Source organism: Amborella trichopoda, chromosome 3 (genome assembly GCF_054954075.1).
Source record: "Amborella trichopoda isolate Santa Cruz 75 chromosome 3, AtrichopodaSantaCruz75HAP2 v2.0, whole genome shotgun sequence".
NCBI lineage: Eukaryota > Viridiplantae > Streptophyta > Magnoliopsida > Amborellales > Amborellaceae > Amborella > Amborella trichopoda.
Window position 1 is genome coordinate 31,658,279 of NC_142338.1, and position 72,089 is coordinate 31,730,367.

A 72,089-nucleotide genomic window follows, 5' to 3' on the forward strand; every position below is an offset into this window, starting at 1 on the left:
CATTCTTGGAAGCTTGGCATGTGTGGGGGGAAACTTTTGGTGCATGTAAGTGGATTCAACTTCCATGCTATCATGTTTTGTTGATACATGTTTTATTAGTTCATCCAAGTATGAGGTTAAGCATGATTATAGATGTGATTTTGGAAATGAGAAAGGGTGTTCAAAGTATGAATTTCAAGCACAATTATGTGTGTGACTTTAAATATGAGTATGAATCAAATCATGAACTTTAAGCATGATTATAGATGCAATTTTGAATATGAATGTGGCTGCATACTATTGATTCTTGTTGGAATGTGCTTGTTTTTCAAGAATTGTGACCCCCAATTGTATAATTGTTTGGGTATCGAAAACACGTCCGTTGATTATGAAACTTAATGGAAACGTACCTCTTTGAATCTATTTTAAGATGGAAAATGCCTCTTGGAAATGCCTCTTTTGGTTTGAAAGTTATCAGCCATCTTGTAAAGCATGCCAAAATTGTGCCATAGATTTCCAAGAACTTTACACACTTTTGTGTACTAACTAAAATATCTCAAAATGAGGCCAAACCACTTCTAAATGAAATATGATTGAGTCTATTTTCATAATAGTATTGGAACCATACAAAATTCCCTAAGGATTGGAAGTTATGCCCATTTTTCTCTGAGACTATCACATTGGAATTTCTGTTGTTTTCCAAAACCGTTATGTGTTTCTATATGGAGCTGTTTACTGACTAAAATATCTCAAAATGAGGCCAAACAACTTCTAAATGAAAGATAAATCAGTCTATTTTCAAAATGGTTTTGGAGCCATGGAAAAATTCCTGTGGATTGAAAGTTATGCCCATTTTTCTATGAGACTATTACACTGAAATTTCTGCTCTGCTATAAAATTCCTGTGGATTGAATGTGCATGGTTGTAATAAGACATGCATATAAACTATTGAATGTGCATGATTGTAATAAGACATGCCTATGAAATATTGAATATACAAGGTTGTAATAAGACATGCCTACGAAATAGTAAATGTGCATGGTTGTAATACGACATGCCTATGAAATATTGAATGCGCATGATTATAAGAAGATATGTCTATGAAATATTGAATGTGCATGATTGTAATAAGATATGCTTATGAATTATTGAATACGCATGGTTGTAATAAGACATGCCTACGAAATAGTGAATGTGCATGGCCGTAATAAGACATACCTATGAGATGATGAATGTACATGGTTGTAATAAGACATGTCACATATGTGATATGAAGCACTATGCAATGGGTCATCTATTGATAGTGGGATATGGTATGATAAGAATGTGATATGAGGCACTACACAACGGGTCATCCGTTGGTAGTGTAATGTGATATGATATAATAAGAAATTTGTACCGGTAATTGAGATCTTTTCTTGACTCCTGATGATAGAAAAGGAGTTAGGATGTGAGTTATATGGGTGGGTCGTGCCCCTCAATATATGTATAAGTGACACTATGCGATGGGTCATCTATTTGTGGTGTAACGCCTTCTAGCTAGAGAGCAAATGAGGGTCCTATGTTGTAAGGCCACCACCTATCAAAGCCCCAAAGCACATTGGGGATTGTGTATGTGTGCGTGAAGACATTACAAAGTGGGTCATCCATTTGTCATCGTCTTCCCTCCTGAATAATGGTAGAAGTCCTAAGAAATGGGATTGACTTGGCCTGATTGATAGGGCTTCTACTTCGGTAATAGATGATATTAGGATGCAGTTATTATATGTTTGCCTAAATTATTGATCTATTAATTCAATTTAAAGATTTGATAAACTGTTAGCGCATGTAATATTTGATATCTAATTTACGCTTGCTCCATCAAGAAAGAAATTACTCACGACACATTGCTAATAAAAAGAACTGTTATACATGGCTCCATTTTGTAAAACCTGCATGAATCTTTGGGACGGTTATGAATAATGCTGTATAGGTAGGAATGCATGATGCTTTGATCTACTTATTGAGCTTCATAGCTCATTCCTTTGACTTTCTTTAATGTAGAGTGATAACTTGCGGTTTGAGGACGGACAGTTGGGTGATCGTGGCTGATGGTTGGAGCCCCAAACTTGACGAGGAAGCTTATTTTTTTATTGTAGGTTTTAGATGGCAGTTTGGTCATGTAGTTCTTTTGTTTTGGTGTTGTTGGGCCTTTAGTGCCTTGGACATATTTGTAATAATTTTGGAGCTCTTGTATATAATTTTGGTTTTGGTTTGCACAACTTTTGATGGTTGTGTTTGGAGTTTTATTTTCTTTTATGGTTTGCTTTGATTCTTTCTTTTAAAAAGCGTTGAGAGCACTCCCACTTGAGTGGCATTAGCTACCTTTGGTCGCGGTCCCGCACCCTGTTACCCTCCACCAAGTACGACAAGGGTGCAGGAAGCGGGGCTATGACAGTAAGACCCACATTTAAAAAACAAAAAACAAAAAACAAAAATTCTTGAAATTTGCATTTCAAAATTTTTCTTTTAAAAAATTCTCTTAGGTGGCATGAGCCTAAACTGGCAACCAATTTCAAATGAAAAACCTTTTCGTTCAAAAAAAAAAAAAAAGTTCAAAAAATCCTCTTCGGTGGCATGAGCCTAAACTGCCAACGAATTTCAAATGACACGTCACTCACAAACGTCTATCCCCGTATAACGTTAAAGGTCGGGTGTATTAAGAAAACGTCTAGCCCCGTATGACGTAAAAGGTCAGGTGTATCCGTCTAACCCCGTATGATGTAAAATGTTGAGTGTATGCAGAAAATGTCTAGCCTTGTATGTCATAACAGGTCGGGTGTATCTGTCTAACCCCGTACGATGTAAAAGGTCAGGTGTATCTATCTAACCTTATACGACGTAAAAGGTCGGGTGTATCTGCCCATCGTCATATGATGTTAAACTACTTAGAGGGCTCTATGGTTGCAAGAGCTAAAACTGTTAACTAAAAATTTGTTTTTCGAAATATCTTTCCCTTTTAAAAATTTTTCACTATATGTCTTGTATTTTTAAAAACCTTAATTTCTTTGTTAAAATCGTACTCCTTCCCAAGGTCTTGGTTTTATTTCAAACCTCTCCTTATTTTCAAAATTTCTAAAAATGTCTTCTAAAAAAGGCGTTGGGTACTCGTACATGATGCTATCACGTTGCCGCCTCATCTCTCTCTTCAGAAATGACTGAGAAAACCTTTTCCCAAATAAGTAAAGCCTTTGAAATATTAGGAAACCCTAAACAAAATCAAGGAAAATGTCAGGTTTAAAGATTTGAAATTATGAAAATAACTAAAGTTAAGTGGCGTAGCTAAAAAATCCAACTTGAGTTCCATGCATGCGTAAATCATCGAAATATCTCACACCAAAAACCCTATAATGAAAATGCCCTAAGTAGGTGAGCAAGGCGCAATGTCTTGGAGGGATAGTTGGTGTGCTTATAATCACGAAATGTTATGACAAAATTTAAAATGTTTATAGTGTATACTTCTTTGCCACGTACCTGTCCCTCAAATGATAAGAATGTCAAATAGGAGCAACAATAGACACCCCATTTTAAAACTGGCAAATTTCATGATTTTCCTACCTTAAACGAGTCTTAGGACCATACTATTTTAGTAGACCCCTAAACCATAGACTACCATAGTCCATGGTCCCCATCTTGAGATCCAATATCCTAACATATTTGGAGGTTTTTGGTACTTATCCGTTTACACGCTCATTTCAATCTTTAAAAAGATATTTGGGCAGTCATTTTAGGGGGGGAGAGAGATAAAAAAAGCTAGGAAAATCAGAGAACGAGTGAGATAAGAAACCAGAGAGAGTCTAAAGAGAAAAACTTTAGCCCATAAAGAAAAAACTTAAGCCATTAAACCCTAACATGCAACATTAATCCAGAGAGAACTTTAGATTAAACAACCATTCAACCAAGCTAAGGCTTGGTCAACATTGAAGAGAAACATGAAGGATACATGACAGAAATGACAGTCGCGATCCTGATACGGGTGAGATCTCGAAGCCTCATGTTTGTTGGGCCAACTGGCTCGTCCAGGTATTTTTCTCATTATCTTTTCTATTTATTTTTTTAGTTATTTTTGTTAGATTTAGGATTTTATTCACTTTTCATTCAATATTTCGTGTTTTTTTTAGCAATGCTGGCTCTGCTCCTGATATGAAAGCAGATCTGCTCATATCTGAGTAGATCTAACTTCATATTACAATTTAATTGTTCCCTCTCTCTATCACTTTTAATAAATGAGTTTGCGGTGTTCAGATCTGAGGGATCTTCCTCTGAAGATTTCTCTGATTTGCATCGTAAACACCAAGAGACCAAGAGTGGGGCGTACCTTTTTGTTTAGCAACGGGAGAGAGAAAGTTTTCAAGAGGGAGAGAGAGTTTCTAAGAGAGGGGCATGCCCCTATGTGGGCTTATGAGAGAGACAGCTTTTCATAAGAGAAAGAGAGAGAGAAGAGAGATGGTGTAGAGAATATTGGGTAGGGTCCATCCCTTTGTTATAGTGAGGTTTATTAAGGTTTTCCATGGGTTACCCCTTCTTATGAGATTGGTTATGCACCATTGATCTTGGGTGACTTGTAGGTGAGAGATATAAGCGCTCCATTACATAGGCCATCAAAATCATATAAAATGTGCTAGAATCATGTGCTTTATTATTTTATGTATAAGCCTTCTCACACATACCAAAATTTGATTAAAATCTTCCTTAAAGTACAAGTTTTCCAAAACACAAGATATCTTTTCTCTCGAGAGCTTGAGCTCACAAAATTATAAGGCTCCTCAAGGTGTGGCATGCCACCCTAGGTGGCACTCTATGGGCCCCACCTAATTGATATGGTGGGCCCATGTATCTTATTGGGTCTCCCATGCAATATAAAAAATATTAAAAATAATATTATGATTTTAGAAATTCAGAAAATTATATTTGAATAATTAAATCAATGTAAAATTAATATCTTTGTTTTTACCAACCAAATTTGATAAATAAAATATCTAGAGATTTAAAAAAATTCAACTAACAATTTTAAAAATCATATAACGTTAAAACAAACATAATTAAATACTTTGATGGGAAAATGATCCATATGGTCTAGGAATAAATATATACTAGGGCACTCTATCTTCTACTATGGACCAAGGTCCACACTTGCTTTCTCAAACCAACCCAGTATTGCCCATGACCTATAGTGCATACAAGGGCTCATTAATGTGTCACCAAAGTCTAGCCAATGGGCAAAGGGTCGTAGTCTCAGTTTATGGATTTTAGGTTCTCACTTAGAGACGAAACCAAAGTCACCTATACCTAATACAGTTCATTGCTCTTTGGTACATTGGGGTTATCTCTCGCACATACACATGCTTCACCTTGAAAAGTGGTTCGTTTTTCCAAAAACTGCTATCATTGTAGATGTCGTGTAATGGTATATGGATGAGGCTTTAGCCTCATCTCTGAAGGCATCCATCACACACAAGGGCCACACAGTTCCTCGGTTCATTCTTCCGGGCATAATTCGACATCATCAAGGGATGACCGATTATAACCCTCATCGGTTTATTCTCTATGCTAGGGTAATATGTGGTTTTTCCAACCAGACTAGCCTAGCTCATAAAGCTCAATCTGGTATCAGCAAACATCGTTTACTTAGTATGGTCCATATATGACCACACTCCTACTGAGGTCATGTTCTATTATATCAATAAGGTCGTGTACAAGCACTCGTAAGGCCTTTAATGGCCACACACACCCAACACAAACAACCCAAAAATTTTAGAACTCGGTCAATTTGATCAAATTCCTCTTCCAAATTTCTTAGAAGTTCATTTAGAATCTTCTAGAAAAACTGGGCTTGAGAGGCCGCCGGGATAGGGCACCACCATGGTATGAGTTAACATCAAAATGGTATGAGTTGATGTCAACATATATTGAGGTTGCTCCCAACTTCTTTGTCAGATGGAGTCCAGCTTTGGACCGTGACTCACTCAAGGTCCCAAGTGATGCTTTCACAGGTCAAATGCCATTCTCTATGGGTTATAGGGTTTTGACTAGAATAGATGCTTCATGCTTACTATCTGTTTTCTTGGTTTCTAGTTCATGTCACATGACCATGGGTAAAGTGGCTTAAAGAGTTACAGGTTCAAAGGTCATGGTTTAGTTACTTAGAAGTTCAATCGACCAAAATGTGGTGCCTACAATATGTATTACATAAAAAAATTTATAAAAGGGAAATATCATTAAGGGGTGGAAACTCTTTGTAAGATTATTAATGGGTCAAATGATCATAATTAATATTTGAGGGGGTTACTCATTCTTTTTTATTTTACTTAGCTACCTCCTCAATTTTATTTTACTTTTAAACTCCGAAATTGTCATTGTTCAATAGTGGAAAGGAGGAAAAATCAAGGACATTTCAATAATTTGACCACCCAAATGACCCGAACTTAAAGGCTAAAATATTCTTGCTTGTTCAAGTTTACAAATAAGGGACACGATTTGTAATGAGGAACAACTTGCGGGTCATTTGGGCTAATGAGGAACAACTAGGGGCTCGTTTGGGCACAAGGATTTTTAATAACTTAGTGTACATTTGATTCGTGCATAAATATTCCCCAAGAAATATTTACATATGTGAATTGTGTTTCATACATTTGGTTCTTGCAAATGCATATGCAAATAAAATAACATGGTAAAAGCAATTACCAGGAAATGGTCTAATTCATGGTAAAATAAAATTACACCTATTGAGGTGGAGAAACATTCTCTGTGCATTTAATTTCACACGTATGATAGTGGATACAAAGATTAAAGCAAATTTCAAAGCTGAAAAAAAGACAAAATGGACACCTTGAACAAGCCACTTATTAAAACCCAAGCTTAGTAAATAAATTACCTTTAAATAAAAATTACAACCATATCTAACCTTGTATAGCCACTGTAAATAAAGTCAAATATCAACCCCTTATGGGTCAATTATATATAAAGCAAGACTAGCTTATGAATTACACTTTCATAGCATAAATTACATAAACTATATCCTAAAGCTTAAATACATCATGAAACTAATCTAAAAAAAATTCTAAGGAAAAACAACTAAACCAAGAATTAGAATGCCAAATTAAAATAAGGAAGCCATGTTTCGAACCCCTTGTACCGGCACCACGCAATCAGAGCATATAAAGACTTAATTTTGTCCCTTCAGATTGTACAAAAGTGGTTCAATCTCTCAAAAGTGTCTAATCCAAATGGAAAGCAATTACACACCTTAAAATCACTTCTAAAGACCTCAACACACTGACATTATCATTTAAAACAGAATGCAAAAGGTTTGAATCGAATCGAATAAAGAATAAGAGAGTTATAGCCAAACTACACACAGGGGTCCCTCCGACCACAAAAACAGTATTGTATGGAAAGATTATGGACCCCTAAAGGTAAAAACGTGATGAAAAGGTTTTGAAAATTGAGTGACACTCTGAGACTAAATTATTTGATGAATTTGAAGCAAAGTAATCAATGGATACTATTTATGATCATGGATTCTCATGTATATAGGCTATAACTCATGAAAGACCACACTATGAATAAGCATGATGAAAAAGATAATCAAATAGGGATTCTAAAATCAATGAAACATTTGTAAATTCAAACTCCAACAACTATAGATGCCAAGAATATAATATTATAATAAAAGAAAATTCAATGGAGTTTACCTTGATAAATGCATACGATGAACTTAAGCATAAGAAACGAAGACCACCATCAAGATCACCATTAATGGAACTCTAAAAGCTCTCTCTCTTCAATTTTCTCTTACAAAACCTTAGAAGAAAGAGGGGAGCAACAATTTTTCAAAATAGTTCAAGAGTTGAGATAGTTAGGGTTTGAGATCTCATGATGTGCTTTTATAACATGAGTGTGACATTGGACTCAATCAACACCCTTGATGCACTAATCCAAAAGCACATGAGAGGTTAATATACCTAGCCACCCATCCCCATCCAACCACTAGAATGAAGGGATGGGATTTTTACACCATTATTACTCACCTTAACACTAAGTTATGCCACTTTACTATTTTGTTCTTGGCCCATGTTTTAGTTCCAATTGTATCTAATATGGCCTTACAAAAATACCCTTAATTTTTTTAATAATGTATTAGAATAGATAACCACAAAGGCTAGAAGACAAAGAATTAATTGGCAAAGCTCATACATGTGGAGATATTCTACTTTATCAAAGCCAATCACTTTGTAGATCTAAAATTTCAAACCAATCAACTTAAAAATAATGTCCCCTTCACACATGTGTGTGAAGATATTTTTCAACTCAAAATTGAAAATGCATTTTCTCTTTAATATCAAATAAATAAATAAATTAAACTTCACACATGCCATGCATGGCCCATATGTGAGTTAATTAAGACATGTGATAAAAATGGGGCCTTAATTTATAACATTATATAATAATATATAACAAGACACCATAACACAATCCCTTATAAAACAAGCAACCAAATACCAATCTAGTCCCCTGCTTAAGGATCAGCGCCCAGCTGGGCGATGATCCTAGAGTGAGGCGTGGAGTACCACGTGGCAGCCTTATGGCCACTCGGACGCCACATGGAACTACCAAGCCAGGACTAAAGTAGAATTTGAGTCAGACAATTGGAAAAACCCTCCTTTTTTTAGCAAATAAAATTCAAAAAAAATTCTCTAAAATTCACAAGAAATATTTAAAGTATTTTTGAGCAATTATTATATTTTTCTCATCATTATAAAATCGGACAAAAGGTATAGTGAGATATCAGGCTGATAACTATAGGTATTAAAGTACTCCATTGGCTAGTCCCGAATGATGTTTCGCTGAGTCTCAGATCGAACTAATAGACCTATGTTCCACAGTCTAAAGCAAGGACACATAATTGGCCATATTAAAGCCGTTGAGCCAGAACTTCTGATCATTTGGCTCTCGATGGATTACAAGTATATCCCTATGGGACATAATCTAACTCAATTACATGGGTCCTCTCAAAGCACATGTGCCCTAGCTCTTCCAAATTCAAATAATGCATTTGGAAGAGTAGCTTCTTGTACAAAATGAAAATGCACATGTCTTGCAATGGTCTCGTATCAGGATACAGACTTATGTCCCATAAATCTTGACCATTCTATTCAGGGCGAATACTCAATAAGTACTCGGGTTATATTTTTCTCGTTTGGATTCTCCAAGCTCTCGCCGATTGCAGCTAAATATGAGGTTAACCTATAAAAACCTGACTAGGAGGTGATCCTCACATCTCCTTGAGAAATTGTTTTCTCAGCATGCAAACTCTCGATGCCTCATGCGTACTCGGGGTAAAAGAATTTGGGCCCTATTTCACAAGACGTCAAGATTTCAATCTCTCAATCGCTCCCACTGAATGAGAGACTACTGGAATTTAGGCCTTGATAGGCCATATTTCAAACATTCTCCTACTTGGCCTTTTGAGGCCTGAATTCATATATATATATATATATATATCTCTCATTATCGTTCACAATAAATCAAAGCATGCATACTCATCCATGGATTTATCATTCACAAGTAATAGATAAAGTAATCACAATTATGTCATCCTCCTTAAACTCATTCCATGTACATGTCTCACAAAATCATTTGCCCCCAAGCCTTTGGTTAATGGATCTGCATGCATAGCCTCAGATGGAATGTAACCAACTTCTACTTCACCAGCTGCTATCTCTTCTCTTATTATGGTATTGAGCTTCAATATGCCTTGAGTTGTTGTGCAACCTTGGTTCAACTGCTACTGCTATTGCAGCTTGATTGTCACACATGATTATATAGTTTCATGTTTTAAAGGGTTGACGTTAAGATGATTCAAGAACTTCTTAATCCAAATGGCTTCTAAAGTTGCGAAGCTTAAAGCCATATACTCAGCTTCCATGGTAAATAAAACTACAGTGTCTTGCTTCTTGGTGCGCCAAGAAATGACACCACCTCCATAAAGAAATAGATAACCCGAAGTGGATCTCGAGTCATCCGAGTCTTCTTGATAGTCAGAGTCTGTGTATCTCAAAACTTTAAGCTCACTCATATTGCCATAGGTTAATCCATAATCAAATGTTCCTTTCGAATACCTCATAATTCTTTTCACGACTTTCCAATATTCTAATCCAGGATCACTTTGAAATCGACAAATCAAGCTTTGAGCAAAAGTTAGATCGGGTGTAATTCCCATGGTTAAATACATTAGTGATCCTACGGCACTCCGATACGTGATCATTTCCATCTCATTTCTCTCAAGATCATTGTTTGGTTTCATATTGACATTTAATTTTCCTCTCCTTTCTGCATGTATATTTTTAGGTTTGGATTCACTCATACCAAATCTCTCGAGAACTTTCTTGCAATATGTAGATTAAGATAATTAAATAGTGCGGCTGCTCTATCTCTTATAATATGAATCCCTAACACATATGAAACCTCTCCCATATCTTTCATATCAAAATTTCTTGATAGCATTGCCTTTGTGTCTTTTATATGGTCTAGGGTGCTACTAGCTATTAGAACATCATCCACATATAAAATCATGAAAGTAATGCCAGTCCCACTGGTCTTATGGTATACACAATGGTCATCCTCATTTGGTTTGAATCCATATCTAATCAAGGTTTGGTGGAACTTGAAGAACCATCTTCTTGAAGCTTGTTTGAGAGTATAAAGTGATTTGTTAAGTTTGTACATGAACGTTTCCTTTCCTTTCACAACAAAACCCTCGGGTTGGTTCATGTATATATCATCTTCTAGGTCACCATTTAAGAATGCAGTTTTCACATCCATTTGATACAATTCTAGGTCAAGGTAGGCTGCTATGGATATGATCATCCTAGTTGAAGGCATTTGGGCAACAGGTGAATAGGTGTCAAAATAATCTACCCCTTCCTTTTAAGTAAAAACATTTTGCTACAAGTCTTGCCTTGTATTTTTTAATACGCCCTTCAGAGTTAAGTTTCTTTTTTAGTATCCACTTACATCCAATGGATCTAAGGTTAGGTGGTAATCGAACTAACTTCCATACATGGTTCTTTATGATTCAATTTATCTCATCTTGTATGGCTTCCTTCCATAACTTATGATCCGGATGAGACATAACATGTAGGTTAGAATAAGGTTTATCATCGGGTTCTTCACTAATCCTCTCATAGTCCTCCCTAAGGTAAGTGAAAAAGGTAGGTGGTCTCCTTATTCTCTCACTCACCTAAGTGGGATGGTTTCAATTTTTTTGTTAGGCTTAAGCTCATGGAAGTCTACTCTCTTTTGGGTTGACTCTCTCTCAAGGAATTTATCTTTAAGAAAATAGGCATCAAGGCTTTCAATTACATTATGATTCAAGAGGTTATAAAACCTAAATCCCTTCCCATGACTTAGGTATCCTATGAAAACACATTTTATGGTTTTAGGATCAAGTTTTGACCTATTTTGGGATGGTATGAGAACATGGGTTGAACATCCTCAAACCTTGAGGTGCTTTATTAAGGGAGGTCGGCCCATGAAGAGTTGGTAAGGAGTTGATTGAATTGCTTTGGTGGGAGTCCTATTAAGGACATATGTGGCGATTAGAATCGCCTCCCCAAAACTCTATTCCAAGATTAGCGGTACTCATCATATTTCGCACCATCTCAACTAGGGTTTTATTCCTTCTCTCGGCAACCCCATTTTGTTCGGGTGAGTAAGGCATGGTGGTTTGATGGACAATCTCATATTGGATACAAAGATCTTGGAAGCTTGAGAGGTGTATTCCCCACCCCTATCTGATTTAAGGTTTTTGATAGTTCGACTTAATAGGTTTTCAACTTCTGCTTTATATATTGTTGGAATTTGGTTATGGCCTCACATTTGTTTCTCATGAGATAGGTGTGACCAAATGGTCATCAATGAATGTTATGAAGTACCTTATGTGCCCCGTGATAGGCACACTCATAGGTCCCACACACATCTGAGTGGATTAGTTCTAAAAGACTAGAGACCCTTTCAACCTTTTGGTGAGACTTCTTTACTATCTTTCCTTTAAGGCAAGCTCGCATCTATTATGAGAATCGATATTCATTTTATTAAGCAATCATTCTTTCATCATAATATGCATTCTAGATGGATTAATGTGACCTAACCTTAAATGTCATAAAGTAAAATTTCGTAAATCATCACCCAAGTAATCAAACTCCTTTATCATTTTAATTTCATAAAGCCCTTGAACTAAGTGGGCTACAAAAACAAGGTCTCCATTAATAGAGTCATCATGCACATAGACCTTTTCCTCCTTAAACAAGAGCACAAACTCGGCTTTACTCATCTTGGAAACTGAGATGAGATTCTTCCTCATCCCCGGTGCATAGAGAGCGTCCTTAAGCATAAGAGTCTCACCATTAGTGAACTCCAACACATAGTCCCCTTTTTCTAAGACCCTTTCCATTTGATTTCTACCTATATAAAGATTATGGGTACCAGGTTTGACATCATAAAACCTTCTAAAGCCCTTCATAGAATTTGTCACATGGATAGTAGCCCCCGAGTCAAGAACCCACATATCCGCCTCTTCATTGGCAATCAAAGTCTCATGGACCACACAAACTCTCCCTTTCCTTGGTCCTCCACCGGTATTAGCTTGAGGCTTACCAATATTAGGTTTAGTAGTAAAATGAGGGTTTTGTGGAGGATGAGGATACCTACAAAACTTTTGAGTATGCCCGTATATCTTGCATCTAAAGCATTGCACCTTCGAAAATTCTTGGCTTGAGGGCCAAACCGACCTCCAACCTACCATCATGGGCATGGGTGGCGGTTTAGGCCTAAAAGACATAAGGCTAGCACAGTTTGGTGGGTAGAAATGGGTTTTAGGAGGGTAAGGGCTAAATGGATAAGGGGAGTAAGATTTTCCCCTTTGCTTCCTCTTCTTTTTCCATTTGTCTTTTCCCTTTTTTTTTTTCTTGTTCTTAGCATTATCACTCCCACTCACTCCCACATTACATTCACCATAGAAGAGTTAAGAAGAGAAGAAGAGATAGAAGTAATAAGTAAGGGAGTAGAAGAAGATGAGGGTTGGTGAGATTTTACCATATGGACCATGGAAGATGGTCCATCCATTGCCATCATTCTTTGCTCTTCCCCTTCCATGAAAAATACAATCTCATCCACTGTTGTAGGCACATCTTTGGCCACAAAGGTCTCCCAAGAGGGTGAGACCTCTTGAGCAATTATTAGGTTTTTTCACAAGAAATATTTAAAATATTTTTGAGCAATTATTAGGTTTTTCTCATCATTATAAAATCTGACAAAAGGTATAATGAGATATCAAGCTAATAACTATAGGTATCAAAGTACTCCATTGCCTTGTCCCGAATGATGTTCCGCCAAGTCTCAAATCGACCCAATACACCTATGTTCCACAGTCTAAAGCAGAGACACATAATTGGCCATATCAAAGCCGTTAAGCTAGAACTTCTGATCATTCGGCTCTCAATAGATTACAGGTGTACCCCTGTGGGACATGATCTAACTTCATTACAGGGATCCTCTCAAAGCACATTTGCACTGGGTCTTCCAAACTCGGATAATGTATTTGGAAAGGTGGTTTCCCGTACGAAATAAAAGTACACATGCCATGCAATTGTTTCGTATTAGGATATAAACTTATGTCCCATAAGTCTTGACCATTCCATACAAGGCGAATACTCAATAAATACTCATATTATATTTTTCTCGTTTGGATTCTCCAAGCCTTAGCGGATTGTAACTAAACATGAGGTTAACCTATAAAAACCTGACTAGGAGGTGACTCTCACGCCTTTTTGAGAAATTGCTTTCTCAACACATGAACTTTTGATGCCTCATGGGTACTCGAGGTAAAAGAATTTGAGCTCCATTTTGCAAGACGCCAATATTTCAATTTCTCAATCGCTCCCACTGAATGAGAGACTATTGAAATTTAGGCTTTGATAGGCCATATTTCCAACAACATGGACCCACTATTCACTAATCGCTATTTACTATTTACAATATAATAAATTATTTTTACGTTTTATTTATATATAATTATATATTTTATATAAATAATATAGTATTTTATATAAATATTATAGTATTTTATATTATACTCTACTATATAATATTAGATAATATATATAATATTTTACTATATAAAATATAATATTTTACTATATAAAATATAATATAATATAAACATATTTAAATATTAATATAATAATATAATACTATATATATTATTATTTATAATAATAATATTATATATTTTTTATATTATATATTTTACATCGTGTGTATATATATATATATATGGGTGTCTTAAATAATCCAATTAAGGTGCAGCTCCAAATTTTATCATAACATGAAATTTTGGGGTAAAACATTATTGAGATTATCTGAAAATATATTTTCATATCTAATTATAAAATTTTACGCTCCAAATATGGTTAAAATCAAGTAGATCTATATACATATGAAAATATTGAAAATAGACGGTCTAGATAATGTGTTGCAAGATGCACTATTTTTGGGACTTAAAATCTCTTCTTTTTTTTTTCGTTATATATCTCAATGTCGAGATGATCAATTAGAGGGTTTTTCATCATTTTTCCAATTGATTTTTGAGGTGCATATATAATTCTACATTTTAAGGTTGCAACCTTTCATATATATATAATTATGTATTGTATATGTAATATATATTTTATTTATTTACTTATTATATTATATATGTAATATACATATCTATTCAAGGTTTTGTGTAAATATTTTCACCCCAACCAAGCGCTACCAAACATATAGAACTCTTTATACGATCCTTTGTAAATAGGGTGCGGTTTGTAAAGAGCCTAGGCTCTAAACAATCAAATTCAAGCCTACCTTCAACTAGTGTCAAGAAATGTGGTTTCAATATTGAAAATCTTTGTGATAGCGTTAAAATATATTTTTATATTTATTTATAAAGTTTAAAGCTTCAAAAATAGAGTAGATCGATAGATTTATGAAAACTTGAAAATTTACGGTCCAAAAATGAGTTACAAAACATACTATTTTTAAAACTTGAAATCCATTTTTTTCTCATGTCCATGCTTCTTGATGTCGAGATGATCAATTTGAAGATATTTGAACATCAAAACAACCTCTTCTAGTGAAATTTTTGAGGTAGGCTCAAATTTGATTGTTTAGAGCCTCGGCTCTATATAAACTTTTCCCTTTTGAATATGCTACCAAACATAGTAAGAAGAATGCATATGCAAATATTTACATAGTTAAAGTATTTACATATGAAAATATTTCACAGGAAATATTTACACGCAAACCAAATGTGCCTTTGGATATTAGTGAAATCTATCGTTTGATTTGCTCAATGTCTAGGATATAAAAATTTCATGGAAGTTAAATATTGGAAAATCAGTTAACTTTTTCACGATTTTATTTCTACACCAAAACTTGTTTTTTAAAATTTCCAAGGCCCATAGATTCCACTCGTTGGCCTCCTTAACCCTAAAAATAGGGCACATTTGCTAGATATGAAAATTTTAAAGAGAGAAAGTACCTAAAAATTATTAAAGATAGAAACTATCTCAAATTTTTAGACAGAGAAACTATCTCAAATTGTTACTTTTAGAGAGATAAACTATGTTCAAATTTTAAAGAGAGAAACTATAAAATTTTAGAGAAAGAAAGTACCTAAAAATTTTTAGAGCGATAAACTATCTCAAAATTTTTAGAGAGGAAAACTATCTCAAATTTTAAGTTTTAGAGAGAGAAACTATTTCAAATTTAGAGAGAAAAACTACATAAATTTTTTAGAGAAAGAAACTATCTCAAATTTTTAGAGAGACTTATCTCAAATTTAAAGTATTAAAAAGACAACATCTCAAAATTTTAGAGAGAGAAACTATAACAAATTTTAGAGATAGCACCTAAAAATTTTTAGTGATAGAAACTATCTCAAATTTTTTAGAGAGAGAAATTATCTCAAATATTATGTGTTAGAGTGAGAAAGTATATTAAAATTTTAAAGAGAGAAACTATAACAAATTTTAGATAGATAAACTATCTAAAAACTTTTAGAGAGATAAATATTTCAAAGTTTGGAGAGAGAAAACTCTATTAAATTTTAAATTTTAGATAGACAAAGTATATTAAAATTTTAAAGAGAAATTCTATCAAGTTTTAGAGATGGAAAGTGCATGGAATATTTATCAAGAGTGAAACTATCTCAAAATTTTTAGAGAGATAAACTATCTCAAATTTTAAGTTTAGATAGAGAAAGTACCTTAAAATTTTACAAAGAGAAACTACATCAAACGTTAGAGAGAGAAAGCACCTAAAATTTATAGATAGAAAAACTATATCAAAATTTAGAGAAAGTACCTAAAAAATTTTAAAAATAGAAACTATCTCAAAAATTTTAGATAGAGAAACTATATTAAATATCGAGTTTTAGAGAGAGAAACTATAATAAATTTTGGAAAGATAAATTGCCAAAAAAGTTTTAGAGAGAAATATTTCAAATTCTTTAAAGAGAAATTATCTCAAATTGTAAGTTTTGGAGAGAGAAAATATATGAAAAAATTTTAGATAAAAATTATATCAAATTTTAGAGAGAGAAATTATCAAAAAAAAATTAAAGAGAAATTATTTCAAATTTTTTTGAGAGAAACAATAGTAAATTTTATGTTTTAGAGAGAGAAAGTACCTTAAAATTTTAGAAAGAGAAACTATTTCAAATTTTAGATTAAAAAGTCCTTGAAATTTTTAGAGATTGAAACTATCTCAAAAAAATTTTAGAGATAAACTATCTCAAGTTTTAAGTTTTAGATAATGAAAGTATATTAAAATTTTAGAGAAAGAAACTATATCAAATTTTAAAGAGAGAGAAACTATCTCAAAATTTTAGAGAGAGAAATTATGTCAAATTTTAAGTTTTCAAGAGAGAAACTACCTCAAAATTTTAGAGAGAGAAACCATGTTTCAAATTTTAAAGTTTAAAGAGAGAAAGTATCCTAAAATTTAATAGAGTAATTATATCAAAATTTAATGACAGAAACTATCTAAAACTTTTTATAGAGAGAAACTACCTCAAAATTATTAGAAAGGGAAACTATCTCAAATTTTAAGTTTTAGAGAGAGAATCTTAAAATCTTAGAGATAGAACATATATTAAATTTTAGACAGATAAAACATCTGAAAATTTAGAGAGAGAACCTATCTCAAAAATTTGAGATAAACAATTTCAAATTTTAAGTTTTGAAAATGAAGCATATTAAAATTTTAAAGAGAAAAACCATATCAATTTTAGAGAGAGATTAAGACAAATTTTGAGTTTAGAGAAATAAAGTATATTAAAATTTTAGAGAGAGAAACTATATCAAATTTTGTTGCCAAGGAAGTGGAAATTATTGTAAGGAATCCATGAACTTTGTATAGTTTATCCAAACAAGAGATTTGAGGAATCCATGACAGGAATCCTTCACACTTAAACTCCATATATTTTCTTTGATTTCAAATTTCAAATATTCCTAATTTCCTCCAATCCAATTGTGCCCATTTGTTCCTCATTACTAATCCTAAATAGTAATGAGGAACAATTAGGGGTATTCATGTAGTGTGACATGCAATGAGTGCCAGATGAGAAAAATACCCATAGTTGTTCATCATTATTAATCCTAAATATTCTATTCCTTATTTGTACTCCAAAATAGTTAGAGGTTTTTTATCAATGTTATCAAATTCGCTTCGGAGTTTTTCGGTTTGGTGAGAAAAATGAAGCAATTCAGTGCTTTGACCGATTCGGGGAAGACTTCGGATGTTTTTTGTAATTTAGTATAAATAAATTAGATATTTATATATAAAATATATACAAATAATGAAAAATATAAAATATAAAATATAAAAAATGTATGAAAAAATACATTTATATATTATTTCTTTGTTGCCTAAGGCTGATCCGAAACAAGCATATCCGAATCAAACCCGAAGCGGTTCAAATTTGGCCGAAGCAGCCCGAAGCGGTCCGAATTTGATCGAAGCGGCAGCACCACGCTTTGCTTCTCTTTGATTTATGCCTAAAATCTGAAGGCTTTGGCTTCTTCGGCCGAAGCGAAGTAAATTTGATAAAATTGATTTTTATCATTCAACTAAGGCCTTTTGGGAGGTCAAATTATTATGTGTGACCGATAGTTCATTTTTCTTAATCCTAAACAAGGACAATTTGAGAATTTTTTAATTTTTTTTAATCAGTATCGAAGTGAAATGAAAAACAAAAGTAACCCCTCAAATATTAGTTGGGATTATATGACCCCTCTAATTATTTTTATAAATAGTTTGAATCCCTAAGGCTTGTTTGGGTACATGGATTTTTAAAGGATAGATTTCTAATATTTTGGAGATTGCCAAAATCTACTGTTTGGATTGCTTAGTGACTAGGATACTTAGAATCGGGAAAATCAAAATCATGAGAACAAGATCTACTTTTCTATGATTTCATTTCTACACCAAAACATGATTTTTTTTAATTTCCAACGCCCATGGATTTCAGTCATTGGTTCCCTCAACCCAAAACATATGGAACATTTGGTAGGTATGAAAATTTTAGAGAGAGAAAGTACCTAAATGTTTCTAAAGAGAAAAACTATCTCAAAATTTTTACAGAAAAAACTATATCAAATTTTTAACGCTTAGAGAGTGAAAGTATCTTAAAATTTTAGAGAGAGAAAGTATATTAAAATTTTAGAGAGAGTACCAAAAACTTTTAGAGAAATAAAATTATCTCAAAAGTTTAAAGAGAGAAACCATCTCAAATTTTAAGTTTTAGAGAAGAACTATCATATTGTAGAGAGAGAAAGTACATGTAAATTTTTGAAAAGATAAATTATCTCAAATTTTTAGAGAGAGGAACTATTTCAAAAAATTTAGAGAAAGAAACAATCTCAAATTTTAATTTTTAGAGAGAGAAATTATATCAAATTTTAGAGAGAGCACCTAAAAAGTTTTAGAGATAGAAACAATCTCAAAAATTTTAGAGAGAGAAACAACATCAAATCTTAAGTTTTAGAGATAGAATATATACTTAAAAATGTAGAGAGAGAAAATATTCTTAAACTTTTAAAGAGAAACTATTATTGATTTTAGAAAGAGAAACAGGCAAAAATATTTAGAGAGATAAATACCTTAAGTTTTTTAGAGAGATAAACTATCTTAAATTTTGAGTTTTGGAGAGAGAAAATATATTAAAAATTTAAACGTAGAAATTATATCAAATTTTAAAGAGAGAAACTACCTAAAATTTTTTAGAGATAGAAACTATCTCAAAAAATTTGGAGAGAAAAACTGTCGCAAAATTTTTATTTTAGAGAGAGAAAGTAGCTCAAATTCTAAACTTTAGAGAAAAAAAGTATATCAAATTTTAAAGAGATAAACTATCTCAAAATTTTAGAGAGAGAAACTATCTCAAACTTGAAGTTTTAGATAGAGAAAGCATCTTAAAATTTAAAAGAGTAACTATATCACATTTTAGAAAGAAAAAGTGCATAAAAATTTTCAGAAAGAGAAACTATCGCAATTTTTTAGAAAGATAAACCATCGTAAAATTTTTAACTTTTAGAGAGAAAAAGTATCTTAAAATTTGAGAGAAAAACTATATTATATTTTAGAGAGATAAACTAGTTAAAAATATTTAGAGAAAGAAACTATCTCAAAATTATTGAAGAGGGAAACTATCTCAAGTTTTAAGTTTTAGAGAGAAAGTATCTTAAAATTTTAGAAAGAAGAATTATATTAAATTTTCGAAAGAAAAAGCACCTAAAAATTTTAGAGAGAGAAACTATCTCAAAATTTGTAGAGAAACAATTTTAAATTTTAAGTTTTGGATAGAAAGTATAATCAAATTTTAGAAAGAGAAACCATATAAAATTTTAGAAAAAGAAACTATCAAATTTTAGAGAGAGAAACTAGCTCAAAAAATTTATAAATATACTATCCCAAATTTTGAGTTTTAGAGAGACAAATTATATTAAAATTTTAGAGAGAAAAATTGTATCAAGTTTTGTTACCAAACAAATGGACATGGAAGTGAATGCAAGGAATCCATAAATTTTGTATAGTTTATCCAAACAAGAGATTTAAGGAATTCATGACAAAAATCCTTGATATTGAAAATCCATTGATTTCTATGGATTTCAAATATCTAAGATTCCTAATTTCCTCCTATCCAAACGGACCCTAAATGATGTTTGCCCTTTAATAAAAAGTGCTTGTGCTGACCTGTTCTATTTATTTTTTTAGGTTGAAGAACTAAACACCTAAGACATATGCTAAGCACAATTCCCATGTCACTTTTTAGATATTTTTTTTTAAAAAAATATTCCTTTAAATTACCTCATTTTAAAAAATCCCCCTAAAAATTGAATATTACGTTCATACGCATTGTTTTACAATTTTTTGTTTTTTTCTGAATTGTCTTTACTTCGGAACTTGAAAGTCTTACTTCTTTCTTCTTTTTTTTAACTGCCTATGGGTTTGCTGGACGAAGAGAAATATTTGGATTTTCAAATTTAAAGTTTAGGGAACATATTCAAAGTCTCTGGCCTCCAATAACCCGTGGGCTTGTTGGATTCGAAAAAACTTCAGATTTTTACAATCCAAAATTTAAAGAATTTTGAATTTCCAAAATCCGAAGTATTGTTGAACCTTATTGCCACCTAAGAAGGGTCCAGGTGTTTTATTACATATCTTAAACTACAGGACATTCAGAATCTGGAATGGGGAACTATCAACATTTTGAAAAAAATACAAAAAAAAATAAAAATAAAAAATTGAGCGAGAATGTAATACCGTAAAACTTCTAAAATTTTACTATTTTTAATATAAAGTTGCATTCTAGGTAATATAATGCTGTTGCATTTGCTGAGGACCGCATTAATCAAATAGAAGGGTGGGGTTTGTATAAGGCCGAGGTCATAAACAATCAAAGTAAGGTGCACTATCAAATAGTACCGAAATGTAATGTTTCAGTATCAGCAATAATTATGATGGCTTGAAAATTTATTTTCATATCTAATTATAAAATTTAAAGATTAAAAAATAATGTAGATCGAGCAGATCTATCAACACTTGAAAATCTTAAAAATTAACAATCAAGATGATACAATATATGATGCATTGTTTTCAAGACTTAAAACCTATTTCTTCTCATGTCCATACATCTTGGAGTCGACATAATCGAATGGAAGGTTTTTCAGCATCAAAACAACTCCTTCTAGTGAAATTTCGAGGCGCACCTTAATTTGATTGGTTAGGGCCTCACCCTTGTATAAAATTTTTCCCAAACAGAAATGGATTGCACGTTTCCAAGTTTCTGTAAAATAAAGTGGAAACTTAAAAGCCAAAAGATTTTATACTCCTGCTGGAGTATTTGTCCATTTACCGTCTTGGATATAACTGAATACAAGAGTGATTTTAAGACCTTAAATTTTGGAGAAGTAATCTCTATAATCTATCGACTAACCTCAATAAATAAGTAAATAAACAATAGAGAAAGTTCTGAGCTAAATTCTCTAATGCATTAAAAATATGATGCCTCAAGATTGAACAAAGATGTCCAATTTTTGAAGGGTAAGATTTAAGATTTTTGAAGGGCGAGATCTAAGTATTAGGGAACTCAAAATTCAATAGTTTTAATAATCACCTAATGATACTTAGGTGGTTCACAAAATTTCATATAAAAAAATCCTTCTAGGTATATCTTTGGATTGAGGGAATGGACGCATGGCATGCTCCAGCAGAAGCATAATATATGTGCTCAACTTAAAAACAGCCACAAGAAAGTATGTAGAATCTAGGGGTGGCAATGGACCCGGACCCGACCCATACCCGCCACGTATACCCGACATGAGTCTGGGTATTGGTTCAAGTTTTGGACCCGTGGGTAGGATCTGGGTCCAATAAAGATACCCAAATAGTCTTGAGTTCGGGTACGGGTCCTGCTCTACCCGACCCGGTGGGTACCCGTACCCGAGTTTTTAGTTTATCCAAACACCAAAGCTCCAACTCTAAAATCGTTTCAATACTTTTGATCTTCCCCTGGTTCCCCAAATAGCCTAACCCCATTGCCATCCTCTCTCTCAGCAATTCTCCCTCTCCCAATTTCTTGGAGATATAGCTAACTGCATCTCAATGCCTCTCTCTCTAATTGCCCACCCCTCAAAAAATCAGTTATCTATTTTTAACCATTACAGGTTAAAAAAAATGAAGCTCATAATGAGGGTGGCAATGGACTCGATGGGATAGACCCAAGACCCGACAAGTACAGATATGGTTGCAACTTATGGACCCGACAAGTCGGGTAGGTCCAAAACCTAGGGTCTAGGTCCACCCGGATCCAACCCATTGCCAACCCTACTAGAATCTCATAAAATAATCTCCAACTAACTCGTCGGTGCCTTTTGAGATTCGAAAGCTAATAGCAACTTTCCTCTACCTCTAAATGAGCCAAAAAGTGGATGACATACCATAAATCATACAATAATCTTTGCTTTTTGCGTTCCATTAAAGCCGATGGTCTCACTGTCGGATTGATCTCGACCCTTCATCCATTCACAAACTAACAGAGAGAGACTCCACACTCCACTTCCAATGAAGAAGTAAAACTTGCCACTTTCACGCGTACTCAACCAAGATCAAACCTGATTGTGAAACTTCGTACTGTTGCCGAGGGAGCATGGTTGACATCAACTCCCTCGGTCCCAATATCTACTTAGGGACGATTTTTTTAATCTAAAATTTTGGTAACTACTTAAAAATTATTAAATAATTATTTTTAAAAAAAAAATTAAATAAAAAAATTTATATAAGTACGAGATTCTAGATAATCAAATTAAGACACACCTAAAAATTGATCCCACCTCAAGATGCATGGACATGAGACAAAAATGGATTTCAAGTTTTGGATATAGTGCATTTTGTAATGCATTTTTTTACCATTAATTTTCAAGATTTTCAAATTTTCATAGATATGCTCAATCTATATTATTTTTAAAGCTTTAGATTTTATAATTAGAGATGAAAATATATTTTAAGGCTATCACAAAGATTTTCAATATTAGAACCACATTTTTCGACACTATTTAAAGGTACCTTTTACTTTGATTGTTTAAATATGAGTTCCCGACATTGAGACTTTACCATCTAAAAATTAGACGGTCTCTATTCAATATTAAGTCATAATTTTTTTTCAAGTGTGTAAATGGTACAATTAATAAATATTTATTAATATATGGGTTATTACATATCCAAAATTTTGAGTCCTAAAATTAATTGAAGGTGAGGGTTTTAACCGAGGGAATAAATGAACTTTCTACCCCCCGGAATATCTTTTGGCTTGAACCTTCCCTGTCCGTCTGCGACCCGGATGATATGGCCCACTTCTCATCGCCCTCTCTCTAAAAAGTGATCCTGTAAGATTCGAATAAAGCATGAATGCTGCGAAGTTGCGAAGTAACAACTTCCCTACGTGTGGGACCTGGTCTTACGAAAACGACAAATGCGGCTTGTCCTCCTTTCACAAGAATAAAATAAGATGGAGAAAATACTCGGTCCCTCTCAGTGGGGCTCGTTTGTACAACTGATGCTCTAGGGGGACCTTCAAATAAGGCACACTTTCGAATAATATTCAAAGATGTATTTTTAGTATAAATTTTATGTTGGATTTACGTGGCTTTTAAGGACTTTGTGAGTGTTTGTAAAATGAAATAATATAATGCAATATGAACTTAGTGAGAGTGTGGTCCTTCGTAGACCATATCATATAAAAGATGTTTGTAGATAGGGGACTGTGCTTGACGATTTAGGCTAGTTGGTTGGGAAAAATCCATGTTATGTTCATAGTGCCTTTGATGAGATTGGATAACATGCCCGGATGAGTGAGCCAAGGGACTGTATGACTCTTGTGTGTGATGGTGGCCTACATAGTCGAGGGCCAAAACCTTATCTATGTGCCATCACACGATATGCATATCGATAGATCGTTCAGAAAAGCCATAAATCCACCTTTTAAGCTGAAGCGTATGTATGTGCAAGAGATCTCTCTATGCGTCATAGAACTGTGGTCGCATCAGGTCTTGGTGACCTGAGCTCGTCTCTAGGGGATGACATGTAATCAACAGATTGGGGGCCAGGCTTTGGTGACCCACTAGTGAGCTCCTGCTTGGACTGTGGGTCATGGGAAACACTAGGACGGTTTGATAAAACAAGTGTAGTCCATAGTCCACAGTTGAAGGTGGCCCCATGATTGTTGATTCAATTCCCAAAACTATATGGATCTATTTCCCATCAAATTAATTTAATAGTGTTTGTTTTATGATAATGATTATTTTAGAATTATTATTTGAATTTTTATAAACCTTTGGATATTTTATTTATAAAATTAAAGATATTGATTTTACAATATTTTAATATTCACTATATTTATTTTATTAATTTTAAATGCATAAAAAATAATAATCATGGCGGCCCATTGAATATATGGGCTCACCATGTTTCTAGAAAGTGGGGCCCACATGTGCCTCCCATGGGTGGCACACTCCACCTCTTACTACTTTCTATTTTATGAAAAGTTTTGTTTTGAGGTCCATGTAAACTTATGTTTTGGTAACTTTAAATTGTAACATGTGGTCAAATTATGGATTGAGTATGTATTGACCATATATTGACTTAATATGGACGTAGATATCGACTTGATATATCTTTGATAGATTTTATGGAAAATATGTGTAGAGATGTGCTATTTTATGAAATGCACAATATTTAATTAAAATTAATTTAACTTATTTTCTATTGATGGGAAAATAGTTTAGGAAAGGGGGATGAGGGGTTCATGCATCTTGTATAATGTTGATGACCCATATATGGAATGGATAGCTTAGATCTCTCACCCCACAAGTCACCCAAAATCAATGGTTTATATTCAATATCACAAGAAGAGACAAGCCAAGAAAAACCTTAAGAAACCCTAATCTTGTTCAAAGCCTATAAAAATGGATTGTCTCTACCAAAAAAAAATCTCTACACCTTATCTCTTGTACCTAATTCCATATTTCTCTTTCACATCCCACTTAGAATTTCCCATTCTCTCTCTTAAGAAAAGTTTGACTCTCTCCCACATTGTGAAAGAACCTAATTCCATTTTCTCTCTCATATCCCATTTAGAGAATCCATCTCTCTCAAACTAGGTTGCTACGAAAATTTACCTAGGGTTTGAGTTTGTGATCAAATGAGTTCATGTTTCATTAGTGTGGCTTGGTTTAAACTTGCTTTCCCGGTTTGAGATTGAAGGTTGATCATTTATTCCGCACCATCGAATGGTGGTTACTCGGTGTGGGGTGTAATAAGCTCGGTTGAGGTAATCTCCTGCACTCTTCTCTTTTATTTCTTGAAATCTTATTTTTTATTATTAAGCATAATGCATAGTTATTTCAATGGCATTAAGTTTTAAGATCTTGGTTTTATTGCCATGTTGATTTTATTTTTAAGTATATGTTGTTGTCATAAGACTTAGCCACCCATGAATTGGAATACGATTAATGGGCTTTTTCATTTTTATTTTAAAATGGACTATTTTGATTGTGATTGATTTTGAAAGTTATTCAATGATGACCCTCTATGGATTCGCCTATATAAGCCGCAGCTAAAGTTGCAAAAATCAAAGTGATCTTTTGCCAAAACAAAAGGGGTGACATAAAAAAAATATATTATTCCCCAGTAAAAGATTGTATAGGTCTTTTTTTCACTTTATGTAACCAAAGGTGTGGCCTGGAAATGTACTTGATCTTTAATTACAAAATTTAAAGCTTAAAAAATAGTACATATATCAAACATATCTGTGAATATTTAAAAATCTTAAAAGTAATGATCTAAATAATACATTCCAAGAAGCACTAAGCACTGATTTTCAAGTTTTGAAATCTATATAGTTTTATATCCATGTATTTTTTTAATCGATCCCAATTAATTAGAAAAAAAATATGATGATAATGATCTTCTCAAAGTCAAGATAATCAAATTTGTCTATTTTTAGCATCAAAACAACTTCTTTTGATGAATTTTTGAGGTGGTCTTGGTTTGATTGTTTAGAGCCTCAACCTTAAACCTTTTCCTCCAACCTAAGTGGAGGTCCTTTCCCTTTCTCTTGTATACGACTCAAAAGCAAAAGTCACCAGCATATACTCTCGCTCTCTCTCTCTCTCTCTCTCTCTCTTTTATGTCATGTCAATGCATGAATGTGCTTGAACCCGCCTCATACACTGAATAACAATTTGTCCAAAATACCCTCTCTCAGCTTTCATAAAAAAAAAATCAAACGCCATTTCCTTTCCGACTTTTTGCTTAGGAAGTTAACTATTAACGGATCATATATTAAGATTATTTATCTTTGATACAAATAGGTCACAATTATCTATAATTATATGATGTGAAGTTTGATATCTTAAATGTTCCAAAGTTTGAAAAAATTTAATTTGAACTTTGAGTTTGGCAACCAAATAAATGCAGCCTTCAATGGTCAATATTAATTATAACCACCTGATATCAAAAGTAAATGGTTTCATTATATACTTTCTCAACTATTAATTTCACTATAAAAGGAGCAAAACTCTATAAGTAGAACAGTAAAAAAAAGATGAAAAAGAAAGAAAATTATTTGGTTGGACCACATTTTTACATATGCCGTCTAGAAAGTGTAAAGAACCCATCTTAAAGATGGATGTAAGTAGGTGTTCCATCTAAAAACAATGGAAACTAATGGTCTAAATCTTACTAGAATTATTATTTTTAGTTTTGAATTTTGAATTTTTTTATTTCATATTCATGATCTCCATGTTAGAGATTGTATGTCCCTAAAATTTAAATCTTAAAATCCATCTAAAAAATAGATTTATTAAGAGGCCTGCATTTCTACATATGCGAACTTGACCGCATAAAAACGAGATCCTCATAGGAGAATACAAGCAGAATAGTAAAATGAGAGGTTAAAGAAGTATTCCCTAATATACTGGATCAACTATATTGTGATCCATATGAGCATGATAACATCACGGTCATAAGGCTTATCTCGACCAATTGTTAGTTTGGAGGATGGATGAGGAGTTGGACATGCATCTTATCATGTCGGTGGACAAGAAATTGCAATATTCTACATATCTAATGGAAAACCAAAATATAAGATGAGGCATATGCCAATGACCTTTCATGTTTAATGAATTCATTCATCTCCCCCACTCTCTCATGTATCTACCCATCTATTTCCACTTATACAGTAAGGCCTTTAATTCCAATGATGTTTTTATTACCAGACTGGTGGTTGTTGGACCAAAAAAGACACTTAGACTATTGGCAAGATGAGATGAACGGTGGATATTCCCAAAGGGCCTATGTGACCTTTTGGGAACGGGGTGGGGCACGGATGGTTAGGCCGGGTGGATCTTTCATCATCATCCCAACCATCAACACATCAAAAAAAGAAAAAGAAAAAGAAAAGAAGAAAGATACTTTATTATATCAATTTATCCTCATAAATTTGATTATAAAAAAGAAAGAATGTGATTTGATAAGGCCGCAGCCCTATTAAATCAAGTAAAGCCCAACCTCATCACTCATCAAAAAATTGTAATTCGAAGTGTTAAAAGCCTTTAAATTGGTTATCTCAGCTTGAACATTATGGCGGCTAATGGAGTAGAGTGGATAGATTATTTGGGATTTTCAACTTACATTGTCATTTTATATATATTTTTTTTCTTTTCATAATTTTATACAATCCATATATCGGACCTCAAGGTCTATGGACTGTCTAGAGAATGCGCCCCACCTTAATTTTACCACAATCTATCACTCAATGTAGATAATGTGCTACAAGAAGAACCATTTTCAACATTTACAATCAAATTTTTTCATACTCATGGATCTTGAAGTCAACATGAACAACTCGAGGGTATTGCTGCCGCAAAATAATTTGTTTTGGTGAGGTTTTGAGATACGCCTGACCTTTATAATACAAGGTACGCACCGTATATAAACTTTTTCCCGCCACAACGTGAGCAAGTGTGGTGCACGACTACGGACACGTGTCCGAATTGAAGGCTACTCTTGCAATAAATAAAAATCATATGAGGGTGCTTTGGTCATGCTCGCTAGAGTTGGGATTTACTTGTCAATTATTTAGTCTTTTGTCCTTTTTGGTAATTAGAGCTCCTGCCTTCTGGTGGAAGCTTTCTCGTTCATTGGTCACGGAAGCTTGGAAGTCTATTTGGCCGTTTGTTCCATGTTGTTGTTTTAAGTCTATTTGGTCGTTTCTTTGCTTTTAAACAAGTCTTCAGGAGTCAACTTGTGTGTGATCAGAGAGAGCTTTTGAGAGAGAGAGATCCATGGAGCTCTGATCAACCAAATGCTTTAAAGAAACCGAACCTTTTGAGCTTCCTCTGGACTAGGTTTTATGCTTTGAAGGTGACACACTCATATTGCTTGCGATGATGATCGTTGCTTCTGAAAGCCCTCTGAATCAGTGATCAGGTTGAATTAGGGTTTTGGATTTTATTTTTTCGTTGTTTCTGATGCAAATTAGTGTTTTCCTTCTTCTCTTCTCTAATAGCTGCACTAAGGGCTTCGAATTCCCCATAAGTAGAGAATTTTCATCCGTTTTGATTCAAAAAAGAGTTTGTTTTATTTGAGCTACATGTGCAGATGATTAGGCTTAGTGCTGGACTTCTGGAAATATTATTAGATAGATTTACATGAGTTTTGTTGTTTTACTTACTCTTTCAGTATTTTGCCATGAAGAATTCAGTATTTCGCCATGAAGAATTGAGAAAGATGATATCTGTTTACGTGGATTACGAGGATGATCACTGCCCTTGAGGTTCCCCTGAATCTCTAAATTAGGTAAATTCAATGGAATTTATCATTTATTTTGTTAATTATTTGGATTTTCTTTGTTAGAAGTTGGAGTCCATAAAGAATTGAATCCAATTAGAGATTCTAATCTTGATTATTCAACTATATTTTCATCAGAGTATTCTTGAGTATTTTGTGTGGATAGATTAGTTGGGATTGGAACCTTGGACATTGTACTACACCCCTCACACCCTAACTATCATGGATACAAGGCCCTTTGTTTGTGAATGTTGCTTGAGTGAATGTGCTTTCAGTGCTTTGATAATGAGAAGAGTTTGGCGAACTCTGTGATTGTTTGATAGATTGTGACACTCTTTACTCTTTCATTTTGAACTTATTCATTGATCTTTGGATAAACTATTCTTCCTTATTGAGGTTTTTGTTTGTTTTCTGATTTCAATTTGTCTTTCTTAAATTGTGTTAGAATTTTGTAGATCTTGCACTTATTGTAACATGATGTTTATGTAACTTGACTAATCAGTGTTACTTATTTACAAAGTATGATATGATTGTATTTTTATGGACTTCTTCATATCCTTTGTGATATGATGAGCTAATGTGTTTTGACTCTTGCCTTATCTTACCTGTAAGGAAATATATGAGAGTTTTTTTTTTTTTTTGGTCGAGCATCAAGGAAATTCTTGGAAATAGTTTTTATATTTTTTCAATCTATTGAGTGGGTTGCTTTCTAAATACATAGGAATTTGGATTATCTTCTCATTTAGACATGACATTCGAGTACATGGGAAACACCAATGGCAATATAGCTTCTTTGCCTCCTGGCTTTGGATTTCACCCAACCGATGTGGAGCTTGTGTCTTATTACTTGAAGGGAAAAATACTTGGCAAGAATAGGGACACTATTCCGGAAGTGGACCTGTATAAGCATGAGCCATGGGATTTGCCAGGTAATCATATTCTCCAATTTGATTTGTTCTCACTACTTAAGTATCAAATGATTCTCTGCCTATGCTGTAAACTTATTAATTACCGTAAATTGGTTACTGTATTTTTTGGATTTGAACATCATTACTTATTTACACTGTTTACTTTGTATGTGGTCATAAGGAACATTGAAATATTCTTTCAAATGGCATATCTCTCTCATGTCTAGCTTCTTTTTATCTTGTTGAGAAAAATTTACATTATTTTGTTTAAAATTTTGTATCCTTGATAATTTATTCCTTGGTATGTTAAAGGAGAGAGAGTGCCCTGTTCGGACATCCCCACAAGTCTATTAAATGCCCAAAGTTACTTTAATGAAGTAAAAACAATTTTTTCTTTTTCAGATTCATTTTTATTAAAAATTATATGGGTATTTCTGGGCTTTCAGCAGCATTTCTTTGACAACTGGGGTTCCAGAAGTTTGTCATTTGAGCCGATCAAAGTAAGCCTTTTTCACTCCAAAAATAAGTGGAGGGTGAGGAACTGCCCTATTACAGAAATTTGGTCCTCACAAATGGGGTACTTAATGGATATACCTGCGATGTGTACAATGTTTCAGATCACTTGATTGCTATTTTCATCTAGAATAACCTAGAATAAATGCAATTTTTTTTTTTTAAAAACCATCAACTAGTTGTGATGCTCTAGAAGATACTTGGTAGCTGCATCACTTATGGTGACCTATCCAATGACTAAAAAAAGAAGAAATTATCATTAATATTTTGCGGCATATAACTATGAGTTTGTGAATTGATGGTCGTTATGATGCTGTGGTTGAGGAAGTGAGGATCTGTATTTTTTTTGGGGAGCTGTCATTGAAATGGTCAACCACCTCAAAAATCAATGAGGTGGTTAATTCAACTAATTTACTAGCAAAGTTGTTACTTTTTAACTACCTTCTCGACTATTTTGTCAGAAAATGCCCAAACTGCGACTGTTCGAGGTGTGGAAAACCCTTAATATTACTGGTTTGAATGTCACAACTTATTTTTGTTTTTCTTATTGTAGCAGCCTGCCTCCTTTACTACCTAAGCCTAGAGCCATTCCATACTTCTTTTCCGGTTTTTTCTTTTTTGTACTTTATGTGATACAGATTCCATCAAACTTATCTGTTTAACATATACCATTCTCATCTTACCTTAAGATTTTATCAATTAAATGCTGGCTCTTATTGTCTATTTTCTCACATTTTTATCCTAATTGTACAAGAATTCTAACCAGCTTTATAAGAAACATCCCAAGTTTCGCCAATTATGTTTAATTGAACTCTACAAGTGTTGGATTTATTGAGATGATAGATACGTCCCAACTAATAGTCTTTGAATTTGAAGAACTCTTGGATGTGTTTAATTCATCTCGTATAGAAACGCCTCTCCTGGAAATTTTGCAAATAAATGGTGGATGCATGTATAAACGTTATGTATGTCTCAGAGTAATTTGATTAACTCTTTAGGACTGGGAACAAACTGTACTTTCCTGTTCCTTGTTGATAGGAGGAATAAGGATTCAACTATTGGAACCATGGAACATAATAGATTCTAGGTTGCCGCTTCAAATGGGCACTTTTTTTATCAATCGTTTACTAGTCTAATGCATGGTGAAATTTGTCTCTATTAAAAATTTGAATTGGTTTGCCATTTCTATGGTGCGTTCACATCAAACTATTGATTGCAGGAACATAATGGGAGCTAAAGGTTTTTTGCTTTTTATTGTTTAGCAGGGGTGAGAATTATCACATAGAATATTCGGAAGGCTATTGTAGTTAGATGTCTCAAAACAGATTTTGGCATTTAAGTCATGTTCTATCTAATTTTGTCATTTCATTCATGTTCCATAAACTTTATAACAAATCAAAGAATTCATATGGTGAAATATATAGTTTTTTAGATATTGCAATATCCGTCATATCTTAGTTATATATATCACGTGGGTTGAATCGTCATCTATGGAACTTATAGGACTTCGCGTGATCTAGCTAAGTAAACTATTTTAGTTGAGCACTTGACCATCGTCCCCTAATTGACCACTTGAAGAGATCTTGTTTTGTATCTATGCATTCCCATCAGCCCTCTATATGAAGTAAAGATAACAAATATATTTAAAAAAAAAAACAATAAAGAAAAAAGGGAAAGCAAAGAAAATTTCTGTTTACTTGCTGAAACAAACTGTTTTACCAAAAACCAATTTTCCTTACCAAGATAGTTTTGAAAATAATGAAACATCTTAAGCTAGAAGTTTTGCGTGCAGAAAAATCCGACATGCCTTTTAGATGTTCCTCGTGGCATTTCTTTTGTGCTCGAGGCAAAAAATATCCTAATGGTTCTCGCACAAACAGAGCTACAAAAGCTGGTTTTTGGAAGGCCACAGGGAAGGACCGGAATGTGAAATTCCGAAGACGCACCATTGGCACTAAGAAGACCCTTGTATTTCATGCGGGAAGGGCTCCATCAGGGGTGCGCACGGATTGGCTTATGCATGAGTATCATTTGGCGAAGGAAGAGTGTGAAGCTGCTGCACCAGGCATGAAGGTATTTCCTACTAGAGCTCTTCCAATCTTGCCTTGCTAGCAACAAACGTTCTTGGTCTTTAGGCATGTGTTGTTCATTTTAGTTGGAGACTGGGCGTTATGTGCAAAACCATTATGGTGTGTCATCATTCTTGGTGGACATGCATGCATGAAACATAAACACACACATACACCACCCTCCCAACCATTATGGTCTGTCATCATTCTTGGTGTACATGCATGCATTAAACATACACACACACACACACACACACCACCCACCCAACCACACACACACACACACACACATAAACACGACCATCCACTCACACACATGCACTTTCTTTTTCTATGTTCACTTTTGGCTTTGTTATATATATATATATATTCATTTTGTTGTTATTTTCCCGATCTTAGTTTTTTTCTTAATTTTTTTTCTTTCCTTTTATATTTGCTCTCTGCTCCCCCCCCCCCCCCCCCCTTCCCTCTATGAAGCTTTCTTTGGTTTCTTTTTTCTCGTGCTGTTTTATGTGCATTTTCTTCTTTCTATTGTCTATAGATTCTAGTTCTTAATCTGTTCTTGGTGTGGTAGTGACTACCATTTTATAAGGCTATTGACACAATTCCCTGGTGGTGAAGGATGCCTTTGTCCTCTGCCGTGTTTTTAAGAATGATGAATCGGGTACAAGTGATGATGATGGGTTGGAGCAAAATGAAAGGCACGTTGCAGCACAACCAACAGAGGGTAGATCAATGAATACCCCTTATGGAAACTCATATGATTTGGTTTCTGATGATTTATCCATTGCGATGTATCTGAATTCTGAAGCAGCTTTCATTCCAGCATCTGGGGAGTACACAAGCAATCAGAGGGTAAGTTATGAATACCCTTGATTAAGCTACTCTTTCTCTTTTTTTTCATTTTATGATTTATTTTCCTTTTGATGATTTACACTACATTTTAATCTCCTAGCATGGGCTTTAATCAGGAATAGGCTGCAGAAAGTGTCCTTGAAAATGAAATTTGAAATTTTAAACTATGGATCGAGTATTAAATAGTCAAATTATCACATTCTCTGGCATAACTGGCGACATACTGTTGTTTTCCCACATATTCTGTTGACAAATTAACGACTTCCTTCACCATTTCATGAACTTTTTTCTGTTCATTTCTTCAAATCCTAAATCTTTGATTACTTTCTTTTCAGAAAAAAAAAAAAAAACCCACAATGTTAATTTCCTATCGGTGCCGATCAGCTGAATTACCTAATGGTAATATGCTGTAATAATATGTTTCAAATCCTAAGTCTTTGATTAGTTTCTTTTTAGAAAAAAGAAAACCCCCACAAAAAAAAACTCCACAATGTTATTTTCCCATCGGTGGTGATCAGCTGGATTACCCAATGGTAATATGCTGTAATACTATGACCCAGTATTGGATTGGTGATGAGACCATCTACACGGTCCTATTTGCAAAAATATTGAAAATTCCACTTTTTGGAAAGTTTTAATTTGTCAAGATTCTGGTGTGCCTTCAATTGGTTATCCGTGTTTGTATCTTCTAATTTAGTCGTCAGCATGCTTGACCAATAAAGAAAAAATGATAGGCATTAATCCTTGTAATTGTAGGATACATTTAGTAGAAATTCTTGCTTGAGATAATACATCAATCATCCAAAAAAGGCACTGGCTTTTATTCAGATTCACAATCAATTCCAAAAGAACAAGCATATTTGTTGTGCCAAGTAATTAGGACTTTTCTCTTGCAATATTCCAAAACGTTCTTGGGATAAAACCAAAGAAAGATTTTCATTTAGGGCACTTTTGGTTGGTGCGTAAATATTTCCTTAATAAAAATATTTACATATGTAAATACTTTGCAGGAAAAACTTTTGCAGACTTTATTTTCTCCATGTTTGTTAACACATTTAAAAAGCATTGTATAATGAATTTCATATGTTTGGTAACTTGATTTAAGTATTATTAAAATAGTATATGTCAAATGTTATTTAAATATTAGATATAAAATATTATATAATATATATTATATTGTGAATATCTATTATATAAATAAAATATATTATATATTATACAATAAAATACACATTATACAATAAAATATATATTATATAAGGGAAATGACCTTGTGAGACCCTCCCACACCCATGTATGTAGGACTCCAAAGGATCACCATTAAATTTGGCATATATCTCTAGAAAAGTCAAGTCCTACATCCATGTGATAACTTTTCTAGAGATCTGTGTCAAATTTAATGGTGATCCTTTGGGGTCCTACACACATGGGTGTGGGAGGGTCTCATAGGATCATTACTCATTAGATAAATATATTATCATTACTCATTATATAAATATACGATGTTATATAAATATATAAATACATATATTGTACATTATAATACACTATAAATATTATATTATATTATACATACTGTTTATTTATATTTATATTATTAATATATAGGGTAATGATCTAATGCAACGTATGTATCATAGTATGATGCAATAACACTTCTAGAAAACCATGTTTATGTTATTTGTATGACCCAAAATTTTGCACACACACTCTCTTAATCTCAATAATCAATCCAAAAAAAAAAAGTTCAATTGAAACCCTAGATATTGTCAAAATGAGTCTCCTCCTACAACGAATCTAGACCATTCATTCGGTGATTTTCTAGATCTTAGCCTTTACAAGCTCAGAATCATTTTTTTTTCTTTTTTAACATTGTTCATTGAATGATAATAAAGTCATTTAAAAAAATTGGAAAAGAAAAAATCCTTCTAAGGCCTAGATCTAAGCATCTTATCAAAATGGACAGTGTATGTTGATTGGGCTAAAAAAATACTTTCTAGGTAGCGTTTTCAAATTTTTCTTTTTTGTTATGGTTCATTAGAATGAAAAGAGTGTATATTTTAAAATTTGGATCAAACAAATGGGTCTAACATGGTTTTCGCAGATTATTGTATTACAGTAGTATACAAATGTTGCATGAAATCGCTGCCCTAATATATATTTGTATTATATATATGCCTTATTTAAATATTATAACTAAAAACTATATAGTTATATTTATTTGAAGAATCATTGAAGGATGCCCCTAGCATAATTTCAAAAAAAATAAAAATAAAATATTGTATATTAAATATTAAAAATATTATTTATTTTAAAAATATATAATATATTATATTATTACATATTATATTATATTAATATATGTTATAGTATACTATAAACTAATGTATTGTTTAATATAAATTATTATATATATTATATATTAAAGTAATATATATATTATATATTAAAGTAATATATATTATATTACACGAATGTTATAACATCGGACATGCAAATAGATTTACATGTTTCATTAATGGAAATTGTTTGATATAGTGAGTAATAGGTTTTGGTTGTTCACCGTTCAAGAATTCTTGTTTAGGCAGTTCATACCATCCATACATAGTGTTTTGATCTAAGTTTTCAATTGTTCCATATTTCAACAATAGCATATTGTTCTGTGGAGCTAAGATCCATAATATGTAATATAATATATTATGTAATATTATATATATTATATTATAGTAATATTATATTATTATAATATGGGAAATGACCTTGTGAGACCCTTCCACACCCATGTGTGTAGGACCCCAAAGGATCACCATTACATAGATCTCTAGAAAAGTCAAGTCCCACACCCATGTGATAACTTTTCTAGATATCTGTGCCAAATTTCATAGTGATCATTTGGGGTCCTACACACATGGGTGTGGGAGGGTCTCATAGGATCATTACTCTTATAATATTATGTATTAGTATAATATTATATTATCATATACTATATAATATAATATAAACTAATATATTGTTTAATATAAAATAGTTGAATGTAAAATGGTAATATGATATATTGTGTAATATTATATTATGCTAATATTATATTATATTATAATATTATATTAGTATAATATTGTATATTAGTTTACTAATATACATTATATAATATAGTATAATATAAATTAATCCATATTTATACATTATATATTTAATATATAAATAAATATTATATAATATATATTATACTATACATAGTGAATAGTGAATCGTGATTAGTGGGTCCGCATGTGAAAATAAAACCCGGGGAATACTTCCTCATGGGTTGAGGTGTGGTTTTGTTTTCACGTAAAGTGGACCTTTTTATGGTAAAATGTTTTATCATGGGTTTTGTTCATTGTTTGCAAAATCGCTCGATCAACCGGTATTTTTAAAAAAAAATATTCAAAACAATGTATATAAATTCTCAAAAATAAGGAATTTGATTTGTAATGCATTTTTAAATATTCTTTACATTATGGTAAAGATTTAAAATTGTTTTGATCATTAATACTCACTTTTATATTTTTCCCATCTTTTTTAAAATTTTTTAAAAATATCCCTTAGAAAATATAAAATGGAATAAAATCCATTTTTTCATTAATTTTCAACTTCATTTGAAAGTGTTTTGTTTTAATCATTCTTTATATGTTTTTCATATTTTAGTAGATTTTTTTTTGTATTCTTTTTTTTTTTTTTACAACATTTTTTTGATCACGTGGGACTTGCCTGGTTAGAGCGGTTGAATCGGCCGGTTTACCGGTTAGGCCTGTTAAACAGCTTCTGGGCCCATGTCCGGTTAACTGTTCGGTTCAATTTTGCGAACACTGGTTTTGTTTTCATATGCTTTCTTCCCTTTCCAAACATGTGCAAGGCAGTTTTATCAAGAAAATATTTCCTGGGAAATATTTTCACACCAACCAAACGTGCCCTTAGGGATTGCAGCTTCCATTTCAAGGATTTTTTGGTGTAAGTAAATTGTGAATATTTCAGAGATTTGCTAGATAGGTTTTTTGTTTTGCCATTTTTGAGGAATTTTTTATTTTTGCCCATTGATTGAGCTTATTCAAGAAATGTCTCATTTAAGAAATGTAGGAGGCATTCTGAATTATGATCAATTGATCAGGTACCCACATTCTCAACTATAAATGAAATTAACATGTGGGTGTGGTCTGCACGCATGCATGTGTATTAGTGTTATCAACGTGGGATATAGAATAGATGCACTTGGGGGTCCAAAGCAGTTTGCAGCTTGTTGTAGTCCTGATGTGGGAAAATCACCTACGAGTTTTACAAGTTATGAAAAATATGATAACAGACAGAATAACATAAATGTGTGATTTATGTGATACTGGGCATTTTAACATATTATCATCATCATCATCATTAGAGTCTTTTTCCAACTAATTGGGATCGGCTGCACAAATCCTGGTCTGCCATTTTGCTTTGTTAAGTGCCATATCTTCAGTGAGGTCATAAGTCCCTATATTTTTTCTCACTACTTCCAACCAGGTCCTTGTGGATCTGTCCCTTGTCCGCTTTGAGCCTTCCACTTGAACTAACTCGCACCTTCTAACAAGTGTTGTATTGGGTCTATACTACACATGGCCAGCCCATCTAAGTCTACTTTCTCTCATCTTATCTCTTATTGGTACCACACCTACAATCTCGCAAATGTATTCGTTTTGAATTCTATCCCATCTTGTCTTGCCACTCATCCATATGAACATCCTCATCTCAACTGCACTCAGTCTATGGGTATGCTGTTTCTTGATTGTCCAATATTCCGTTTTATAAAGCAAAGTTGGTCTCACAGCTGTCTTGTAGAACTTGGTCTTTAGCTTCATTGATATACTGTGATCACATAAAACTCCGGTTGTACATCTCCACTTCGCCACCCAGCTCTATTTCTATGCGTGCCACCTTCCTCAATCTCTTCATTTTCCTGGATTATCGACTCAATATATTGAAAGTGCACTCCTTTTGGTAATTTTTGGTCATCGAGCTTAACTACTTCTTCGTCTCTACTTTTATTATTACGAAACTTGCATTCTATACTCTATCTTAGTCTGGCTAATTTTATAGGTGTTGTTTGGCTAAGGGCCTAAACAATCAAAATAACACACACCTTCAAATAGTGTTGAAAGATGCTTTTTTAGTAATGGAATTCTTTGTGATGGCCTGTAAATTTATTTTCATCTCTAATTATAAAATTTAAAGCTGTAAAAGTAGTGTAGATCGAACCGATCTATGAACACTTGAAAGTCTTGAAAATGGACGGTCCAAAAAATACTTTACAAGGTGCATTATTTTCTATATTTGAAATCCATTTTTTCTCATGTCCATAAATTTTGAAGTTGAGATGAACGATTTGAGGATTTTTGGGAGTCGAAACAACCTCTTCTAGTGATTTTTTAATGTGTGCCATAATTTGATTGGTTAGGGCCTCACCCTTAAATAAACTTTTCCCAATTTTAAAACCTTTATCTCATTTTGGCATTTTAACACAGTATTTATCTCAAATATATCCCATGGTTGCTTTGCTGATAACTTGATGCCTTGATGAAACGTAGTAGACTTTTTTGTTTCTATTCTCTAATAGTTTAATGAAATTAACATGCGAAACGGAGTAATCAATTCCATTCATTGATTAAATAAAACATGTACCATTGACCAAGTGACCAACCTAATCACAAGTATATGAAATTCAACTTCAAAGTCTGGAGACGAAAAGTTCATGTCATATAAGCTAAAAAAGATAATAAATGTAATCAACGTCTCAACTCTCAAGTAGACGAGTCATATGATCCATCATGTGCATCTTCCGCATTCGAAACCAGGACTATAGAGCGATCATCAACAATGTCCTAAGCTCCTTGTGCACATATCCTTCTTCCTACTCAGTTTCCTCAGAGTTAGCTTCTTCCTATTGATGTGGACCAAACTCTCTACGTTTACATTCTAATGCTAAATCTTAGGTCTTCTCCAGCCCCTGTAGCATTGCTCGACATCCAACCAAGTAAGGTTCTCATGCTAGAACTCCCAGTCTGATTGTGGACTTGGGGCCCATTCATTGTGTTGTGGCTTTCATCCAAGACATTCGGATTGACATCCATAAGCATCAATTACCTTTCCCTAAGGCGCTCATTGTATCGAACATACAAGATCACTCAACTTTCTTTACTTCAGCTTGTTCGTTTTTTCTATTGAGTTGTGATAGAAAGCAAGGAAACAAGCCAAGGAGCAAAGTGTCACTTAACCAATGTCTGACAGATCTGTATTTTTCTCAACAATCTAGATTTTAGAAACTTAAAAAAACAAATGCGAAATGGCTTATATGCCCAAATGGGCTCCAGTTGTGTTTGCAATTGAATGAATTGCATGTGGTGCTCAACACTCGAATAACAGGACATTGAAGATTTTGTGTCATTGCTCCCATGTGATGCTTACCACTCAGCTGCATATTTAGATATATATTTATTGTAAGTAAAACAATGTAAAGAAGAAACGGTGAAGTTAACAATTTTTTAGTGAAATTCAAACTTCATAGTTTGCATAGTGTTGGTTACCTTATTTAGTATACATATCGCAAATCGTGATATCTTGTCCAAAGTTCCCTAATTCACACTTGAATCTGATCAATTTGTGAGTTTGAATCTTAACATAGTTGGATAAAGGACTAAACTCTCAGTTATATCTAAGAACCCTCTATTCATTTTACGATCTGATTCAATAAGTGGGTGTCTATAATGAAAACATAAATTCAAAGCGTAGCCAGCTGCATGAAGGGCAGATCTCCTATCCAAAATCAGAAGCATAGGCTTGTATTTGCTTTCATTAGTTTTCGGAACTGATTTGATTTGTTCTTTCACCGTAATCATCACCCCATGGAGGGCTTGCATCACAATCGACCTTTCGTAGTACTTCCACCAAAGGTCGAGAAATATCCCATAGTTGACCCGTCAGGTCGAGAAGTTGGACTTGAACTCGGTTGGGTGGATGCGACCTACTTGACAGCCCTAGCCTTGCCCACTTACTCTTAATCCCATTTTTTGAGGTGAATTTGCTTGAAACAATGTAGGAAAATCGAGCGATTCAAATTCTAACCACCTGGTTAACCCGATTAGATCAGAACCAGCCACTGGTCGGATCCGGTTTTGGCTGATTTTGATGAATCGGCTGGGTTTTTTAATATAAAACTTTTAAAAAATTATATAAAATCCCAAAAAACAAGTGTGATGCTGTTTTTAATATTTTTCTGGCCATTAATACTTATTTTTATATTGTCCCATATTTTTTGGAAAATTTCAAAAATACCCATGGGCACAAAGCGATTCTTTAAATTCTAGTTTTTTTCCATTAATTTTCAACTTCATTTGGATGTGATTTGTTTAATCATGCTTTAAAATACTTTTCATATTTTATTAGATTTTTTTTGTATTTATTTATTTATTTTTACACTTTTTTGATTGTTTGAGAGTTGCCCGGTTAGGCAGGTTGAACCACGTCCAGCCCCATGTCCAGTTAACCATTCTGATTCGATTTTTCCTACACTGGCTTGAGTAGGCTTTAAAGAGAGATATCTCGTGGCAAATCTAGTGACTCCTCTCGGTCTCTCCTTTTCTCTCTCTTCTTTGTGAACTCCCTCATTGACTAGGTAGAACTCTAAATGAAATCAATGACAAAGTTGTCTATGATCATTGCCCCTTAAACCTTGGACATCTTCGCAATGTCGCACGAAGTTTAGACAAGGTGCTGCCTAAGGAGTCCAAATCGTATGCCTCTTCTTCAATGTCAAGAGATGCGCTACTGCAGAATAAGTAGCGCTATTGTTTGTTACAATTTGTACCACATGCTCTTCCCTGGAAAACTCTAAATGTCATCCATCAACTCAAACAAGTGGCATCATGTGCCTTGTTTGATGCATCAACAGATTTCATAGTAGAAGTCCCCAAGGACAATTGGCCAAAAAATTAAATATATGTGTGGGACCTTCTTTTAGACTATGCGTTGTACATGATGCTCACCCCATACTTCTCTCACCCTTCCCTTTGGGAAATGAAAATTTTCTTCACATTCTTCATTGCATCTTTCTAAAGGGGCTCCTTAAACTCGAGAATAAAGGGGATTTGAAATGGGCTTAACTGCCCAATTGCCTCAACCAAAACTTTAAAGCTATCAATGTGCATGGTATTGAATGGAATAAAAATTTGGTAAAACCACTTAGCAATAAACTCAAAAACCCTATTCCTCTCTTCTTTCTTGCATTTTCTCCACCTATCCTCTTCTACAACTTTGGGGTTTAGGGGGCAAAATGCATCAATTGGCCCCTTAAAGCTATCAAGGTGCATGGTATTGCAATAAACTTACAAGAGGTGGGTCGCATATGTAAGCACATCTGACATATGAAGGCTCATAATGCGTTCGGCCACATTCGATAACATTGATGTATATTTTTATAGGTGGATTGGGTAACTTCCACCATGGAGTACACTCTCAACATACTCACATAAATGTAGTCTATTAATAGTTGTGCCTCTAGCGGAAATCACGATAGGTAATGTTGTTGAAGTATTAATTTGTTTGATACTCCCCATTAGTGGTCTAAGGGGGGTGAGGACTTTAAACTTTCTCTTAGCTTGTCTCAAGCCTGGATAAAGGACGTAGGTTGTGTTATGTAGGCAGCTAACGTAAAACTTTGTCAAAACTTTCTATGATGATACTCTCCATTGGGCTGCATGCGCTATTGAACAACAACAATGTTAATTTTATAGGAAAAGTATACAAATAGACCATTTACTTTTAATACCAAGAAGTCACGGTCGCTCTTATACATCAGATGTCAAATTGGGTGGCTGTGTCTATGTAGGTGCCATTAAATAAACTCAAAGTTCACAAAAAAATTTCTCGAACTTTGTAGTACAATCCAAGCCATCCAATTTGACATCTAATGGCTAGTAGCAATTGTGACCTTCTGATAAAGATAATTGGTCTCATAGTATACAATCCCAATTTTTTTCTTTTTTATTATATTTATGGTACTTTGTTCTGTTTTAGTGCATTTCATGAACTTCAAGACTTTCTAGTAGTTTTTAATCTCTCTCTCTCTCTCTCTCACATGGGCAACGCATATTTAGCTCTTTATGCTGTTTGGCAATGTGGCTTCACAGGTGGATCCGAATCCTCACATTCTGGAACTAAATGATGGGGTTGCAAGCTCTCCACTTAGGATTGAAGATTTCCCTGAGATCCCATTCAATCTAGGAATTGGGGACCAGTCAACCTTTTTTGATCATTTCAGCACAAGTGATCCACTCTCTGAACATGACATTATTGAAGAAATATACGACGCAATCACAAGTGCCTCTCTCAGTGGCCCCTCTTCTACACTTCCAGGTGACCATGGATTCACCCCAAGTGCCTACTCAGAATTATATAATCCTCAGGTTCCAGACAATGTGGTGGACAGAGAAGAACCTGAAATTAATGTAAGATACTGGCCCTCTGGTCCAGAGTCCGAAATTCCAGGTCCAAGGTCCAGACTTCAGATGCATAAAATGCAAAATCGGTCTACTAATCGAGCAGAGACCTACTCTTACAACAAAGGAGCTGTTGGGGTCCTTAATGGAAGTGGCTACTCTGGTTCTGAATCTAGTTGTGATCTTCAGGAGCAACTGCTTTTATTAGAGGAGTTCAATAGTGGGCTAGGTAATGAATCCAAAGAGATTCCTATGTCCGAACCAAGTTTGGCACCCCTTGGTTGCTATCAGGTATCAGCAATTTTCTGTAAGGATGAGGAGCCCAATTCAGACCAGTTGATAAGAGAGGCACATTCTTATCAGACTGTTACTGAAATGAGAGATATATTCATATCAGATGGGTCTCCATTCCGAAAGGATTCCGGTTCGACTGTGGCTAAAGTTAAGTCTCGGCAAAAGGGGAGAAAGGCTCGCCGTCCGCCAAAGGAAAATGTCAGTTTAACAAAGAAACAAGTGAAGAAAATTATTGGAGATTCAGGGGGTCAAAGCAATGTGGAGGGCTTTCATAGTGTTTCACAAAGGTCAGTTTTGTCGAGTTTGGGAGCTTGTATTATTGGGGCAATGCTTCTGTTCGTGTATGCGTACTTCATGCTATGCAAGATACGGAAGTTTGTCACAGGTTTATGTATCCTTGGTTTATAGGAGGTTGACCACAAACCCTAATTGCCACACAAAAAAAAAAAAAAAAAAAGAGAAAAAGAAAAAGAAAAAATGGAGATTGACTACTAAGTACATACAGGATGTAGCTACATATAATGTTGAAAGTCAGTACCTAGGTTTGACACTTTATTTATATGAATAAGTTAAGATGCAGGCTCGGCCTTCTGGTTGATAATTTGGTATGTCTTACATGCTTCAGCTCTGGGCAACTGAGAGCTCTAGACGATGAATTGCTTAGTTTTTATTTTACTTGTTTGTAAGAGTTATAAGTCGTCGTTGAAGAAAAACGTGTAACTAAGATTCTTTCAGAGTCTCTTGAACTTTTTTTTGGAGGTCATGGAAGGCTGAGATTGTTTTTGGGGTTGTAAGTAACTGATGTATACATTCAGGCATGCATATGTATATAAATACATTTGAAATTGTTCCAATGGGCCTTAAAAGTTGGGAAATGGGCAGTCACGACTCGGGATTAGATGGATTTGTCGTCCATGGCCTTTTGAGGGGTCCTGACTTCTTATCCGGGTCTCCTTTCTATTTGCATTTCTTATCATGGATTTACATTTCTTCAGATGGATATAAGTTGACGTTGATTTACTTTTGGGTGGCGTAACCCCAAATAATCAACGTAAGCACACCTCCAAAACTGCTTGAAAAATACTGTTTTGATGCCAGAAATTCCTATGATGGCTTAAAAATCTTTTTTTTCAACCTAATTATAAAATTTAAAGCTTTAGGAATACTGTATACGAGTAAATCCACAACAATTGAAAATCATGAAAATGAACGGTTTAGATAGCGCTTTTACTAGATGCACTTTTTTTTTAAAGTGGAAGTCTTTTTTTTTTTTTTTCTTTTTTTATCATATCTATAAATCTCCCTTGGATGGTTTCTTTTGAGGCAAGTCTGATATAAGATTGGCAGCTTAGATGAACTTTTTCCTTTACTTTTTAACACATTCAATGAAAGTAAAAGGACGAGTAATCTCTAATAGAAATCCAAGTTCGAACGGAATATTAAACTCGAATAGATCAACATGAATAGTTTAGACTAGTGTTTTTGAAAAACCAAATCGTCCATGCGAATCGGTTGTCTTGGAAACCATTCCGGATCAGTAGATCGGTGATCTTTAGTGAAAGATCAGTTGGATCGGGCTGATCTGGTATTTAAAAAGTTTCATAAAATAGCTAATATTGAATTTTTTTTTTTTTTTTTTACTTTTTAGGTTTTCAAGAAAATGGCAGTACTGCACTTTGGTTTTTCATCACTTTACTCAGAATACGTATATGCATTAAGACCTATTTCATGTCCGAGCATTTGTTGATCATTACATTCATTTCGCAATCGACAATTCATCTCTCTTTTTGTTATTGTAGTCTGTAGGCTTTTGTCTGATCTCCCTAAATTATATGGATGGATAAAAAGCAACCTCCCTCTCTCAAATAGGTTTTGTTCTAATCTCTAGCTTGGACTGGAACGAAATTGAGCTGAATATATTTGACGACACAATACAACCTTCTTTGGAAATTTATGGGTTACCAAAATAATCACATTTATTGTTCGTTTTAGTAATTACTTTTTATTTTCTAGTTTGCGAATCTTATTGAATAACAGCTACCCAAAAAGCTCTATTCTTGGTCATTGTTTTTAGATCATCTAATTTAGTTGGTTTGATTTCATTTTCCTTCTACTAAAATGTTTATAATGCAATGGACCCGGACCCAAAGGGTATGCGTCCAATTTTTGGACCCGACAAGTGGGGTCTAAGTCCAAAAGGCCTACTCAAGCCAAATCCCCAAATAATGTAAGTATTGCCTCCGGAAATGAATGTCTCAAATAGTGCTTACTTCCAGGATGGTTTTGCATCTAGTGTGAGTATAGGTTAGTGCACAATTACTCTGGCAGCACTAGGGGGAGGGTCACTACTTGTAATACGCTGATTTTGGCATATCTAACTATGGCTAGTGATGCATAAAAATGTTTGTCTTGATAAATACCTGGGGTTGTTACATCAGTAGGTTCATTCTTGGAGGAGGTTCTAGACGTTTGGTTTTCATTACCACTTACCAACAAATTAATCCTTCCACACACTTCTTCATGTTTTTGCTGTGAACAAATCCCCCCTCCAATCCTAAAAAAGTTTTTCAAACATGGTTTCTAATCCAAGCACTGTTAGAATTGAGACTGGAGTCACTTTAACTCCGAACTTCATTGATTCTCAGGAGAATGCATACATTATTTCATAGATGGTTACAAGTGATACAAGCAAAGTGCAACAATGCTTAAATGATTAGTTTTTTTTTTTTTTAAAATGCTTAGATGGCCATATTAAGTTTCAAGGGATTGTGGAATCTCCCTGATTGATAAGCTCCTCTCTAAATGTCTCTTCCCTAGTCTAGGATTTGGAAGCCTTCTTGGTATTCCCTAGTCTAGGATTTCAAATACAAAGTTAATGCTCCAGCATTCAAGTTTCACTAAGAGTTCAGACAAAATAATGGTGGAATGCAATGGTTTAAAAAACGGATCGGTGACCCGGATCGGGCTTTCAAAAAACCGATCCGGATCGGCGAATCGACGATCCGGATCGGAAATCGGGTGAATCGGTCAGAATAAAGCTTAAAAAAAATCTAAGAAAATTATTAAAATTCATTATAAATATTGTTTTTTAGGAATTCAATAAGAAATGAGGGTACTCCGTTAAGAATTTTCATGCTTTTGAATGAATATGCGAATATTGATATGTTCTTTTTCTGCATGAACCGCCATTCAGCATTTAATTTACATCACACAAAAAGATGAACATATAATTATCATGGAATAAGTATATCAACATACATGGACTACAATAAAGCATAAAATTAGTAACATATGATCTAAAAATAAAATGATAGACGACGCTATTGTTCTTCTTGGTCACGCTGGTGCCATTGATTGAATTCGTTTAACAATTCATTGATTCGATCTAAAAACGAATCATCGATATTAGCAGGCGTCTGACTATTATCAAATCCCTGAGTGTTAGTGTTTTGTTGTGTTCCCAATCTAAAATCCCCGAAGATTGTCCATCCTTCATGCTCACCTGCACTGTCGTGCTCATCCCTACACTGTTGCTGTTGGGACTCGATATGTGAATAATATGGTTGGGATAGGGTGGCCTCAGAATCATCATCTCTGTCATTTTCTCTTTGAATAATATGGATTAAAAAAAAAAAAACAAATTTTCAAAAAAATCGATCATGGATTAATAAAAAAAAATCACAAATTTTCAAAAATTTTTATCATGGATTACAAAAAAAAATTCGATTATGAATTAAAAAAAAAAAAATCACAAATTTTCAAAAAATTCTATCATGGATTACAAAAAAAAATTCGATCATGAATTAAAAAAAAAAAATCACAAATTTTTCAAAAAATTCAATCATGGATTACAAAAAATTCGATCATGGATTACATAAAATTCGATCATAGATTACATAAAATTCGATCATGGATTACAAAAAAAAACAAAAAAAAAAAAACAAAAAATTCAATCGTGGATTACAAAAAAAGAAAAAAACAATTCGATCATGGATTACAAAAAATTCAATCATGGATTACAAAAAACTCTATCATGGGTTACAAAAAAAGCAAAAAACAAAAAATTCGATCATGGATTACAATAAAAAAAACAAACATTTCGATCATGGATTACAAAAAAAAAACAAACATTTCGATCATGTATTACAAAACATTCGATCTTGGATTACAAAAAATTCTATCATGGGTTACAAAAAAAAAAAAAAAAGCAAAAAATTTGATCATGGATTGCAAGAAAAAAACAAACATTTCGATCATGGATTACAAAAAATTCGATCATGGATTACAAAAAATTCTATCATGGGTTACAAAAAAAAAAAAAAAACAAAAAATCCAATCATGGATTACAAAAAAAAAAAAAATATCGATTATGGATTACAAAAAAATCGGTCAAGTATTACAAAAAAATCTATCATGGATTACAAACAAAAAAAAAAAAAAAAAAAAAAAAAAAAAAAAAAAAAAAAAAAAAAAAAAAAAAAAAAAAAAACCGTACGTGAATCGCCGGTTCACTGTACGGAATCGCCGATTCCGTACAGTGAATCGGCGAGTCACTGTACAGAATCGTCCGGTTCTCTCTAAAACAGGACGATTTCCGTTTCTTTCGCCGATTCGATCCGTCCATGACGATTTCTGGTTCGACTCGTCGTTTTTTTAAACACTTGTGGAATGTATTATACAATTGAGGGGATTAAACATATCAATTTCATCATAACTACAAAAGCTAAATACATCAATAATTTTATCATCTAAAAAAAGAAAAAAAAAAGCATTGTTGGTAATACAAACTCAAACCATTATTAAAGACTTAAGATATTTGTTTCATGTATGAATAAGAAATGCAATAAAGGTTGCGATGAAAGAAAAATGACGGTAAATGAAAAAAAATGAATAACATTTATTCAACAATTTCAGTTAAATTGAGAATAAATCAAGATTTTTAAAACTGAGAATAAACCAAGATTTTTAAAACTGAGAATAAACCAAGATTTTTAAAACTGAGAAAAACATTTATTCAATAAAAGCTGAGAATAAGCTGCAAAAATCTAGTCTCGAACAAAAGCTTTTGAAAGAAGAAAAATAACTAGATATCTCAGATAAATTTGGCAATAAAACACATTTTCAGGGGGTTTTGCGGCTATGAACAACAATTTCATTTTATATAGAGCATCATGGTTTTTTAAAATCGTTGATTTAAAAAAGCCCGAACATTCAGACCTCTAAAACCTAGTTTCAGAAAGCACCTTAAACCCTACAGAGCCACATATTCTTTTAAATCTCTCATGTTTTTTAAAAACAACAACATTCAAACCTGTAAAATAACCCTGAACCCTATTCCTACAGAGCTAATGGTTTGAGTTTAAAATCTGGAATTTAAATAAACCCCAACATTCAAATATGTAGAACCAACCTAAACACTAATATTATGGTAGGGAGAGAAGATTGTACTTTGGTCGTGGCTGGGGAGGTGGTCTCTCTTGAGATGGTTATCGTGTAGCTTATTCAAATGGGTTGAGAGAGAGATGCAAGAAAGTTGTGAAGGAAAGAGAAGAGGGAGGACGTGAGGGTGAGAGAGGCGCAGGGAAGCGGGAGCACAGAGGAAAAGAGAAGACGGAGGCCGTGAGGGTGAAAGACCAGTGAGGGAGGAGGAGAGGGCCATCCATATTGCTTGAGAGAGAGAAACTCGGAGGAAATACGGCTCTTGTTGTCATAATTTTAAGGAGCGAGAAAAAGAAGCAAAGCATAAGGACAATTGACTTTTTTTATTTTGAGATAGAAGTCTTGAGATCTGCATGATCTCTGGGGTCTCATACCATTATTTGTAGCAAAATCTTATAGGATCATTACTCTTATCATATACATGGTTGATATTTTTTATATATAAAACACGGGGAGGTTCGTAGCAATGTAGCAACCAAGAAACCCACTTCAGGCTCGAAGTTTGGCTCACATGGTTGGTTCGGCATATAATAGAATTGCTCTATATAAAATACAAAGGGCGGAGTTTGGTTCAGGTGGTTGGTTCGGCATATCATAGAATTGCTTTATATAAAACGCGAAGGAGGTAGTGCGCACCTGTCACATAAGAAACGCATATTACATTTTTTTGAGCGTGTCACGTGTCACGACTCCATGATAAAAATATCACTTTATTGTATGCTCCCTCACATACATGTTATGTAACCCCTCAGCTAAAAATAGAATTTTATTTTTTAAATTTTTTTTAACATTTTAATTTTCAAATAATAATATTGTTGTACATAATTAAAATTTACTTCAAAAAGATAAATGCTATTACATCTGCTTCATGAGGTTCATAGATACAATGTGCTCCTAAGGAATCACGATAAAACAATATTTTTAACTCAAAACGTGTGAACCAACCCATTATTAAATGCTAAAATCGTACACTACACAAAGTAATTTTTTACTTTTTTCAAAATAATCAATATATTTTTACCAAAATACAATATACTCTACCATTTTAATAAATTATATTTTATAAATTTTATAAAGTATTAAAAGGAGCACAATCAAATTTGATTTTTATATAAAACAACTATTTTTTTGAAAATTTAAATCATATAACGAATAATTTATTTTTATGAGAATAAATTCAAGAACAAGGTCAAAGTTAAAAAAAACAGTAATTAAACTCAATAAAATTATAATTATGCAATAAATTTAAATCTGAATAATATAATTAACTAATAGACAATTAAAATTCAATTTATAAGTATTTTTAATAATAAAATAAGTACATAATATTTTGTTTAAAATAGGCATTTTAATGTTATTTCAAATTAATTTGTTATTTTTTTTATATAATAACTTAAATAGTCAAAATGGCATCAAAGTGTAATTTAACTCTCTTTTAAAACCCAAAATTTTACTAAAAATTGAGAGAAATCAAATTTTATAATGTGGTATAATAAAATTGAAGTACATAATATTTTTTTTTAAAATACACATTTTAATGTTATTTCAAATTAATTTGTTATTGTTTTTATACATTAACTTAAAAGTTAAAATGGCAGCGAAGTGTAAGTTAAGTCTCTTTTAAAAGTCAAAATTGTACTAAAAATTGAGAGAAATTAAATTTTATAATTTGGTATAATAAAATTCTAATATGGCTTTGAGAAAAAATATTTCTCAAATTACAATATTAAAATCATGCCTTTTTGATATATATATATATATAGAAACCTGTGAGCCAGTGGGCTCACAAGTAAAAATGAGCCCAACGGTTCAGATTGAATCTAGGCCGATCTGACGATCACGGATGCCCAAAAGTTTTTAATTTTTTTTTCTACGAATCCAAATCACTTTACATTTTAGGCGTACGTTCATAAAAAATAGATGAATCTTTGAAAAATATCAAAACAATATTTTACATGAAAACATTATCCAAAATACCCCCGTAAATTTTCGGGGTATTTTGGTCAAATTTTTTTTTGGGGATTATTTTTTTTTATATTTTTATTAGGTACGGCTTGATTCTTAAAATTTCAAGTGATTTGGATTCGTAGAAAAAAATTTAAAATTGAAACACTACCGGACGTTCGTGATCGTCAGATCGGCCTAGATTCAATTTGGGCCGTTGGGCCATTTTTTTTTGTGAGCCCACTGGCTCAGAGGTTCATTTTCCATATATATATATATATATATATATATATATATATATATATAGTAGGGTGCATATGTAATTTTAAGTTTACAACTTTATATAAACTTCTTCCTATAGGGAAAAGTTCCTTTTAGTCCAATAGCATACTGCTACAGTAAACGCCAACTGCCCATATTGAATTTGGGTCGATATGATGATCTTGGATGTCTGGTAGTGTTTAAATTTTAATTTTTTTTTTTATAAATTGGAATGATCTGAAATTTGAAGCGTATGTACATAAAAAATAGGTGATTCTTCAAAAAATATAAAGCAAATAGTTTACATGAAAAATTGACCTAAATACCCCTGTAATGTTTCAGGGGTATTTTGGTCAATTTTTTTAGCAAATTATTTTTTTTATATTTTTATTAGGTGTGCCTTGATGAGAAGAACGTACACATAAAATTTCAAGTGATTTGGATTTATAAAAAAAATTAAAATTAAAAAACAAAAAGAGGTCATGACCATCTGATCGGCCCAGATTCAATATGGGCCATTGGCGTTTACTGTAGCGGTCAACTAGTGGGCGTACTGAATCCACTCCCTTTCCTATATATATATCAATGAGTAATGATCCTATGAGATCCTCCGACACCTATGTGTGTAGGACCCCAAAGGATCACCATTAAATTTGGCACAGATCTCTAGAAAAGTCAAGTTGGACACCCATGTGATAACTTTTTTATAGATTTATGCTAAATTTAATGGTGATCCTTTGGGGTCCTACCCACATGAGTGTGGGAGGGTCTCATAGGATCATTTTATATATATATATATATATATATATATATATATATATATATATATATATATATATATATATAATCACATTATTAAACTAAGTACTAATGAGTAGTGAATAATTTTCCCAATAGTGAATAACGTTTCCATATTTTTTCAATAAAGTTTTTTGATAGCTAGCTAGCTATTTTATTTGATGTATTTATAATCGCCTTAGGCAAAGAACACGCCACTCACCTACACTAAGTTACTCACGTGAATCAAAAGTAAAGAAATTATTAAGCATATTTTCATAAAAATAACATAATTCGAAAAAGGGCATTTGATTAAAGTAGTTCTAAAGAGTCTTGGTTTTTGAATCCAGTGTTCACATGAATGACTAGGGCCGAGCACTCGGCTTATGCGTGAGCCAAGTACTTGCTTCGAGTTGGGTGGAAAACTGTGACTAGCATTAAAAAAATTAGAAAGATATAAAAAAATATTAAAAATAGAAAATACATGTTGAAAGTAAGATTAAACAAAACACATCTAAATGAGATTAACGAAGTAGTAAAACAATAGATTTTGACGAATAAGTTTGTAACCGGGGTATTTTTAAAACAATTAAAAAAAGATGGAAAAATATAAAATAAGTTTTCATGGCTAAAATACGAGCCAATCTTTGCCAAAATGATGAATAAACATGTTAGCAATAGATTTATTATCTTGTTTTTAGTTTTCTATAATTTTTGGAACAATTTCGGCTCGACCTCGGCCACTGCCCGAGTCCGAGCTGACTCGGTTGATTTTTCAAACCCTGTTTGAATCATGCCTTATGAATTCAGGATTTCCCACCCTAACCCTGGAATGGGTTGTTTGAAATGGGTATTTTAATGTTATGTTTCAGACCTCATCAACTAAAAAAACTCAAAATCACATCAAAATTCAATTTAACTCACTTCTGTAGTTCAAAAGTTTATTCAAGGATTGTTAGATATTAAAATTTATCATTGTAAACCAATTCAAAAGTTATAAAATTAATATCATAATTTTTAAGACAATTTTAGATAAATTCTTTATGCTAGTCGATTTTTATTAAAATAAGCTTGATACAAATTGAGTGGCGGCACAACATAGTGCCGCCATATAACAGACGTACTACACTGCAGTAAAATTAATTAAAATCAAATTTATAATTAAGTCTGGCAAAATACAATAAGGAACTTCTTTTTGTCAAATTCTAGGCCATGCAACACTCATGGCTATTTAAACTCTATAATAAAACAATTTATCAAGATTAAATAAATTTTATATTCATATTAATTTTTTAAAAATAAATTTTATGAATTAAGTGGGTAATACAACATAGTGCCACCACAAAAATGATATATTACATTTTTCTAAGCAGTAGTGTACTTAAGATCAATAAAAAAACTTTAAAAACTTACCACCAATCTTTGACGGCCATCCAAATATAGTTGGTGATCCCGTGTTCAATAATAAACAAAATTTTGTTGATGAGTCGAACTTCAATGGATAAAAATATGCGCTCCAAGGAGAAACAATAAGTGAAGTTGTAGTTCAACCATCGTTTTTATTTATGGGGTTTAATTGATTTTAATTATTTTAAAAAATATTCTTCGAATTACAAAATTGGGGTTATGATTTTCTAAATCAGTTCTAAATAAATTTTATATTCCAATTATATTTTTAAAACTAAAATTGACACAAATTGAGCGGATGACACAACATCCTACCATTATATAATTGGCACATTGTACTATTGTTAATTTAATTAAAGTAAAACCTACAATTTAGTCTAACAAAACCACAATAAAGAACTTATTTTTTTTCAAATTCTAGGCCATAGAATATACATGGCCATTTAAACTCTATAATGATACAATATATCCAGCTTAAATAAATTTTACATTCACATTAACTTCCTCGAAATAAAATTTACACGAGTTTGTGAAAAGACTCACCCAATTGGTGTTGTCGAGTCATGTTCAAGTATCTGATCTATCTCTATACCGAGTTGTGTTTCGACTATTTGATATGTTTGATCTCCTCTGCCATGCCCTTATCAGTATTTGAATACAGCTCAAAATCTAAATCCACCTGATCTGAAATCGTTTGTCCCTAGAAAACCATCATATCTCTGTGGGTTGTCTTGTTCTGTTCTCTCTCTCTATGTCTACGATCTATCTATTTATCTGAGTGGGTGGTTATATCGTAACGAAGGAGTTTAGAGAGCATGGTGTTTGATGGATTTGTTGCTACCTCCTCTTCTCCTTACTGCCATACCGATGAAGAAGTCTTTATGGTTTGTTATAGCTTCTAAGTTATGTGCTTGTTCTTGGTATTGAAGATTTATCTGTGTTTGCAATATGAGAAAATAAAACTTAAAAATTTAAGCCTTTCATGTTATTGGGGTTTGTTCATTGTCTCTTAGTAAAAAAAACCCATCTCTGATTTTTACTGTTGGTTTCCATTTGTTATGTTTTTCTTGGCTCTTTAATCTTCTCTTTCTAAGGAAACCCCATATGTGCTTGTTTTCAATTTCTCTCTCTTTTTGCATTTATGTTTTTTTTTGAAAATCGATCATCTGAAAACCCTGATGTAGACACCCCTCTCAAAGTTCTGGTTAAAGTAACTCCTAAAAACCTTGATTCTGAGCCTGAAGGACTACAAAACCCTAGTAAACCTTAGGCAACCTAGACTCAATATAAGTGCTTCAAAATTGCCCAAATATCCCAACTTAACGTAGAGTCTAAGAGCTTTCCAACAATCTATGAATCGCTTGAATCAGACGTACGTATAAAAAGATCTAACAAATGACAATTTAGTCCTTATGAGACCCAAGTATCGGGCCGCGGGCTGGGCTGTAACACGGCCCAACAGGCCCACGATGTGGCTTGATGATGTAGTAAATGCGTTTGATGATGTAATAAATACATTTATGATGCAGTTAATGCGTTTTATGATGTAGGAATGATGCTTTTTTTAATTAGATAAGGATAAAGCTTCAAGATAAATCCAAACAATTTCGAAAAATTCCAGAAAACATAAAAAAAAATTATCAATTGAGTCCTATAAATATTCCATCTCCATAACCCAAAGAGAAAAAAAAAAAAAAAAAAAAAAATCCCTTAAAAATTTTCGAAGTTAGAAAAATTGCCCAAAAATAAGAAAAACTTTTAGAAAATTCCTAAAAGATTAGAAAAAATCCCAAAAAATAAGAGAAAATTCTAGAATTCATATTCAACCTCTGGATATCCAAAAACCTTAGAAAACTAAGAGAAATTCTTTTCCAATCCTAAGAAATACCAAGAAAAGCCTAGGTAGACCGTACCTAAAATCTTTAGTTTTCCCTAATGTATTAGGAACTCTAGATCTAGGCCAAAGAACTTTAGATCTACAAATTACAGCAAGCAAAAGGCATCCAAAAAAGGAGATAATTGTGCAAATCAGAAGATCGACCTGATCCAAGCCCGAAACTCCAGGTTTCAGATCCATAGAGGTAAGTATATATTTCTTTGCTTTGATTTAATTTGTTTTTCTTCATTGAATTCTCTGCTTGAAATTATTTTTTTGAAAATTAATTTATTATTATATTTAATTAAATTTAGAAGCGTTCTCTTTTAAGTCAAAATACGGATTTGGAGTTAGTGCTGCCAGTTGACTCAGAAAAAGACTAGATGTATAGATCTGATATTTTTCTGAGCACATAATTCAAGCGACCCTACTCGTTTTACCTTTTCAAAAGTAACAAAGTTTTTTTCTAAGATTTGAGTAGATCTCATCCCAGAGACCAGTGCAGATCGGAGCTTAAACAAATTGGCACCCATCGTTGGGCACTTGCGCTACTTTTGTTTTTTTTTTTTCTCATATTTATTTTTCCAACAAAAATAAAAAAGAATATAAAGAAGAAAAACAAAGTAGATTTTTTTTTCAAAAAATTTCTTATTATTAGATTCTATCTTTCTTTCTAGATCTTTTCTTTTCTCTCTCCATAAAAAATTTAAGATCTTTTTCCTCTCAATCTTTAGATCATCTTTATTTTTTAGATTATCTTTCTTTTAGATCCCATATTGATCGTCTTTTATCTTTAGATCTTCTTTAGATTCATCTTTTAGATCATCTTTCTTTTAGATCCATCTTGGTCATCTTTATCATTAAATCTTTTTTTTATGTTCACCTTTTAGATCATATTTTTAGATAATCTTTATCATCTTTGTTTTTTTGAGAACATCTTTAGATTCATCTTGATATCATTTATATCATCTTTATTATATCCTCTTTCATTCATGCTTATCATCTTTAGATTATCTTTTATCTTTTTTATATCATAATTATGTTCTTTAAATGCATATTTATCTTTTTAGAACACATTTTAGAAAGAATCTTTATCTCTTTCCTCATAAATAAAAAAATATTTTTCTTTTAGACGCATCCTTATCTTGTTTTTTTAGATAGCTAAAAAAAAAGGAAAAAAAAAAAGATAAAAAAATAAAAAATAAAACAGAGAAGATTTTTGTTGCATAATTTTTTAGTCATGTATGTAGTTCATGGTTACTCAAATACTAAGTTTATTGCGTCATCTAGGCCTCTTAGGATGACTAGACCCCCATGACTTTATGACTTAGTTCCTTGGGCTTACCATGCCTTAGGTCAGTCGAGATTAGGCTCTAGTGGATGCATTGTCCCACACCCAAGGTTAAGCATACCTAAAATATCTGTAAATCAATCGAGCCGTGGAGTCCGGCAAGAATGTATGGCTCGAGGCACCCTCAATAGTCAAGGTATTCGACCTGGGTCTAAAGAATTAGAATTGAACCCACTTTCATCTTCTAGGTCTAAGTCTAAGGGAGATGCTGCCTAATCAGGGGCACATTTCCCACAAAACTCTGGTTCTAGAGGACATGCTGCCCAATCAGTAGCTAAAACCCCATTATCTTTCAAATCTAGGGGAGATGCCACCCAACTAAGGTCACATCGCCCACAAATGCATGAGTCTAAGCAAAGTCTCGCTAAACTGGTAGCTCACCCACATCATCATCGAAGTTTAAGAGTGATGCTGCCCAACTAGGGGCACATCACCCACATCTGTCTAGCTCTAGAGTTGATGCTGCCCAACTAGGGGCACACCATCCACCTCTACAAAAGTCCAAGTCTAAGGGAGGTATTGCTAAAATTTACATTATCAGTAACACCCAAGCTCCTCCTAACTCGCCTGACCCACAGGGTCAAGTAGACCCGAGTCTACCTCCTCAAAGTGAAAGTTTAGTCAAATCACATCGGGATCCTCAAAAGACCCATTCTAGGGGCTCTAATAGTCAGAATCTGAGACATCATAATTCATCCAAGAAGGGCATGCACCCTGAGTTTCATCAGTTTGATCAAGAACTCCCCGAGTTTTATGACACCTTTTCATTTTAGAGGCTCAAGAACTTACCCGAGGTCAAGTCTTTCTTGAAGCGTGCTGTCCTTGTGGAGCCACATGCCCCACCCAAGGTCAAGACTTTCTTGAGCGTGCTGGCCTTATTGAGCTACATGCCTCACCTAGGGCATCGAGTCATCAGTCAGGTCAGAATAAGAAGACCTCTTTAGGCCATGACCAACAAAATCATATGAGTTCCACCCCGTCGGCTCGCTAATCTTCTCATCCTCCAACTCTTGTAGATCCGGCTCGACCACAGGACTGTTCATCCCATAATCATTCCAGACCTGACTCTCCACAAGTTATGCATAGTCATTCACTAATGCAGCCTCTTCCGGCCACTCCAGTTCCATATCATTAGTCACAGTCGGCCTATTCAGCTCCTGTTCCAACTCAGTATTCACCAAGTCAGTCATACCAGTAGCCTCCATACCTTCCGGCTGCAGTCCTGGCCTCTAGTCACTCATACGTAGGATATCCTGTACACCAGGCCACGACTGCCCATTTTCAGGCCCTGACACCGACTCATCGGCCTTCGGCTCCTCCAGTCCAGGTCGCTTCTCAGACTTACACATACTATCCTCCAACCCAGGCACCTCAATTTACACCTATTCCGTATCAGGCTCCGACCGCCCTAGCTTAGACCACTTTTCCTGTGTCGACACCTAACGCGGCTCCAACCATCTCGCAGGCCCCTCCTACGTCTAGTCTAGTGCAGCTCATATCAGCTGTATCCCTTGCACCACAAATTATGCCATCAAAGCTTACTCAATTGAAAGGCGGATTAGCCATGTTTAAAGAGACCCTAGTTAAGATTGGAGTTTCAAATATACTCCCTTTGCAATCTTATGTCAAGGACATTCTCAAAGATGTTGAACCCCTGCCTCCCAGTTTTGTGTTCCCAAAGTTTGAAAACAAGTTCAATGGGAAGGGTGACCCAGATAATCACGTCACCACTTACTTAGTGACTGTTCTAGCATTAGAAGATAAACCGCGCCGTCTGAAGGCCATGTTTCAATACACTCTCTACAGACCACCTCTAACGTGGTTATGAGAAGTAATATCCAAGCACCCTGAGCAGACTCCTGACGAATTGTTTCGGTGATTCGTTGAAAAATATCAAGGGACCAAGCAACAACCAATGACCCTCGGTGAGTTGGTTGTAACTAAACAAAACATTGGCGAGTCGTTTCCTTACTTTGCTAATCAATTCCAGGAATCTGCATCAAAGGTAATTGATTGCGCACTTCCCAAGACCTCTTAGATGAGCATGTGCTTGGAGAATTCCCTACCAGAGTACATGAATTTCTTCAGTCATGGATTGCGACCTTTCTCATTTCAACAAATGATAGATCAAGTTGCTTTCTTTAAAAGGTCAAATGTCGCCGCTGTCATGCAAAGTTTGAAAACTCGACAGTGGTCGTACCATCACAAACTAAAACAAGGGGCAATCATAACAACAATTACAAAAAGAATAATACTTCTGACCAGGTAGGGCAGATTGTCATTGCACCAGTTCCACCCCAAGCTCAAAAGATAATCCCAAGGGCACAGGTAGGACCAATAACTTCAACTTCAGTAAAACTCAAACACTGGATACAAGAGGCCCTTTCTAGAAGTTAACCTTCCACCACTGCAGGAATCTCTCTCCGCGATATTAACTAAGATCTTGCAAGCGGGGGCTCATTGTTCTTCCAGACCTTGTTCAACTAAAATATGTGGTTAAAGATAAATCCAGATAGTGTGGATACCATAGAAATCACTCAGAACTGTTATAACTTAAAGCACATCATCCGAGAACTCCTAGATAAGGGTGCTATCAACCACACTCCCACCAATGCACTGGTTGAGGCCTCTAATATGAAGATGAGAATATTTTCCAATCCACTCTCGAATAATGGCAAGAAAGTTGAAATTGAATCCCCCAAGGAGGTCAACTTAGTTGTCATTACAATGATTGAAGATAAGTTACTCAAGGGAGACCTTAAAGTGCAAAACCATAAGGATACCCAAGAAAATCTCCTAGTTTCCCCTTGGGATCATGTCATCTTCAAAGAAAAGAAGCCTTACTCAACAGAGATCCATGCATAAACATGATTTCAATTAATCGGGACTACATTCCATCGCAAGATGAGAAAGCTGAAAATCGAGGAGAATCTAGATCAAATGTCATCGTCGTGGCCAGTAAAAACCCTTAAGTGGTTGACCACCTCACAAGGAGAGCAAGCCACTTCAAGCTACCTTGATTGATGGCCGACACTCTAGAGGAAAAGCTCGGGAATCTTCCCAAAGTTGATCAAAATCCCAGCATGCCTAATGAAATCACGAAGGAACAAGAAACATACACTGTTGAGCCTATCACACAATACAACTTGCCAGCTCATCTCAATAAAATTTTAGCATCCATTTCTATCATGGATCTAATGAAGAACTCGCCCATTCATCGGGCCCAAATTGAGGAAGTACTTGAAAGGGCTCATGTCGATGTCCAGGCCCATACTAGACCCGAAGAGCTAAGCAACATGATCAACCTTTTAACGACACTGACCCCATTACATTTATTGATGATGACATACCTTTGGGGTTCGATCGTTTTCACACCCATCCACTTTATATCATTATTTTCATGAACGGTTATGGAATCAAGACAGTGATGGTTGACAATGGGGCATCCCTGAACATCTGTTCCTAAAAACTATTATAAGAGTATGACTATCACAAACAGACCTAGAGGTCTCAATCATCTCAATTGCAACCTTTGATGGGGCTCAAAGCGAAACCTTAAGGATCATCCCTCTCACTCTTAAGATTGGGCTAGTGGTCCAAACAGTGAGGTTTTATGTCCTTGACATTGAACCTTCCTTCAATCTACTCATTGGCAGCCTATGGCTACATGAAAATCTTGCTGTGGCCTCCACTTTGCACTAATGCTTGAAGTTCCCAACTGTTGAAGGAGGGCTCACATACGTTCAGATGCAGTCAAAGCAGAAAAAGAGACTCTCTAAAAATTTGAAAATCCAAGAGATCTCACTTCTAACATATAAGGAAAATTGCGTCATGATCCATGAAAAGCATGAAGTGTCTAAGAAATTGAAAAATTATTGTAGTCATTACGATTTCGGTTCGTGCACGACATGGAATATGCTATTGGCTCAAGGGTACTACGCCAGCTCTACCTTGGAAAAAATGGGCAAGGTATTGTTAAGGTAATTACTCATTCCCCTCATGCTAAAGTAGACACCAATGATCAAAAAGGGTTGGGTTGCACACTTTCTAAGCTTCAATGCAAACTCAAATATTCTCGGCATTCAGGTTTTATTCTTGGAGGAATTCAAGGTCGTGACCACCGAAAGACCGAATCTCTTCCAAAACCAAAGATCATAATTGAAATTGCTTTAGAAGAAGAGCTGTTAAAATGACAACTTTCCCGGCTTACACTTGGACCCCATATTGTGGCTACCACCCCCTTGACTCTCAAGCAAACTAAGGAAATTACTGAAAATTGGAACATTACTCCCATATCTATTGAATCCATCAAGGGGATACAACAACATTGTCAAGTCCCTTTGTCAAAAAATGGGTTGGCGTAAGATGCCTAAACAAGCATCCTACGCGAAGCCTCTCTTAACACCATTACCTTTCCGATTGTAGAAAATGCAGTCAAGACCCTTAACAAACCCAGTGAAAACTTAAACGAAGTTAAGGAAGAAAATGAAAATGAAACAAATGAGGACTCACCTGCTGATGAAAATTTCGAGGCCGATGAAGAATCTCCCACTGAGGAACTCATGTTCCAAGCTGAGTAGTTTAAGATAAGATTCAACAGTAGTCCGACTGCTATTATCGAGGAGACCTTAGACATTAATCTAGGAACTGAGAAAGATCCGAAGATCACAAGCATTGGAAGCTCTCTGTCACCAGAAGAACAAGATAAGATGATCTCCCTATTAAAAAATACATTGACATATTCACCTAGTCCTATGATGCCTAGCTTAAATTCCAAATTGGTATGACACCATCTTGTATTCCATGAAGGGGCAGAGCCATCAAACAGAAACTACGTCGACAAAATCCTCACTTGGAGCTGAAAATAAAAGAAGAGATTGACAAACTTTTAAAGGAAAAGTTAATCTTACATGTGGACTATCCGGATTGGTTAACCAATATCGTAGTAGTACCTAAGAAAGATGGGAGGATCAGGATTTGTATCGATTATAGGGACCTGAGCAAAGCCTATCCTAAGGATGACTTTCTTCTTCCAAATATATATGCCCTAGTTGACAACGCTGCTAGACACCAAATACTATCCTTCATGGATAGTTTTTCTGGCTAGAATCAGATCCTCATGGTGAAAGAAGACCAAAAAAAGACTTCCTTCATCATGTAATGGGGGACATACTACTATAGAGTCATGCCTTTCGGTCTTAAAAATGCTGGGGAAACCTACAAGAGGGCCATGACTACTATATTTCATGACTTGATGCATGACATTATAGAAGACTATTTGGATGACATCCTAGTCAAATCCAAAACTCGGGATGCCCACCTTTCCAATTTGAAAAGAGCATTTCAACGACTTCCAGGGCACCAATTAAAGCTGAATTATCAGAAGTGTGCCTTTGGTGTTGAGTCTGGCAAGCTACTTGGCTTCATTGTGAGCCAAAGAGGAATAAAAGTGGACCCAATTAAAATTATGGCTATCTCAGAAATGCCACCTCCAAAGAATATTCAAGAACTTCGTGGGTTGCAAGGTAGAATCCAGGCTATCTGAAGATTTATATCACAATTAGCTGAGAAATGTGGTCCATTCAATCGTTTGTTAAAGAAGGACACCCTGTTTATCTAGGATGAGGCATGTCAAAAAGCCTTTGACCGTATAAGGGATTACCTTTTTAACCTACCGATCTTGAGTTCACCTGATCCCAACAAACCTCTATTCCTTTACCTTGATGTGACATATAAGACAATGGGAGCGATGTTAGGGAAATATAATGACTAAAGAAAAGAGAAGACCATCTACTATATCAGAAAAACAATGGTTGACTATGAAACACGATACTCGGATGTGGAAAAACATTGTCTAACCTTAGTGTGGTCAACTCAAAAGTTGAGGCATTATGTGTTGTCTTGGACCATCAAGCTGATATCCAAGATGGATCCACTTAAGTACTTGCTAGAAAGACATGTTCTAAATGGACGATTAGCTAAATGGAGAATGCTCTTAAGTGAATTTGACATTGAATATATTACTCAAAAATTAGTCAAGGGGCAAGCAATTGCAGATCACTTAGCTGAGCATGCCTTACCTGACTGCGTCCCCATCGAAACAGATCTCACTGATGATGACTTCTTTTCCATTGAGGATCCCACTTAGGAGTTATACTTTAACGAGGTTATGAATGAATATGGCACTGGTGTTGGAGTCATCCTATGCTCTTCAAAGAAAATAATGTTTCCAACCATTATAAGGCTTAGTTTTCCCTGCATAAGCAATGTTGCAGAATATGAAGCCTTAATAGCTGGTATCGAGAACGTCTGTGAACTTCAAATTGAACAATTACGGGTCATGGGCGATTCTTTGCTTGTAATAAATCAAAGCAACGGAGAATGGAACTTTAGAGACAAAAATCTGTAGCTCTACTAGGACTTAGTTGAAAAGTTGTCAAAATGCTTTAAAAGAGTAACCTTTCAACATGTGACTCGAGAAAACAACCGGTTCGTCGATACCTTGGCTACTCTCGCATCAATGGTGGATAGTCCTCCCCAAATGAGTGTCCAACCATTCTACAATAGACACAAGAATAATCTTTCTCCTCCCAAGATGGAGTCGGAAGAGGGAGATCAAGAATTAGCGAGGGAAGAAGAAGTATTCACCCTTGAGGCCAACCAGATAGTCAAAGCTAAGCCCTAGTATCATGATGTATTAGTCTTACTCAAAGAAAGAATGTATCCCGAAGGAGCCTCAAAGAGAGACATGGACACCTTAAGAAGATTCTCAATCAACTTCTTGATAAAAGATGACATATTCTATAAGAAGTCCTTTGAAGGAATCCCCCTAAGGTGTATCGACCAACCAGAGGTCGACACAGTGCTCAAAGAACTACACAACGAAGGAGGACACGCAGGGGCAACACTCCTAGCTCAAAAGATAAGGATATTACTGGACTACAATGGCCGAAGACTGTTGGAAATATGTGAAGAGATGTCTTATATGTCAAGTTTATGGGGATCTCATACATGCTCCTTCCATATCACTCAATACAACACCTCCAGTCTAACCATTTTCCATGTGGGCCTTGAACACAATCGGAATGATAACACCAAGAGCTTCTAATGGACACATGTTTATTCTCATAGCTACTGAATATTTCACAAAGTGGGTCGAGGCTGCTTTATTCACCAAAATTGAAGGACAACATGTGACTAGATTCATTACAAATGACATCATCCAGAGATTTGGCGTCCCCGAAATGATCATCATTGATGACTAACTACCAAAATGAAAAAGTAGCAAAGATGTGTAAAAGATTTGGGATTGATCATAAGTTCTCTTCACCCTATTACCCCCAAAGCAATTGTCAAGCAGAAGCGACCAACAAAGCCCTCCTGAAGATCATTGACGAACCATAGAAAGTAGCAAGGATTGGCAAGAGAAATTACAAGCTGCACTCTGAGATCATAGAACCACTGAGAAAACAACATCAGGGATGACTCCCTACTCACTAGTCTATGGCATGGAGGTAGTACTTCCAATCGAAGTGGAAATACACTCTCTTAGAGTACTTGCTCATAAAGTATTAGACTACAAGCAATAGGTTGAAGTCCGACTAGCCACTTTCGAAACTCTGGATAAGAGACGACTACGAGCATCTGACAAAATGATATTCTATCATCACGTAATTGAGCGAGCATATCGAAAGAAGGTGACACTCCGAGAATTCAGAGTTGGGGATCTATTTTTATAGAAAATCTTCCATTCGACGGCTAATCCTTACCCATTAAGAAAGTTCAAGCCTAATTGGGAAGGACCGTATGTCATAACCCAAACCCATTCAGGCAATTCCTACAAACTTAAGAACCTTGAAGGACAAGAACTGAATGATCCTATCATTGTTACGTACCTCAAGAAATGCTACTCTTAAAACAAAAAAAAGAAAAAGAAAAGAAAATGAGCTTAACCTACCCAACAAGAGATTGAAGGACTAGGAAACTGAGAGTGACTCCTATTATACGTCATTTTTGACATGCTTATGTCTCTCACACGAATAAGGAGAGAGCCACTGACAACTCGGTCCTACTAGTACTCGAAACACTGATTGACCAAAGTTGTACTACGAAATAAGCCTCAAACTAGACAACTTAGGAAGAGTACCATCGTACCAAGGAAAGGCCTTACAACTGTAGCCATGTGCTAGCGGCTTTAGAACAGTACTAGACCACCGCCATCGCATTCAGAATGTAAAAAATCCCCCGAGGACCAATTTTGGACTCAATTGGACCACTCAAAAGGGGTCTATGCCCAATTTGCCTCAAACACTATCACAATATGGTTTCACTAAACCAGTCCCCAAGCATGAAGACTGCGACATCATATCTCGATAGGGACTTTAAGGACCCACAACACCTTCTTCTGGGATCAGAAAAAGCTCAAACTTGGACATGTTCTAGATCACAAAAACCCCGTCATTTTGACCTAGGGCATGCACTATGGCGCAAACTAGAGTTAGAATTATTCTAGAAAGAAGGAGAGCACAAAACCAAAAAAAATCAGGGTTTTAAGAAGAAGACATCTCGAACCTCGTGAAGCACAGCTAGAGATCCGCGCATTCGATCATCATGAAAATGAGTTCAATGCAACCACCTCATGAAGAGCTGCAAACTGGTATAACTACTGTAAATAATCCAAGGTCGGATAAGCACAAATCCCAAGGTTACAAAAGAAGCAAGACTGCTTGGTTGCCGTAATCCCTTTTCCAGTGACCTCCCAAATTAGGAAATGCTGCAGATACATACCAAAATGGACCAAACTTAGTATAAAACGACTGTGATAGTCTCCTCTTTCATCTGCAAACAAAATAAAGACTCAGAGCAGCACAGGTCGAATAACATTTGTGACCAAGGATCACGAATTTGGCCGGACTTCCACCCTGTGGGAAAAGGCTGCCTCAACACGATTAAAGGGCATCAAATGCTCATAATCGAACAAGAATTGAAGATATAATGGTAAATCTTCTGAACCTTCACTACAAGTTTCCAAAAAAGCTTCCAAGATCTGGCAATGGCGGAAGGACCCTCAGAGAGGGATGGTTTCATCATTAGCAGAAAAGCTTTTAGGAGATGTTGTACGTCATTTTTGATGTACTTCCGAAGCCCATACGAATAAGGGGAGAGTCGGTGATAGCTTGGTCTTGCAGATTCACTAGACACCCGAGGACCAATGTTGTGCCAAAAATAAAGCTTGAGGCCGTGTGACCTGGGTTCGGTGCCGTCGCACCGAAGAGGACCGTTTAACTGTAGCCTTATGCTAGCGGCTGCAGAACTATACCAGACCATTGCCATTGCACTTATAACGTCGAAAAACCCCCAATGACCAAATTTGGGCTCAATCAGACCTCCCCGAAGGGGTCTACACCCATGCAGCCTCTCAACTGACGGGTTTCACACTAGCAGGATGCGGCTTCACCAAACCAGTCCCCAAAAATGGGGACTGCGACAACGCTTTTCGGCAGCAGCTTTGCCAACCCATGACACCTTCCTCTGAAATCGGAGAGAGTTCAAAAGTTGATGTGTTCTAGACCACGTCAGCCCTGTCATTTTGACCTATGACACACACTGTGGCATGATTGGGAACCGCATTGCTCTAAGGAAAAAGGTGCTCACAGAATCAGGGTTCAAAGAGAAGAAGCATCAAATTGCACTAAGCATAGCTCAACATTCAAACCTTGGATCACCGCGCAAGCAAGTTCAATGCAACCACCTTGCAAAGAGCTACACATTGGTACAAGTCTTGCATTTAATCCCAGGTCCGATGAATGCAAGTCCCCAGGTCACCAGAGAAGTAAATCCTATCGATTGTCGGAATCCCTCTTTTCAGTAACCTCTCAAATTAGGCAAATGCACTAACAAAAACCAAATCATCTCAAATTTGGTGCAAAACGATTGCGACAACTTCCTCTCTGACTTGTAAGCAAAGCTTGGAACCAGAACAACGCAGCTCGAAGAAGCATTGGTAAACAAATTTCACAAATCTAGTTGAACTTTCATCCCGACGGAAAAGGCCACTACAACACGATTCAAGGGCATCAAAATGCTCACAATCGAGAGAACATTGAAGATACGCTGTTGAAATAGCTGAGCCACTGCCAGAAGTTGCAAAACAAGCTTCCAAGGTCTCTCCATGGCGGAGCAACCTGCATGCAGGAACGGTTTCATCATTCCTACAAAAGATCTCAGGGACATTTTGATCATTTACCCCTAATTTCAGGATTTACTTTTAATTTCTTTGATTACAATTAAGTTTGTCTTTTGAGCGTTCACCCATGTTTAGTGAATCCTCTATATAAGCAAGCTTAACCCACTTGTAAAAAGGCTGCTCTCACCCCTTTTCCACCTTATATCAAGGCTAGATTGCCCTTGTCTCATTAGCTTGTTTTTATTTGTGAGTCCCCTATCCCCACGGGAGAGGAGAGAGGGAGAGAGAAACCTTTGAGAGAGAGAAGATACCCCTGAGTGTGCGGTCCCCCAGGAACCTCGACCGCACAGGTTATCTTCCCTCTCTCCTGAGCCCAGTCATTCTCCCTCCCACCCTCTCTTTCTCTCTCTCTCTCACTCTCACACTCTCCCCTTCGCACGTGACCTCGTCTGCATGACAGCTCGCGTCCATCGGCAAGCCTGTGGATGTGAGTAAACCCACAAGCCTCAACCCTTAGGTTTCCTCATGCCTCCTTTAGCGGTCAACCACTCTCCTCGGGAGGGCAACCAAGGAGGAGGGACATTCAGATCTCATTCCAATAGCTTAGAGAGAGAAGAAAGGTTGAGAGCTTGAAGAGGGCCCCCGTCTAAACTATGCTAACAAACAGCCAGAGGGCTTCGTAATTGCTCTAAGAGGGCTACCTGCCTGGGCTTGTCCCCGAACCCCCCAAGCGGCGTAAAGAGCATCCGTGCTCCAGTCGCAAAATCTCTCTCACCGTCGGCACCTATTCGACATGCACTGGATCTTCACGATTATTCAAGAGAGGGTTTCTGTCTCTTTACCCGAGGGAAACCAGGACCCCACCGACATTAGGGGTATTTTGGTCATTATACCTAATTTCGAGATTTTATTTTAAATTCTTTTGATGCTAATTAAGCTTAGTTTTTTAGCATTCACCCATGTTCGGTGAGTTCTCTATTTAAAAGAGCTTACGTCACTTTGTAAAAGGGTAGATTATTCATCACTCAAATAGAGGCATCATGCTTGTTTCCACTCGTCTTTTGCTTCTAAACCCTTTATCCCGCCGAGAGGAGAGAGAACTTTTACAGAGAGAAAATATCCATGAGTGTGTGGTCCCATTCTCTCTCTTTCCTAAATCAGGCTACAATCCAACCCCTCTCTCTCTTCTCCTCTAAGTGCCACCTGCCCCTGTGTAGCAGCCCCATCAGCGATATACGTGCTATCACGAGCGAACCCAAGAGTTCTAACCCTCAGTCCACCACTCTAACTTCTTCTTGTACAGTTGATTTGTGTTGGGAGACTCATACTCTCTCTCCCTCAGTCACTTTGGAGGAGTCAGCCTGAGCCGCTAGCTAAGAGGGATCCAACTCTTCGGTTACCTCAACTACCCGACCGCTCAGCGCTCGTGCAGAGAGGGAGAGCTTCACCGCCCTTCCTCCACATCCCATCCTTTTCGCCAGTCAGCATCCTTAAGTGAATCATCACGGATAGGGACGATTGAACCCCCAATGCAATTGCAAACACGAGAGAGAGAGGGGATATTTTGAAAGCCTAAAGAGAGTCCTTATCCAAACCGCGCCGGTAGCCAGTCAGAGGGCTTCGTAATTGTTCTAAGAGGGCGAACCGCTCGGGTATGTCCTCGAACCCCAAGTAGTGATGCAAGCGTCTGAACGCATCCCCACTGTAAAATCTCACTCGTTGTTGGTTCCCATCCCCACTCAGGAGAGCTCGTGTATGCGCACCCGTCGAACGTGCGACATACACAGACCCTCCGTGGTTGTTTGAGAGAGGATTTTCTCCCCCTCGCGCACCACCCCTCCCCCCCCCCCCCCTGTCTGTGTGAGGACCGAACTGAAAATCAGGCCTCGATCAACTGGAAACTCCACTGGGGACACGCCACCCTATTGTTGGCTTGGACTATTTTTAGGTGAGGACTTCACTTCTTTCTCTCTTTAAAATTACAATGGGATTCCATTATCCCTCCTTCATCCAGATATATATATATATATATATATATATATATATATATATATATATATATATATAGAAAGATACTACAAAATGCCTATAGGCGAAAATGAACAGTGATTTCGCTTACCCTCATCACTGTCCAAAGTTCTTCGCACGGTCAAGATTGTCTGGTAGTATTTTATTTTTCATTATTTTTTACAAATTATAATGATCTAAAATTTGGAACGTATGTTCATAAAAAATAGATGAATCTATGAAAAGTATCAAAAAAATATTTTATATGAAAAAATTGACCAAAATAACCCTAAAATATTTTAGGGGTATTTTGGCTAATTATTTTTCATGAATTATATTTTTCATATTTTTATTAAGTGTGTCACACTAAGATGTATACACCCTCCAAATTTCAAATTATTCTGATTTATAGAAAAAATATGAAAAATAAAAAACTACCAAACAATTGTGGCCATGCGATGAACTTTGGATGGTGATAAGGGTAGGCAAAATCACTATTCATTTCAGCTATAGGCATTGGAAAGAATTATCTATATATATATATATATATATATATATATGGGTATTATAAGGAAATCACTTTGCCAAAAAGAACCCCAAAAGTAGCCCCAATTTTATTTATTTATTTGGGATACAAAAAAATTATCTATATCGATCTTCACTATATAGTTAATATTTAGTCAATTTAGTCAACCTCACTCTGATACCATTGTTAGTTCCAATAATGAAATTAATAAATAAATAAACTTACTTGGATCTGTCATTAAATCACACAAGGGACTTAAGGTTCTATACCAAAACCTATAGACCAAGTCATCTGGTGACAGGCTACCTTGAGAGTCCCCTTGGTGAATCTCCTTCACGAGTTTTTCATCATTATCTACCTTTCTTACTTGAGGGGTTAACCTCTTTTTATAGAGAACCATATTTTGTAACTCTCACATTCATGGTCTATCGGAGTTGTGATCCAAGTATAACTCTTGCCTTAAGTGCAGCCGATTAGGATTAAAAAATTGTTACCAAACTGTTAATCCTATACAATGAGCTAAACCTGTCATTAGTCCACTAATGACTCTCATAATAGGATGTCATCCAAGCATTCCTACAACTTGATTAAAGATATTTAGAAATTAAATAATTTTGTACATCTATAATATAAAAAAATTCTTACAAAGAATTCAAATGCATCACTGGGTTTTCTCTCCAGTGACACTGGGTTTTCCCTCCAGTGCAACATCCTATAAAAGCTCCAAAATGGATCCTAGTATATGGCATCGCCTCATGTCAAGCACATGGAATTTCACATATACTATACAATATGGCTTTTGTACCATTATTGAAAAATAAATTCTCGAGATAAAAGAACCTTATAGGCCATATTTCCAACATGAATATCAGTTGGGAGAATTAAGAATTACTTGTACTGGGGGGATCTAGCTCAATGGTAGGCAAAATAAGAAGGAGAGAAGATGATGAAAAGGAAGAAGCTATTCACTGATGGAGATTTTGGAGGAACTAAAGATATTGTAGAAAAATGATTGTTTCTAGAAAACAATCTAAAATTAGCTTTTCTTTCTAAAAAAAATTTGGTCTCATAAGTATTCAGCAATAGCAAGGAAACGTATAAAAATGTTTTTAGATTCAAAGAACTTCCTAATTCATGTATATAATTTGAATATTTGGGAAAGTGGACTCCAGAGTTTAGCCTAGAACTGGTAACGACGCTATTTGTTAAATTGAAAAATATATTTAAAAACTATTGTTGTACAGAACGCAAATCATCTTTTATCCAAATAACCCGTAAATTGACATAATAAATCGTTTTCTCGCGTTATATGCCTGACATCTAATAAAGACACTAAATACTCACTTTTTAAAGGGTGTGGTTTGTATCGAGCCTAGGATCTAAACAATCAAATTATAGCCTACCTTCAAATAGTATCGAGAAATGGGATTCAACACTGGAAATCTTAGATCGACATATCTATGAAAACTTGAAAATCTTGAAAATTAACGGCCTAAAAATGCGTTACAAAATGCACAATTTCCAAAACTTGAAATTCATTTTTTTCTCATGTCCATGCATCTTGATGTCGAGATGATCAATTTGAGGATTTTGGGCAAAACAACCTCTTCTAGTGAAATTTTTAAGGTAGACTGTAATTTGATCGTTTAGAGCCTCGGCTCTACAAAAACTTTTCCCATATTTAAATTATAGTTAAAATAAAGAAGTACTAAAATATCAATTTCCCTATGTGAGGATACTAATATTTATTGTCTATCCACCTTTCAACTTTGTTTTTTTAAAAAAAATGGTAGAAACACCGGGCAAACCCCTTTACCTTTAAACGTAGATTTACCCATGTATATTTACCTCTGTTTACTAATTGATTTTAATAACCTTGATCCGCCCAAAATGTGTCTAAGAATGTACAATATGATTAATTACAAATAACTAAGGAAAACAACAAAATGGGAGAAGTTCCAAATGCTTACAATAGGCACTGATTTCTTTTACATCCAAACAAACTTGGTTAGAGGAACAAGAAACACCCTTGATCAATCAGTCCAAAAATACAAGAAGTGTACTTAGCAGTGCGGATCAACCTTTATGGCCTCAACCTGTGAGACAAATAGCCGATGAGTTTTCACTGCGGTTTCCCTGAGAACAGTGCTTTTGCATTGCTTCCTACAGCAGCTTTGCTTCGTAGTCCACTGGGGGGGAGGACTTGATAAGGAAAAGTGGTCCTTCTCTCATCGATCGTAGTACTTCAATAGACTGTTGATAAAGTTTGTTGAGATTTGTTTGTCTTGGTATGATCTTAGGGCAGCTTCATCTTCCATTCCGTAAGTTGATGATGCTTAAAAAAGATTTAGTTGTTCAAACTTTATCCAATTCGAATTCGTATCTCTGAAGTAATATTCACCGGTTGATTGGAAGGGGAGATAAAGTTTCATTTTGGTTCCACAAATGAGTGGGTGATAGACCGAAGCTTTGTTACCCGGACATTTTTGGAAACTAACACTTCCTGCAGCAAAGGTTAATGAACTTGCAGCTTGTGGGCCGCTGAATTGGGTTTAGAATTTACAACGGTCTTATAATAGAATTTACAATGCTCTTATAACAATGTGTTGAACATTGTTATCGAACATCTTGCTTCATTACTTAATGATTTGGAAGGGGTGTACATTGCTGAGTGTGAGGGAGATGAGGTAATTTCGGAAGTGGAAACTGATGGTTTATTTACAGTCAAATTAACTTATCGAATTTTGTTCCACGATCTATTAAATGGAATCTATCTTGTGCTGAATTTGGTGTGGAAATGGCCAATTCTGCATAAGGTTCAGGCATCTTTGGCTTATAGTGCAAGGCAAGGTATTGATGGTAGATAACCTGATTAAAAGAAGTAAAATTTTTATTAAAAATTTGCTTGATGTGTAAGGACGATGAGAAACATGTGATAATTTGTTATTATATTGTTCTTTTGCATCGTGGATTTAGGAATGGTCCTTCAGGAAATTGGGTTGTTCATTGATGCTCTAGAAGCCACATATATTTCATTCAACATTTCAATTTGCCCGGGTTACTCAAGTTTTGGTCAGGTAATTTGGCAAATTTTTTGAAGGTGAAATTTGGAAAGAGAGAGCTATAAGAATCTTTGAAGGAGTGGTGATGGAGGAGGAGTATATAAAAGATAACACTTTATACACACTGTGGAACTGATTTTCAATCACTA

General features: G+C 34.8%; 1 protein-coding gene and 1 pseudogene across 9 annotated transcripts; one reads left to right on the forward strand and one right to left on the reverse strand.

Annotated features, from left to right (window-relative positions):
* Positions 1 to 9,838: 9,838 nt before the first annotated feature.
* LOC148782842 (secreted RxLR effector protein 161 pseudogene) lies at positions 9,839 to 10,240 on the reverse strand (annotated as a pseudogene).
* Positions 10,241 to 28,412: 18,172 nt separating this feature from the next.
* Positions 28,413 to 43,958, forward strand: LOC18426766 (uncharacterized). 9 transcript variants are annotated; one of them, XM_011622319.3, is made up of 6 exons: positions 28,413 to 28,608; positions 28,861 to 28,977; positions 29,690 to 29,897; positions 32,182 to 32,462; positions 33,080 to 33,313; positions 42,502 to 43,958. In XM_011622319.3, exons 3-6 carry the CDS (start codon positions 29,717 to 29,719, stop codon positions 43,510 to 43,512), a joined length of 1,707 nt encoding a protein of 568 aa, XP_011620621.1. In that variant the 5' UTR covers positions 28,413 to 28,608; positions 28,861 to 28,977; positions 29,690 to 29,716; the 3' UTR covers positions 43,513 to 43,958. The 9 variants fall into 9 exon arrangements, with proteins under 9 accessions (XP_011620621.1, XP_006833474.1, XP_020518364.1 ...); XM_006833411.4 differs by having other exon boundaries at positions 29,715 to 29,897; XM_020662705.2 differs by having other exon boundaries at positions 29,822 to 29,897.
* The last annotated feature ends 28,131 nt before the right edge of the window (positions 43,959 to 72,089 follow it).

Excerpts from the sequence above, each read along its gene's own strand:
- LOC18426766 (XM_011622319.3), top strand. The coding sequence starts at position 29,717 with ATGACATTCGAGTACATGGGAAACACCAATGGCAATATAGCTTCTTTG. Across the intron at positions 32,463-33,079 it reads CTGCTGCACCAGGCATGAAG|GATGCCTTTGTCCTCTGCCG; the intron begins GTATTTCCTACT and ends CTGGTGGTGAAG. Across the intron at positions 33,314-42,501 it reads AGTACACAAGCAATCAGAGG|GTGGATCCGAATCCTCACAT; the intron begins GTAAGTTATGAA and ends GTGGCTTCACAG.